At 35.3% G+C, this 65,737-nt stretch overlaps 8 protein-coding genes across 13 annotated transcripts in view; 7 read left to right on the top strand and 1 right to left on the bottom strand.

Annotated features, from left to right (window-relative positions):
- The first annotated feature begins 10,616 nt into the window (after positions 1–10,616).
- On the top strand, positions 10,617–13,506 carry LOC130720203 (probable inactive nicotinamidase At3g16190). 5 transcript variants are annotated; one of them, XM_057570823.1, is made up of 6 exons: positions 10,617–11,279; positions 11,520–11,609; positions 11,712–11,822; positions 12,077–12,311; positions 12,390–12,506; positions 13,278–13,506. In XM_057570823.1, exons 2-6 carry the CDS (start codon positions 11,562–11,564, stop codon positions 13,349–13,351), a joined length of 585 nt encoding a protein of 194 aa, XP_057426806.1. In that variant the 5' UTR covers positions 10,617–11,279; positions 11,520–11,561; the 3' UTR covers positions 13,352–13,506. The 5 variants fall into 5 exon arrangements, with proteins under 5 accessions (XP_057426806.1, XP_057426809.1, XP_057426807.1 ...); XM_057570826.1 differs by having other exon boundaries at positions 10,619–11,279; positions 11,471–11,609; XM_057570824.1 differs by having other exon boundaries at positions 10,619–11,279; positions 11,386–11,609.
- Positions 13,507–15,794: 2,288 nt separating this feature from the next.
- LOC130716903 (pto-interacting protein 1-like) lies at positions 15,795–21,261 on the top strand. Its single transcript, XM_057566942.1, has 8 exons — positions 15,795–16,044; positions 16,611–16,707; positions 16,916–17,166; positions 17,260–17,386; positions 17,618–17,891; positions 20,116–20,248; positions 20,387–20,473; positions 20,954–21,261. The coding sequence occupies exons 2-8, from the start codon at positions 16,623–16,625 to the stop codon at positions 21,080–21,082; spliced, it is 1,086 nt and encodes a 361-aa protein (XP_057422925.1). The 5' UTR covers positions 15,795–16,044; positions 16,611–16,622; the 3' UTR covers positions 21,083–21,261.
- Positions 21,262–21,938: 677 nt separating this feature from the next.
- LOC130716902 (pectinesterase-like) lies at positions 21,939–24,263 on the top strand. Its single transcript, XM_057566941.1, has 2 exons — positions 21,939–23,141; positions 23,264–24,263. Exons 1-2 carry the CDS (start codon positions 22,130–22,132, stop codon positions 23,980–23,982), a joined length of 1,731 nt encoding a protein of 576 aa, XP_057422924.1. The 5' UTR covers positions 21,939–22,129; the 3' UTR covers positions 23,983–24,263.
- Positions 24,264–26,922: 2,659 nt separating this feature from the next.
- Positions 26,923–29,527, top strand: LOC130721513 (pectinesterase-like). Its single transcript, XM_057572312.1, has 3 exons — positions 26,923–27,458; positions 27,742–28,351; positions 28,493–29,527. Exons 1-3 carry the CDS (start codon positions 27,051–27,053, stop codon positions 29,182–29,184), a joined length of 1,710 nt encoding a protein of 569 aa, XP_057428295.1. The 5' UTR covers positions 26,923–27,050; the 3' UTR covers positions 29,185–29,527.
- A 5,220-nt stretch (positions 29,528–34,747) lies between these two features.
- LOC130721074 (pectinesterase-like) lies at positions 34,748–37,166 on the top strand. Its single transcript, XM_057571805.1, has 2 exons — positions 34,748–35,853; positions 36,130–37,166. The coding sequence occupies exons 1-2, from the start codon at positions 34,857–34,859 to the stop codon at positions 36,825–36,827; spliced, it is 1,695 nt and encodes a 564-aa protein (XP_057427788.1). The 5' UTR covers positions 34,748–34,856; the 3' UTR covers positions 36,828–37,166.
- Positions 37,167–45,525: 8,359 nt separating this feature from the next.
- On the top strand, positions 45,526–46,394 carry LOC130720435 (protein RADIALIS-like 4). Its single transcript, XM_057571081.1, has one exon. The coding sequence runs from the start codon at positions 45,925–45,927 to the stop codon at positions 46,240–46,242; it is 318 nt and encodes a 105-aa protein (XP_057427064.1). The 5' UTR covers positions 45,526–45,924; the 3' UTR covers positions 46,243–46,394.
- A 5,448-nt stretch (positions 46,395–51,842) lies between these two features.
- On the top strand, positions 51,843–54,179 carry LOC130719802 (uncharacterized). Its single transcript, XM_057570409.1, has 6 exons — positions 51,843–51,920; positions 52,063–52,387; positions 52,550–52,691; positions 52,773–52,908; positions 53,003–53,703; positions 53,750–54,179. Exons 1-6 carry the CDS (start codon positions 51,843–51,845, stop codon positions 54,177–54,179), a joined length of 1,812 nt encoding a protein of 603 aa, XP_057426392.1.
- Positions 54,180–59,799: 5,620 nt separating this feature from the next.
- LOC130716993 (uncharacterized) overlaps positions 59,800–65,737 on the bottom strand; it is a 7,688-nt gene continuing 1,750 nt past the window's right edge. The window contains exons 3-9 of one of the 2 annotated variants that reach the window (XR_009012231.1): positions 65,409–65,737; positions 63,604–64,974; positions 63,407–63,507; positions 62,597–62,751; positions 62,343–62,417; positions 61,553–61,722; positions 59,800–60,209 (exon numbers count right to left, since the gene is read on the bottom strand). The exon at positions 65,409–65,737 is cut by the window's right edge and continues 187 nt beyond it. Coding sequence is in view for 1 of the 2 variants with exons in the window: in XM_057567069.1 (XP_057423052.1) it covers positions 64,816–64,974; positions 65,409–65,737 (488 nt within the window). In the remaining variant the exon portion in view is untranslated. Of the gene's footprint in view, positions 60,210–61,552; positions 61,723–62,342; positions 62,418–62,596; positions 62,752–63,406; positions 63,508–63,602; positions 64,975–65,408 lie in introns of those variants that run through there. The other variant, XM_057567069.1, reaches the window with a different exon arrangement.

The raw sequence follows: 65,737 nt of genomic DNA, 5'->3' as shown, positions 1-65,737 counted from the left end.
GAGTTCAAACAATCACTTGTTAGAGATAAATATTTAAATTTGATTTTTGATGGATTTTATATATTAATATTTCGTAAACAATAAGATGTTAATGTTAATTGAGAAAAATCTTTTGGATGATTATTTTATATAAGATATTTACATTTAAAATTATTATTATAAGAGTTCGTTTGGTACGTCGTACTAAATATGATAGTATAAACGTATACAATAAATATGAGTTTATCCATTGTTTGGTTCTTATATTGTATTGTATAGACTAATCCATGAATCTAATATTATACATTAAAATGATTGATTATTTAATCCACCATATAAATAATGATAAGGCCTGATAATATTGTGACGTATAACCTACTTGCCACAACCACGACCACCATTACCACAACAATTGATGTCGTCATTGCCATTGCCACTGTCACTGTTGTTTCCGTCATCGCCACCACCACATTAACTGCCACCAACTCTACTCCCATAATAACCACCACCCACTGCCACCACCACCTTTCACTACGACCACCACCACACTACAACGGTGCGGCCACTACAACCACTACCGCCGCCACCACCACCACTCTCACCACCTCCTCGACACCCTCCATTACCGTCATCACCACTACCACCACCACCACTCTACTACCACCACCCACCACTATCATTGCCACCACCACCTCTACTACCACAAACACCACCCTTCACAACTGCCACCGTCGTTGTCGTCCCTATCATCGTCATTGTCGCAACCACTGTCCCACAACACTACCATTATCACCACCACCATTACCACCACTGCCATGACCACAACCGTATCCACCTCTGACTTATGTTATATAAAATAAAATGTGAAGTTTGTGTATTATTATATTTTTCATCTTTTCATAATTTTTAATTGCACAAATATATAAATTTTGTTGATAAACATAAATATATACATGTTTGTTACAAATATATACACGTAGGAAAGAAATGTATAAAATTGGTTCTTCGAACTCCATCTGGACAAATAGAAGATTTGGATCATCTCATGTGACATGATTTTTTTTTAAGCTTAAGCAAAAATCCATTAAAGTATAAAACATATATGAGAACAACCTCTCCCATGTGAGGTTAGACACAAATAAGATACAATGTTGTTTCAATCACCAAAAACAAAAGAAAACATACTCATATATAACCTTAAGCTAATTTAAATCAACCCCTAACAATAAGAAGCCAGCCAGGAACAACAACCCTTCAAGGATTGTCTACGACGAACCAAAAGCAAGGTCCTTACCCCGTTTCAGCATTCAATACAGCAGCACACATCCCATCCTCATCAGTCAATCTAATAGATCTATAGGATATTAAAATTTAGAAAGTTTAAATAAATATATACTCCCTTAATTAATTATAATTATGTAAAAAAGTTCATAATAATAATATTGTGAGATGCAACTCAGCACAACAATAAAAAATTAATATTGTAGAGCACTGTAAAAATTAAAATAAAAGATTCAAAGTTGCGAGGAGAAGATGTACCGTGTGAAAAACCTCGAAGATTTACAACATCAAACACACCCAAATAACGTAATAAAACTGAATTTATTCTTAAAGCTCAAACTATTTAATCATCATTTTCGCAATTATAGACATTGGTGTAATTTTTCTTATATTGACAATTTATTGTATTTAATTGAAAGTGATGGAATGCTCTACTCATGCCTGGAGACACTTTCAGGATTGACATTTATATTCACAAAACTGTTGAAGGTATCCTTGAAATAAAGATCTAAGTATTTCACATATGACATGAAAAATCATCTTTAAAAACTGTAAAATTTCAAGGCTCTATGCATTATCCTAAAAAATTTGAATCACAAAGTGCTCTAACAATAGAACAAAAAGAAATAGTGTGATCAATAGAATAAAAACACACATGTCACACTTTAGAATCAGATTAATGCAGGACAATGTATAAAAAAAAAACAAAATATTTTATCAACTATAAAACACATGGTATGAATTGAACAATATTTTAAAAAAGGAGAGGCCACTAACATAAACCATACACCTTTCTCATTCAATGACCTGCAACATGGACATCACAAGCTTTGGAATGTTTAAAGCATGTTAACTATGTGCCACTGCAGTTGATGGATAATCTTCCTTTTATAGAGAAGAGAGAAGAGGCTTACTTGAGATAGTCGTGAATGCTCTATTTGGATACAGAAATGAAAATGAGAGGAAGGAATATAAGAGGAAAGAATATAAGAGAAATGAATATATGAGAAAAATGAGAGGATTTTCAAATTGTTTGGATTGAGAGAGAAAAAGAATGGAGAGTGAAAGAAAAAGTTAAAATGATATATATATGATTACCATATTACCCTTTTATATAAATCTTTTGGAAAAACTATATCGTTCTTTTACTAAATTAATGTATTTTTAAAATACTATAAATTTATAGTATATATATTATATTAATATATTAAAGGGATGTTGGAACTAAAAAAAAATTAAAGGGATGCGCAGAGTATGTATAAGGTAAATCGGTGACAACACTAAAAAAATTAAATCGGTGTAAATTATAAAGGGTTGTATTGATTATGTAAAAAAGTAGCCAGCAACATACTGTAGTGAGCAAAGAAAATAGGACAAAATAGGAAAGGCACGTCTTGTTTCAGTTTTCTTCGCAACTTAATGAACGGAATTCAAATTTTAAATGTAAAATTAATATGGTAGTTTCCAAAAATATATTTTGAATTTGAATTTTTTATTTTCAATGTGAATTTTAAAAAGGTAATTAATTATATTCATCAATTATAGGTATTAATTGAAGTCATTAATTTCAATTATAAGGGATAAAATGTTTAGTAATGATGAATGTCTAAAATGTGAAGTTTTTTTATTGGTAAAAATTTCATAAAAATTAAAATAAAAAACATTTCAAATATATGTGATAAAAAACATTTTTAAAATCTTTAATTTTCTAAATGTAAAATTAAACATTTAATTTATAATTTTTCATCATTTTCGCAATATTTTCAAATGCATCGTTTAATGTAAAATTAATAATCAAATATATAAGATTCAATTATTTTGGAAATATTTGCAACTTCCAATTATGATTTCATAGGCCATTTCAAAAAAAAAATATGATTTCATAGGTAATGGTTACATAAAAAAACTGAAAAATATAATTTTGAATATAAGACCATAATAAATGAGTCATTATTGTATGTTGTGACAAAAAAATAAAATGACCATTTTTTTTTCTTGGAGGGAAAAGTGATGAATTTGGAGGTGCCATGTGTCATAGACCTTCTAGAAGAAAACATTCTTTTCATATATATATAGATATAGATAGATGAAAGTTTGTGCTTTATTAATTATTTTTTTCCAACAATACCCTTATTAATTCTATCTACTAAAATATCTCTCCTTAATTATTCTCTTTCTTCCACTATCAAACATTAATAACTACTTCTTGTAATATGTATTTTTTTAAGAGAAGTTCAATTGATGATAACAATTGTTAATGCTATTACCAATAGTGGTGGCTCATAATTCAAATCAATTTCTAGAGGCATAACAAGACTTAATTTGGTAAGAAAAAGTTGAAGTGCAAGAATTGTCTTTGTAAATCACATATTTATAGTACCCAGCTCTATGTTGCGCCAAAATTTTTACCCTCAAAACTTCAAATTTCAGATGCAAAAAGCAGTAGTAGAATAAATCTTTTCTAGATAGTACGCATGAGAAGTTTAAACACTTTTGAGTAAGAAGCAACCGTTAAGGTGGACACACATTGCACTATTGCTGTAGTTATTATGCACCTTGGAAAAAGAATTTAACTTGATTAAGTAGTAAGAGTTTTGAGAAAAGAGATCAATGAAAAAGAATAAAGCTATTAATGATAGAAAGAGGTATAACAAACGGTGATTTTGGAAGTTTAGTTTAATTTAGGACAAATTTAATGCATTTTAACTAGTTTAACTACATTTCTTAAATTATGTGATTTTTTTTTTGCTGCTTATAAATAGGACCGGAGGGAGTATTTAAAATCTCGCTAGACCCCTCCCCTAATTTCTCTTCTTCTTCACGGAACAGTAAAATAGGATTCCATGTGAATCCTGGAAACCTCGATTGAAACATGAAACAAATGACCATAGCTGTGATTGAAAGTCAATTATATATTATTCACATTGCATTGATTCCATGTGAGCCAATAAACTTGAGATGTGCCCTATGACAGCATATGAAAGAAAGAAAACTCCAGAGAAAAAATAAAAAATCAATTCAACAATGCACATGGTTCACATCTGTGAATTGAATTCACGCCCAGATTGAAATAATTTGTGAAAGAATTTGAGCCAATAATTCAATCAGAGAAAGAAATCACGCAAAATTGAATTTTGATATTTTTCAAACGAAACCAATAAATTTTGAACTGCACTTGTGCAATAGTGAAACCATGGGAGGAGGAGGAAGAGGCGTTTCAGAGGGGTAGCGAATGGAGAAGGAAATATATTATAGGGTTTTCTGGAAATTTTAATTAAAAATATAAATTTTAACATTAATTTTAATCCAATGTTGTTATATATTTGTAAATATAAATATGAAAGAATGTTATGTATTGTTTGTCATTTTTTATTCTCAAATAAAATATAACGTATAATAGGGTTATATGTGTAATTGAACTAATGGTTTTGTTCAAATGATCTAGAGTTATCAAACACAACACAGAGAACATTATTGTCCTGTTTCATCTTGTTCTATCCCGTTCCGTTCTGTTCTGTCCTGTTCTGTTCTGTCACCAAACGCTACGTCGCTACCTAACGCTTAACAACCAAAGGGTCTTGTCTTTCGACTTGGGGATGAGATGAATCAATTAGTAGTTCACCCTTGCATGATCTCACAAGAGCCCATAACCTGTTGAACTCATTCCTGTCCACCCAGTATCAACATTCATTTTAATAAAACCTTGTGGAGCCATCCATCTATCATTTGTTTCGGTCACTTGGAAAGTTAAAGAATATTATCAGAAAGAAAAAGAAAATACAAAATAGAAGGTCCGAACACAAAAGCAAAATCAAAATGGAAGGAGAAAACTTCCATAGTTCCATATCCGCCAAGAAACTGCATCTCTCTAGACGTCTGACGAGCTAAAATTTCTGCTACTAAATTGAGCTCTTAATGAACATGAGAGAATGTAACAACTCATTCTTTATTCAAACTAATTAATTGGTCAAGATTTTGTTATAAAAATGTTATAAATAACATGACGATTTATAATACAAATTAAATGTGTTGCAGATATTATATTATAATTACATCTTTGTTCCTTTACTATTTTTTTTGTTTTACAACGGAAGCTTTTGTTCCTTTACTATAATTGCATCAATGAATAATATAAATAATATTAATTTCTCTAAATGACATAATTGGCGTTGACTTTTACTATTGTTTTTTATAATAATGTCTTTTTTTTTATACATCGGAAAATGTATAATAACTAGTGTTTTTACCCCGTGCGTTGCACGACGAATATTGATCTCATTATTTAGGCATGTATTAATGAATTAATATATGAAAAAATGAGTACTCAACCAAACAAAACCACAATGAGTATCACACAACTTGCAAAATTTGACAAAAACTTCATATATATTTAATCTTAAATATTTTAAAATTATGAAAAATATATTTAAATTAGATGAAAAATTGTTCCCGAGAGTTAACAAAAGTGGTAAGAATTAGGAGTCATAATGGAGGCGAATGAAGAGTCACCTAAAAATTATTAGTTTTTTTTACATGAATTATTTTTGATATAAAATATTTTTCCTTGTGGAAGTTTTTTACCATGCAATCTAAACATAAGCATATGATACTCATTTAAGAAAAATGTTTTAAAATCTGACTGAAAATTTGGCACCAATTATATTATTTAGTGCTCAATTTAAATTTCAAACTCAAATCTTAATTTTTCTTTTACAATTTTTAAAAAAGGAAATGCATTAACTTAAATTGAATTATGACTCCTTAATCAATGAGTTGATTCAATAAATTATATTCATTTCTTAAAAAAGTAAAAGAAATCCAATTAATTATTATGAATGAATTCACGAATGATTTAAAGTGAAAAAAAACCTTATTTTGTGTCTAAGCAAAATAATTAAAATATGAGTGAAAAATTGGATCAAATTACTATTATTTAGTGCACCATTACTGTTAAGCTGCGAGATTGTGCTAAAAGCCCACTGCAATGACCACACTCTGAATGTTTGCCAATAAACACAAGTAGAAGCTTCTTGTGTAAGGAGCTGAGAAGTCTCTCCTCATGTTTGCCTGAACATCCAAAACAAGTGTATATATTAATTTAGAGTAAAAAGCACTTTTGGCCCCTGATGTTTCAAGTTTGTGCAAATTCTGCCCCTACTCTATTTTTGTCAATGTTTATACCCCTCATGTTTTCAAACAGTGCGCCGTCTACCCCTTCGTCAGTCAGACGTTAAAAAACTAACGGAATGAGCTGATTTGACTTTTTTTTTTGGACCTGCCACGTGGAAATTACAAGTGAAATTGAAAAAAAGGGACATGGAGGATTCAAACTCAAGACCTGTAAGTAGCAAAACATGCATTTAACCAGTTCAGTTACATACATAATTGATATATACATCAAGCAAATTTATTTTATATCATTTCCTTGATCATCATCAACTTCATATACTCCTCTTCATCTCTCTAATCCAGTCAGGAACCTCTCCTGAGAAAGCCTGACTGACGGAGGGGTAGACGGTGCACTGTTTGAAAACATGAGGAGTAGAAACGTCGACAAAAATAGAGTAGGGGTAGAGTTTGCACAAATTTGAAACATCAGGGGCCAAAAATGCTTTTTAGCCTTTTAAATTTCAAACTCAAATCGCAAAATTATTTTTTACAATTTTAAAAATAATAGAATTAACTAATATTAAATATTCACTCCTTGATCTATGAGATCATTCCATTTTGTAAATTTTTTCTAAAAAAAAGTAAAAAAAAAACTCAAATAATTATTATGAAAGGAAAAATCAAAATCTAGTCACTAAAAGAGAATTTACCTTTTTTCAATCATTCCACTCCAAAATTTCATTTGTCTCTAAGAACCTGAGACCAGTTAGATCTGAATACGAATAATGTTAGAAAAATAAGTATTAATAGAATGTACCGAGCTCGAAGAGGGGCAATTTCTTTTATAAGAGGATTAAAAAGAACTCTTGTAGCCCCATAAATATTATGGAGACTTGTCTTACCTGTATCAAAATAAGGAGAAAAATTAGAAAATGTTGTTGATAAATTTTAATTATTTCACACAGTAAAATAGAAAAATACCTTTAAAATGCGTTATCTTTACATATTGAACAACAACCACAACATGACTTATTAATTAGGAACAAATCGTATAGCAGTATTTATATCAAAGTTGATCTTGAATGGATGGGAGGTTGGTCGGAAATCATGACCGCTTTCACCAACACCAAAGAATGAGATCTGACATACACGTCCTTCACTTAGCAAAGACTGAAATCGGTAAATAAGAGTCTTCCTAACTGAAGCGTGAATATTAACACCCTGAAATTAGATAAGTAAAGAAGATCAGAGATTGTCCAACATTAACAACACAGAATTAGAATTTAGTAGTTAGAAAAATAATTGTTATACCTTGTCATCCATAAGAACCATGTCCATCCAAAAATTACATTAAACTGAGTGATTCAAAAAAAAAGTGTTATACCTTGTCATCCATAAGAATCATGTCAATTGAAAAGGGTAGCTTGGAGCCATATAAACTCGGACTTAGCCATAGACGATTGACTTCCGAACAATTGTCCAGGTCTCTTTGGAGCCATCGATTTTGGCCATACCGTCGATTCTTGAAGCTATCAGAAGAAAGGTTAATTTCAAATATATCAAGTGCTGGAAAATGGATGAAATGATGGAGGAGAAATGTAACATAAGGGGTATATATAGTTCAAATTAGGGTTAATAATGACTAAAGTTGTCAAGAATATTTCATTCTCAAATAGAATATGTATTTTTAATTCAAAAACAGTTTTATTTGGCACCCAAAAAATCAAAGTGTATAGTACATACAACCGTATTTCTATTTAGTGATTATACAAACATATAAACAACTTTATAAAGTAACAACACACGCATATTATGTTTAATTATTTTGACTTTTTCCAAAATTAATGACTTTGTAATTAGGGAAATAAAACTTACTTGACTAATTATTATTTTAGAATCATTAATCACCGTAATTATTGCTTTAAAATTGGAAACCATTAATTATAAATAAAGTTAATAACGTAATTTTGCCTCAGAATTAATTGCATGACTATTTGAAATATGGCATAGGATTGATGTGTAGTAAAATACTTTTAATTCAATTCAATTCAATTTATGTTAAATAAGGAAATCAACGTTTTCTCTTTTTTAAATAGTAATTAGTGTTAAATGTTGTATTATGATTTTTTTAAAATATGTTTTTGAATTAAGTGTTGAAAATTGTCAATGATACATATTTAAATTAAGTGATGTAATCAACGGTTATAATTAAACTGTTTAGAATTAATCAATGAGATTCGAAAAAGAATTTCCTTAAACAAATTTTCATTGCATTAGAATGTAATAAATTATTTCAAATGAGGTTTTTTAAATATTAAAACGAATATACCATTAAGTGGTTTATATAAGGAATTTGAAGAAAATAAATAATTAATTTTGAATGATAATTTCCTTAAATAGATAGCTAATGAATTTAATAAGTAATTAAATATTTAAAACGTTTTTTTTAAATGAAATTATTTCAAAACATATTCGCACTGATTCACGTCATTAATTAATTTATTTAAGGAAATTGAAGGAATTAATGAATTAATTTTGAATATTAATTTCCTAAAATAAATAATGAATGAATTAAAATTTAATTAATTATTTTACATGGGGTTTAAAAAAACGATTATAGCAATAATTGACTGGAAAAATGAAATAATTACTGTATTAAAATGTAATTAATTGTTTTAAATGAGATTTTTAAAAAGAAAACGAATACAACTTTTATTCCATATAGCATTTATTAGATCTTTTATGAGTTGACTACAAATTACCATAGTTAAGTTGTTTATGTAAGGAAATTGAAGGAAATTAAAAATTAATTTCGAATTGTAATTTCCTTAAATATATAGCTTTTGAATTTAATAAGTAATTAATTTTTTGAAATGTTTTTTTCCATTCTAAAAATGGACATTATTTTAAATCAAAGAAATGATGCAAAATCATCATCTTTATTCATTGATTTTCCACACACGCAAATTATGTATTTTAAGAATATATGTCGTTGATGCTTTGAAATGATGGAAATTAATATAAAATGTTTGTAAGTATATAAAATTATACAACCTCAATACATATCTTGCTTTTCAAAAAAGAGACTCGTTCATTATAGGGAAAAGTTGTAAACACAAGTAGAATGAAAGATTTGAATCCATCTAAAATAATAACATATCATCATAAAAGAAGCAATTGTAAATATAAACCGTAATTTATTAATAAACCTTGAAAACTAATATGCAAAACATAAATTCAAACACTTTCCGTTTCCCGGTATCGAAAACAAAAATAAATGCCAAAAGTAACTTGAAATGTAAAAAGCAGTAGCAAAAGAGAGATGGTTTATCATCAATCTTTATTCTTGTTCTACTTGGATAACAAATATGAGAACCATGAACGGAAAGCTTATTTCTCCTCCTTAACAAATTTTTATTCTTGTTCTACTTGGATAACAAATTTATCATCACTTTCTATTCATCATATCTTCTCCTTCTTGACAACTTTCAAAAGCTTATTTCTCCTCCTTAACAACTTTCAATACATTTTGTTGGCAATCATCAACTACAACTCAGTATTAGTTAAAGGAACCAAATCAAATGTAACAGGTCAATTGAATAGAAAGTGCGAAAACATACCTTTTGATATGAGAAGGTTGAAACTTCATTCTTGCAGAAAAAGGATGGCAAAAACACATTTTGAGTATGTGATGAAATCAGCAATAAGGAGGTTGATTTATAGGAAATGATTTAGAAAATCACATTTAATGGGGGACAACTAAACCAAATTATAGGGAAATCAATGCAATTAATAAATTTGTGAGAATTCATGTGGCTGTGACACTTGTCAGCCAATGAGGGGTGTGTGATGAGAGTGCATCTTAGAATGTCACGTGTCTAATTCTTTTGGATAACGTTGTTCTTTTATAAAGTATATAGATATAGATGTCTTTAAAAAGACTAATAAATAAAAATTATGTTAAACATGTGGAAATAAATATAAAACAATAATTTTTTTAAGGAAATTTCAAAAAAATAATTTTTTTGTTAGACATAGTTTTTGAAGGAAAATGCTCAATATATTAAGATGTAAGAGTTTAAGAGATGAGCTTACAAAGATAGCTTGATCAACAATAGGAGGTGGATGATCCCACCACAAAGGTCGAATCCGACTAAAAAAATGACACTTTCCACTTTTCAGCTCCAAATCTTGTACAATTGTCATGCTCCATTGCAGCATTAAGACTTAGCAACCAAAGGGTCTTGTCTTTCGACTTGGGGATGAGACGAATCAAGTAGTAGTTCACCCTTGCTGCCTTGCATGATCTAGCAATGAGCCCATAACCTGTTGAACTCATTCTTGTCCACCCAATATCAACATTCACTTTAATCAAACATTTTGAGCCTTCCATATATCATTTGCTTCGGTCACTTGGAAAGTTAAAGAATGTTATCAGAAAGAAAAAGAAAATACAAAATATAAGGTCCGAACACAAAAGCAAAATTAAGATGGAAGGAGAAAACTTTCATAGTTCCATATCCGCCAAGGAACCGCATCTCTAGACGTGTGACGAGCTAAAGTTCCCGCTACCGAATTGAGCTCTTGATGAACATGAGAGAATGTAATAATCCAATCTTTATCCAACATGACACAAGAACCGATAATTTTCTTACTCCATCAATAGCAATTAACGTTTTTGTTGTCAATAAAAACATCAATTGTTCTCTACAATAATTCTAGTTTCGATTCCATTTCAAAGCCAGTCAAGCACTGCTTCGATCCACCCCTTTATCCTACGCACTCCTCCCTGCTTATCCTGCGCATATTTCATCGGTTTCGGAACAACACCGCCGCTTCACACCGTCACCGCACCACCGCGCCCCGCTCTTGACTCTACTCCACAATTTCGCTCTTCCGTTTCGTTTCAGGTACTCATCATCGATCTACCACACTCTTCATTCTCACTTGCTTTTAACTTTTTCGGTTTTCCGGCAAATTTGATATCGGTCGGTGATAACTTGATTTTAGCAACAGATTGTACTGATTGTGCGGAAAATGATTCGATCTGCGTATTTGAGTTTCGTTGAGTTTTTGAAATTTTTGTGAAGCGCCTGTGCAGTGGAGTAATACATACTAAGCGACCCAATTGGCCATAATCGTTGTCACAGCGCTCAAAATCCGGACTTGGTGAAGGAGTTGACCCTTTGAAAATGGCAGAGGATTGGAAACGCACAGCTCTTCTTGTCATCGACATGCAGGTAGATACTAGTACACTCTGTCTCTTCCCAATGTTGTTCTTCTTGTCCCTCAGGGTGTTCTTGGAGATATTAAACTTTTTCTCTTTATTTGTGAGCTTGCAGAAAGATTTTGTAGAAGGAGGTCCTATGCTAGTGAAAGGAGGGAAAGATATTGTCCCCAATGTGATTAAGGCTGTGGAAGTTGCCAGGGAGCGTGGAATTCTTATAGTTTGGGTAACAACTGTTCATTCCCTCTTTGAAAGTGTATAGAATTAAGTTCATTTTAGTTTTCATAATTCCTTAGGTTCTCAAATTAAGTGTTTTTGAAGAGACTTATTATCAGAATGGTCCATATATTTTCTATTTGCCAACATGAAGAAATGAAGAAAACTACTTATATTCACTAGATATCTTGTGCTGTTGATATTTAAGAAAATAGTTCTGTAATTGTTGAGTGACTTGAGTAATGTCTCTCAAAATATTTCCAGGTTGTACGCGAACATGATCCCTTAGGAAGAGATGTTGAACTCTTTCGTCGTCATCTATATAGTCCAGGGAAAGTTGGTCCAACCTCTAAAGGAAGTGAAGGAGCAGAGTTAGTTGATGGGTTGGTAATTAGAGAAGGGGATTATAAACTGGTGAAAACCAGGTTTAGTGCATTCTTTTCTACACACCTTCATTCAGTCCTTCAAGGAGCTGGAATTAATAGTCTGGTGGTCACTGGTGAGTAAGTGTTTTAATGCTGTACATGAGTTTGCAGTTTTACATTTATGTGTAGACTTAATATAGCTTTATTTGTAGGTGTTCAAACTCCAAACTGTATCAGGCAAACTGTCTTTGATGCTGTAGCATTGGACTATAAACCTGTAACTGTTATTGTTGACGCCACAGCGGCAGCGACACCTGACATTCATCTTGGTATGTATTTATCAGCTTCTTGAAATCCTTGCATATTAAATGGTAGGAACTTTATTTTGATAACCATCTATTAAAGACCTTCTCTGCCATAGATATTTAAGGAAAAAATGGTCAGAAAACTAGTGTGATCAGCTTAACAATGTCTTATTTTTAAATTTGTGTGTTGTGATGGGAAGAGTATCTAGTAGTTCCAAATATATTATTCATTCATATGCCCAAGCCCAGGAATTTGAGCAGAGAGATAAATCTCTGATCTTTGTGAAGTTATGTTGCGGTTAGTTTGACTTATGATTACTAGGGTTTGGCCAATTTTCAAAAACACGTCTTAGAAATTTAGAGATTAAGGAGTTATCTGACATTGAAGATGTGTAGTTTAGTTAGCAACACCCTTATAAGAGTGTATAGTTGTAAATCGGAAATCTATTCATCATGAATGATTACATCAAATTTTAACTATGAGTAAGTTGGTATTGGCTTATGGAGTGGAATATAATGCATTCATAAAAGTGGTGACATGTTTGATGAGTTGAGGACATTATTGTTGTGAAGATGAAATTTCTTGCTTTCTCCTTTGAATTAACATGGTTGCACTGGTGATATATTTTTTATGCTATCATGCCCCACAATTCTTTAAACCCATTTCCTTCGTGGCTACATTTTGATATTCTAGGTTCCCTCAAGGCAGAGAGATATTTTGTTCTTTTTTTAAAAATAAGATTGTGATCAAATTTTATTAGATGGTAATGAAGGCTAATATCTGGGTGGTTTCAGCCAATGTGTTTGACATGAAAAATGTTGGAGTTGAAACCCCAACATTACAAGAGTGGAGCGAATCCAAAGCTTGATCTGTATCAACCATCCTGAGGTGTTCAATTCCAAGACCCAAAAAGTGTTGATGCCTTTTGTCATGTTAAGCTGTAAAGTGAACTGAAACTACTTATATTGCAGTACTTGATTCCTGCACTGTTAAATAATGACATAGCTATTGTTGTTTATTTTAGCATTGATGGCACTTTTTCTGGATGCGACATTTAAGTATTTGTTTCATGTCCACTGTGCTCCAATTTAGAAAATCTAAGTTGCTAAAATCAGCTTAAATACATTCTATAGAGCATGATGAGCGAGGAAGGAGCTAGCTCAGGTTGCTTAAGCAAGTTAGTTTAGTTAGCTGGGAATTGGATTATGTTAGAACCATTACAGCAGCTTTGTTAGAGCATTTAGTTAGTTGCTCTCTTTCTGTTCTAGATCTTGCATCCATTCATTGTGGCATTTACATTAGTGATCTTTAGGAAGATGTATTCATGATGCTGCCACAAGGGGTTTCATCCTCTAAACCTAATAAAGTCTATACATTGCTCAAGTCCCTCTATGAGCTTGAGCAAGCTAGCTGAGAATGGTATGAAAAGTTTTCCTCTCTTCTCCTCCATGTGGCTATTCCCAAGCACACGCAGATCGCACTTGATTTACCTAGCCGGATGGACCATGTTTCACAAGCCTCTAGTCTGATCAAGGGATAGCTCTATGCCAATGTGATAATGTCTGGATCTCCTCAATAGTGTTGGATCTAGTCGCCAGACTCATACACGATGTGCAGACCATAACCCCGCTTCTAGTGGGGCGGTTGTCCCTCCTTCACCTGAATTAATGGCGCCACCCCATTTAATGGACCAGTCATGACACTTAATTAAACACCATCACTGCACCATAAAATCATCAGAAACCTCCAACGGCCTAGCTAAAGAACAAAATGAGCCTTTATAAGCGAATTTTGGTCCAACAGCGGGTACTTCTTCACTCATTATGAATTTTGGACCTTAAGGCTGAAGTGCTGAACACTCCATTGTCCTCTAACCTATCTGTGAAATTTGGAGGGAACAATAATAATTGAATCAATTACAATTAGTTGGACTGGAGTTTAAAATGTAGTGAACCACTAACCAAACCAATTCAAACTAATTAATTGGTCAAGATTCTGTTATAAAAATGTTATAAATAACATATAATACAAATTAAATGGGTTGTAGATATTATACTATAATTACATCTTTGTTCTTTTACTATAATTGCATCGATGAATAATATAAATAATTTCTCTAAATGACATATTTGGCGTTGACTTTTACTATTTTTTTGTTTACAAGACTTATATTAATATCTTTAAAAAGACTAATAAATAAAAATTATGTTAAAGATGTGGAAATAAATATAAAACAATAATTTTTTTAAGGAAAATTTCAAAAAAATATTTTTTTTTTGCTAGACATGGTTTTGGAAGGAAAATGCTCAACATATTAAGATGTAAGAGATGAGCTTACAAAGATAGCTTGATCAACAACAGGAGGTGGATCATATCACCACAAAGGCCGAATCCGACTAAAAAATGACACTTTCCACTTTCCAGCTCCAAATCTTGTGCAACTGTCATGCTCCATTGCAGCATTAAGGCTTAGCAACCAAAGGGTCTTGTCTTTCGACTTGGGGATGAGACGAATCAATTAGTAGTTCACCCTTGCATGATCTAGCAATGAGCGAATCAATTAGTAGTTCACCCTTGCATGATCTAGCAATGAGCCCATAACCTGTTGAACTCACATTCCTGTCCACCCACTATCAACATTCACTTTAATAAAACCTTGTGGAGCCGTCCATATATCATTTGCTTTAGTCACTTGGAATGTTAAAGAATGTTATCAGAAAGAAAAATAAAATACAAAATAGATAGGGTACTAGTTCTTCAATCATATCTGCACAAAATTCTGCCTCACAAAACAAAATCAAGATGGAAAGAGAAAACTTCCATAGTTCCATATCCGCCAAGGAACTTCATCTCTAGACGTATGACGAGCTAAAGTTTCCGCTATCAAATTGAGCTCTTGATGAACATGAGAGAATGTAACAATCCAATTTTTATCCAACATGGCACGAACGCTGAGATAATTTTCTTCCTCCATCAGTAGCTATGAACGTCTGTATTATCACTAAAAGCATCAATTGTTCCCTACAATCAGATACACAAACAACATCAAGATGTCTCAATACCCAAGCATGTCTAGTCTAATACGAGATTCCACACCTCGTAATAAATATAGTTTTATAGCTTTATTTTTTTAATAAAATAAACAATTTTTTTATTAATAGGAGAAAACTCTTTCCAAACTCGAAACCATGCCAATTGCCAAAGTAACGTTTGTTTTTACACCGAGTGTATGCGTCCCACAAGTCAAATGCTGACTAGCCTGTGCTGAAAAAGGAGAGTAAAAAGCCTGAATTAATGGTAGTATTTAAATAGTTGGTGAGATATTTACATAATCGATAATCATAGCTGTACTGCTCTAGACAGAAGAAAATCCCTGTAACCGCAAGCAATAATTCTACTTTCGATTCCATTTCAAAAGCGAGTCAAGCACTGCTTCGATCCGCCCCTTTATCCTACGCACTCCTCCCTGCTTATCCTGCGCACCCTTCACACCGTCGCCGCACCACCGCGCCTCGCTCTTGACTCTCTTCTCCGCAATTTCGCTCTTCCGTTTCGTTTCAGGTACTCATCATCGATCTACCACACTCTTCATTCTCACTTGCTTTTTAATTTTCTGTTTTCTGGCGAATTTGATATCGGTCGGTGATAACTGATTCTGCTATAGAATGATCTGTCACTGCTGGCTTTGATTTCACAGCAAATTGCACTGATTGTGCAGAAAATGATTCGATCTGCTTTCATTTAGCTTCACTCGATTGCATATTTGAGAAACATTGATCTCATGCTGTGAATTTTTTGTGCATCACTTGTTTGTTGCTTGAGAGTGATTAGATTATGCAAATAATTTTGGATAACACTTCATTTTTTTGAATTTGATTGCATTTCTAAGAGTTAGGCAGGTAATTGCGTAGTTTAGTTAATATGAATCGAATTAGTGGATAGTTAATACTAGTTATTGATGTAATTGGAAAAAAAACTAACAAATTTGCAGTATCATCAGGGTGTTTTTTCTTTCTAGCAATGAGCATGTACATTTTGTTTTTGTTTTTGGAATAAATAGACTGTATATTCAAGCTTAAAAGTAAACTATTATTTGTATGATCTTACAAGCTTATGGATTATTTCAGTGGGAAAGAATCATGAGCTGTTTCAATTGTTGCGAAGAGGATGATTTCCACAAGACTGCTGAAAGCGGAGGACCGTATGTTGTAAAAAATCCGTCAGGTAATTTGACTCTTATTAGCTAGAGGTGTGCATTAGGGGCGGCGAGTGTAGTTTTCTACTTTGAAGCGTTGGTGCATCTTTGAGTGATATTTTCATATTGATTGGATTCTATCCGTAATAATTGATTGAGACTGTTATTAGATACTTTGTTGTGTTGATTTGTTTGATTGGATGTGATGAGATTATTCTGATAAATACTAATGTGCAGGGAATGATGGAAATCATCATGCTTCTGAAACTGCAAAGCAGGGTGGTCAGACTGTTAAACCCCAACCCATTGAAGTTCCTAATATATCAGAAGATGAGCTAAAAGAAGTTACAGATAACTTTGGGCAAGATTCTCTTATTGGTGAGGGATCCTATGGAAGAGTATATTATGGTGTACTTAAAAATGGTCAGGCTGCAGCAATCAAGAAGTTAGATGCTAGTAAACAGCCTGATGAGGAATTCTTAGCTCAGGTATATATGTCTTACAACCTTGGCTTAATATTTCTTTTATCAGGACACGAAATGTTCAAATCACATACACTACTTGGTTTTTGGACTTTTCAGGTTTCAATGGTATCAAGGCTGAAGCATGAAAATTTTGTTCAGTTGCTTGGATATTCAGTTGATGGAAATTCCCGTATTCTTGTTTATGAGTTTGCATCTAATGGGTCTCTTCATGATATTTTACATGGTATATAGTTTTTCCTTTCAATTGGTCGATTTGGAAAACTATTAAGATCAATCAACACATGCTGAATTATTTTTCTATGTTAGAGAGGAACTGAGAAGATTATGGATGTTAACAATTTTTTATTCCTTTGGATGCCTTGACATGTAATGTCACTGCTTGCGACTTGCGATACATCTGAGCTTAGTCTGTATTGTTATCATATATAAATGTTGCCATTGTTCTTACTTGCAGGCAGAAAAGGTGTTAAAGGAGCACAGCCTGGTCCTGTTTTGACATGGGCACAGAGAGTGAAAATTGCCGTCGGGGCTGCAAGAGGGCTTGAATACTTGCATGAGAAGGCTGATCCCCACATTATCCACCGGGACATCAAGTCAAGCAATGTGCTAATCTTTGATGATGATGTTGCTAAAATTGCAGATTTTGATTTATCGAATCAGGCTCCGGACATGGCTGCACGTCTTCATTCTACTCGTGTCCTTGGGACCTTTGGTTATCATGCACCAGAGTAAGATATGAATATCAAATTGTTAAAGTTAGATATCAGATCACGTGCATCATTTTATACCTGATATAACCAGAATCTGAGAGAGGGAGAAGAGAGGGAATAGGGACAGAGAAGAGAGAACAAAGGGATAGAAGGGGTTTCATTATCTCAACAATATTCAACATATCTCAATTACAAGGCCAATCCCTATTTATATGCGTAACATATCCCTCCCCTTAAAATTTTCCTTGTCCTCAAGGAAACTCATCAAAATCCAAACACTAACAAGAACAAAATACAACCAAACCACATTAAAAACAAGAAAATGTAACACACAGAAACAGGGGCTCGAAGCAACAATGAAATGAAAAAAAACTCCAAAAAAAAAACGAATGGGCCAACACAAGCTGATGTCCACCCATTGCAGCAGCACTTGGACTTTTTGTTTTTGTTCCTCCTGCAAGGCCCAAGTCCTACCAAGAGCAGTTTGGGCCTGGCCCACTCGGAGGGGAGCACTGTTCATCCCTCTTCCTTCGCTTTGTCATTGTAGCAACCAAACACACACACACGCACACCCCTCGCCGCTGAGCTATGGAATCAGTGGCCTCTGCCGTCGTGTCCGGTCCGACGCCGAAGTCCTGTGGCTTCGCCGGCGGCCTTGTCGCCATGACTGAGGTCCAAACACAAGGTTCTCCGCCGCAAGGTGAGGAATCAGGCAGTTTTCGAGGTGGTCGGCGAGAGTACACGGCCCAGGACAGTTCGCTGCCGCAAAGAAATGAGTCCGGCAGCTTCGCCGGTGGACGCTTGGACAAGACCAGAAGGTAACGCTTTCTGACCAAGCAGCAGGGGTCTCCGCCGGGAAGGAATATGTCCGGTGGCTTCCGTGGAGGCCTTCTTCCTCCTCCGAAAGTTAGATCGCCGCCGTAATTGCAAAGAACATCGCCGGATTGGGACAAATCACCATCGAGGAACCCTAAAACTCCGATTTGGGGCTCCTGGAACCTTAGATTTTTAATTTGGGAAAATACGAATCTGGATTCCCGAATTCGAGGTACGACGACTTCAATGGACCTGAAATCGCTGCTGTTTGGGACCGGAATCACCATGGGAGACCCGATCTGCGGGTTCTGGACGAAGATCGCACACTCTGTTTCTTCCTTTTCTTGAATCGCCGGCACCTTCGACGCTTCTCGCGCCGCCGCCGCGCGCTCTTCCTCAGCGATGCGCTCGGCCTCCGCCGCCGCTTTGGCTTCGTACCGCTCATACGCCGCCATGTACCGATGGTATTCTGCCACGTGCCACTCGTACTCCGCCGCTGCCTCTTCACGCTGGCGAGCTTCTTCACGCAGGCGTATTTCTTCCGTCTTCTTGCACAGCTCTTCGAACTGAATCCACCGAATCCGGCGGCTTCGCCGGTGGCCGGTTGGCCATTGAAGAGACACTTCGCAGCTTCTTGACGAAGATGAGCGTTCCTGTGTTCATGGGAACGACCATTGACGACCCAATATGTGGCTTCTGGAATATGAAGATTCCATCCTTCTCTTCCTTCACCGTCATTGCTCGCTCCGCCTCAGCGGTGGTTGTCGCTGCTCGCTTGACCTCCGCGGTGGCTTCTCTTTCAGCCTCCACTGCGAGTTTTTCTTCTGCCAAAGCAATCGCCGCCGCCGCTTTCGCCTCGTACCTCACCGCTTGCTCCGCCAGGTATCGCTCATGTGCGGCGTCACGCTCCACCCAGAACCTGCGTCGTTCCTCACACTCCCGGGTCCAGGATTCACACATGCTTTCAAATTTTTCCCACCAAGCTTCCATTTTCTTTTCTTTTCTCTGGTTCAGGTGCACCGGATCGGTGCTCTGATACCAATGATATAACCAGAATCTGAGAGAGGGAGAAGAGAGGGAATAGGGACAGAGAAGAGAGAACAAAGGGATAGAAGGGGTTTCATTATCTCAACAATATTCAACATATCTCAATTACAAGGCCAATCCCTATTTATATGCGTAACAATACCTATTGGATATCATGGATAGAACCCTTCGTTCTGTTATGTAAATGCTGAAGAATTATTGGAAAAAGCTATAGGAAATGTCCTTTCAGCCAAAGTTGACTAAACAATTATGACCAATTCCCACATATTTTGTGTTTCTTTATCTTTTTATAAATGTGGACAAGGACAAACCAAGTATAAATATATAGTCTCCTAGCCTCAATTGCTAAACAATAATCTGTCTAATCTTGTGATTGCAGATATGCTATGACCGGACAATTGAATGCTAAGAGTGATGTGTACAGTTTTGGTGTTGTCCTTCTGGAACTCTTGACTGGAAGGAAACCAGTTGATCATACCCTACCACGTGGACAGCAGAGTCTTGTTACTTGGGTACTAATTTAAGCTATATCTTTACACCCTCCTCCCCTGCTCCAACAAAAGAGAAAAAGAACCAGAATCCAAGCCTCTTTATTATGATTTACTTTCAACTCTAAGATCCTAGCTGCTCACAATTGGTATTTGTTTCAGGCTACACCGAAACTAAGTGAAGATAAAGTCAGGCAGTGTGTTGATACAAGACTAGGAGGAGAATACCCACCGAAAGCTGTTGCTAAGGTATTTTTTATCTGAGTATATATTTTTCATCTCATTTTTATCTTCACCATTTTTCTTGCTATGGTGGTCTGAACTGTTTGTGGAGGTGTTTTATAGCTTGTATTGTAATTGACTATATGGATATGAATTGGAAAACTGTGTAAAAGAAGCTTTCCACTAGAGATAGCCTCAGAATTCTTGTATTTTATTTGGGTACTTAATAGTAAATAGTAATACTATGAAGGAGGCCAGAATTTGAATCTAAAACCTCTATAAGTTCCTTTGGGAGGAATTCGTTGAATGTATTAATTAGTGGAGCAATAGGAAGAGCCATTACTGGTCTGCATTATGCTAGAGGAAAATATGCAAAATAATATGAACATGTTTGTAGAAACCATCATAGGAACCACACGCACTCGGAATAACTACCCTTAAAGATAAATACAAAAAATCCCTGGAAGAATATTCATTTATAACAGCATGATGCTTGATTAATTACAGATGGCTGCTGTTGCTGCACTATGTGTGCAATATGAAGCTGATTTCAGACCCAACATGAGCATTGTAGTCAAAGCTCTTCAACCATTGTTGACTGCACGACCTGGACCTGCTGGTGAAACAGCAAATTAATCTCTCTGTATCTCTTTCTCTCTATATCTCTATATCTGTGAGTATGTGCACAATTGTGCATGCAAAATATAAGAGACTGCTTCAGATGCTGGTGGTAAATTACTCGAACAAGGCTTTTTGTCCTACTCTGCATTCATTTTGTTCATAATCTATGAGGTCCTTTGAGGTTTTCTTGCTTCTATTCTTTTAAATGTTATTTGTTTTCTCTATTTTTTATTGCCATTTTAGTTTTGTGAAAAATTGCAAAAGAGAAATGAGTATATTCTTTTCTTAGCAAATAGCTAGTCATTGGACTACTTTATTGGAGACAATTATAGTGACAAAAGCCTTTTATTACTAGATTAATTCTTTTATTTTTTTTTAATTAAAATGCTGGTTCAATTGGGTTTGTATAACTTGTAATTTCAATTACGATTTTCTGGAAGTGAAAGTGAGTTACTGTTTCACTGCTCAATGTTGAGGCTGTTGTTTTGTTTGTTCTACTTTTAAGTCCACCACGAATTATCCTGCGGTTTAGCTTGAACAAAGGACGACTAGGAAGAATATCTATGGACTGAAAAATGGTCCAGAACTAGGAGGCCTCAACTATTCTTAGCCATCACAAATACAAGCCCACATTTTCTACCACCAACTCAACACAAAACTTTACCCGGAAAATACCATTCTCGCTTATTATAGGAATATTCTCTCTATTGTAGATATAAATTGATCAAGAAATAGCAGTGTCCTAATTAATCCTCCCCTACAATTCTGAAACCAACAACAATTCTGAACACTCATTCATGTTAAGGTTACCCTTCACCACTATTCTAAGATTGATGGAAAAAAGTTGAACTACCTATAAAAACATCAATCCTTGTGGTAGATTTGTCTATTACACTAATAAACTAATCATATCACCTTCCCACACAAGAAACCAATAAAGGGGAGGAAATCTATATATACTTTTCATCCTTCCTAACTGTGCTTTTCGTTTATTCCTGGTAGAATAAGTACAAGATAAAAAATCTCAAGAAGAGGAAAAAAAAAAAGAAAAAAACCAAAACCATGAATACAAAAATAATTGCCTCTGGTGTATCCCTCATCCTGGTGGTGGGTGTTGCCATTGGCGTTGTGGTAGTTGTTAACAAAAAAGACACAACTGATCCTGTGGTAGCAGCACAACAAAAATCCGTGAAGTCAATGTGTGAGGGAACCGAAGACCCTAAGCTCTGTCACGACACTCTCAGCACCGTGAAACCCACCAACTCCTCTGACCCGAACGCTTATATAGCGGCAGTGGTGGAAGCAACCGCCAAGAGCGTCATCCAAGCCATGAACATGAGCGACAGGCTCACGGTGGATCATGGCGGCAAGGACCCCGGCATGAAAATGGCCCTTGACGACTGCAAGGACTTGATGCAGTTCGCCATAGATAGTCTCGAGTCCGCGACTAATCTAGTCCGTGACAACAACATACAAGCTGTTCATGAACAGACCCCTGACTTCAGGAACTGGTTGAGCGCTGTCATGTCATACCAACAATCTTGCATGGAAGGGTTTGAAGATGGGAAAAGTGGTGAGGAAGCGGTTAAGGGACAATTGCAAGAGGGTAGTTTGGACCAGATGGGGAAGCTCACTGGGATAGCCCTTGACATTGTCTCGGACTTGTCCAGGATTCTTCAGACCTTTGACTTGAAGCTGGACCTAAACCCTGCTTCTCGTCGCCTTCTAGAGGCTGAGGAGGTTGACCATGAAGGGCTCCCCTCATGGTTTTCTGGTGCTGATCGGAAGCTGTTAGGGAAGATGAAGAAGGGAGGTAAGGTGACACCGAATGCCGTGGTTGCTAAAGATGGAAGTGGTAAATTTAAAACCATTGCGAGTGCTATTGCCTCGTACCCGAAGGGGTTCAAAGGAAGATACATTATCTATGTCAGGGCTGGGGTTTATGATGAGTACATCACCGTCCCCAAACAAGCTGTGAATTTGCTCTTGTATGGAGATGGCCCTACAAGGACCATTGTCACTGGTCACAAGAACTTTGTAGATGGTGTGAAGACAATGCAAACTGCCACCTTTGGTAAGTATACCATGTCTATAAAATTAGAAACAAATCAAAAGTTTGATAGTGTCTTGAACTTTTTTATTGGTTATGGCTTCTAATCATGCATGAATTATTAACGTTTGCAAGCATGCATGCAGCCAATACTGCTGTAGGATTCATCGCCAAATCAATGGCATTTGAGAACACAGCCGGTCCCGCCAAACACCAAGCAGTTGCCTTCCGGAACCAGGGAGACATGTCAGCTTTCTTTGACTGCGCCATGCGCGGCTTCCAAGACACCTTGTACGTCCAAGCGAATCGTCAATTCTACCGCAACTGTGAAATCTCTGGCACGGTGGACTTCATCTTTGGCGCCTCGGCGACCCTCATCCAGAATTCTAGAATCATCGTGCGGAAGCCAGGACCCGGCCAGTTCAACACTGTGACCGCAGACGGCACAAAACAAAGAAACATGGCCACAGGGATCGTGATCCAGAATTGTGAGATAGTTCCGGAAAGGGCCTTGTTCCCTCAAAGGTTTCAGTTCAAGTCGTATCTTGGAAGGCCATGGAAGGCTTATGCTAAAACAGTGGTCATGGAGTCGAATTTGGGTGATTTTATTCAGCCAGTAGGGTGGAGTGTTTGGGAAGGGAATCAGTTTCTCGATACATTGTATTATGCTGAACATGCTAACGTGGGACCTGGCGCTAACCTTAAAAGAAGGGTTAGGTGGAAGGGTTACCATCCCAATATTAATAAGAATGAGGCTGCACAATTCACTGCTGGCCAGTTCCTCAGAGCTGGACCTGCTGGAAGAGCTGAGGATTGGTTGAAGGCTACTGGCGTTCCTTTCACAGTTGGTTTTGTCAAAGGTTAAAAGGCACGCGAGTTTTAGTATTTTAGATCAATCAATGAGAGAATGATGCTGCGCGAAAATCTTCGCGGTTGGGGATTTGTTTTTAGCTGTAGTTGTGTAATTTTATGTACACAAATCTATCTAGTTATGTAGAACAAGCTAGCTAAGCTTCATTCGTTTTCAGCAGACTTCGATTCTACTTGGAAGCTTTTACTTTGAAGCTCAGGTGGAATCATCTTGTACATGCGGTTTGGAAGCATGGGAGAATTGTACAGATAATGATATTGAAGACTTCTAGAAAATGATTTCGCAAACAATTTTTTTTTTTTTTTGTGTTTGGCCCGATGTCTCACGTGTTTGAGAAACTGTAGTGTTATTCGTTTTAATAAATGACATTTCCAAAATTCGAACTTATGTACTTTGTAAATATATTATGCATCTCTTATTACGTTTTAAGAAACTCCTATGTTTGTTATTTTTTATAACTGGCATCATAATCATCTTTGTCATCATCTCCATGTTTAACTGTAGTACGATAACACTCCATCGATGACGGATGGTAAATATGCAGATGGTGGGCTGGTGGCTCCTGGCTTGGATAAAGTGGTTGCAAACATTGAGGAGCTTGATTTAAAAAATATATCTTGAAGGATTACGATGGGCAAAATAATATTGGAGCACATAGCGAGTAAAAGTTAATTTGTGGTTGAAAAGCTACATGCATAGGCGAGTTTGTGTTTGATGCGGAGATGATGAGTGATTTTTGTGTTTGAAGAGGTGGTGAATCAATTAACAAAGTAAATTATTGATAGTTCGATACTATATGTGTCATTCAATAGTTTGAAGATTTTGATGTTTTGAGACTCACAAGTTTGAAAAATGATTGTTGAGTACCAATTTATAAGTAATTAACAAGTGAAAATTAAAAAAATGGATATAACAATGATACATTGGGATTACATTTCATCAATCACCTCTTTCAGTATCGTAATGATTCAACATATATATTTTACCTATGCATCAACACTACTCGCCAAGAATCCGTCGCTAAATGCCTCAAGTTTTCATCTGAGTTTTAGCTATGAATTTAGCGATGAATATTTTCCGTCGCTGACATTCCGTCACAAAGTAGCCACTAAACGTGCGAAAGTATTTAGCGAGGTAATAATTCCGTCGCAAACTTTCGAAGGGATTCAGCGTGGCATTATTGTCTTCGCGAGCGCTTTTGTATTATTCCGCCGCCACTAAGAATGGCTCCTATTTAGCGACGGAATTTTCCGTCACAATTAGTGGCTGAAATGGTAAGTTATTTAGCGACGGAATTGTATAGTCTAGTCACGGAAACCAAAATCCGTGTCTAAAATTTACTTACGTCAATTTCAGCGACGAGTTTAAATCTCTCGCTATTGCCGTCGCTAATTCAGCAAGGATTTTTTTCCCAACTTTTTTACATTGGTAGTATACTTTTTACAAATATTTACATATAGTGCATTTTTTTTTTAATTACCAAGTTAGTGTATATCGCCACTCTAAGTGGCGATACCACTTTTTTTTTTCTTTTTTTTTGTTAAAATCATACCAGTTTTTTTTTACTTTCTTTATTTGCGACGGAAATTTCCGTCACAATGTCCTAGTGCAAAATATAACCAGCATTAGTGATTTTCTTCTTTTGCGACGGAGAATTCGGTCACGAAGCATATTCCGTCACTTATTTTTGCGACGGAACCTTCTCAAGCTTTCGTCGATAATTCAGTTTCCATAATTCATAAGGATTTTGTGACGGATAAAACTGTCGTCGCAAATACATATCCGTCGCTAAATTCTTTGTGACGAATTACTTCTCCTCCACATTCTGTCACTAGTGCTGTTTATATTTTGCACTATGATTTTTGTGACAGAGTTTTCCGTCGCAAAAGAAGAAAGTAAAAAAAAAGAAAAGATTGGTATCGCCACTGGTAGTGGCGATTTTAACAAAAGAAAAGAAAAAAAAAAAGTGGTATCGCCACTCTAAGTGGCGATATACACTAACTTGGTAATTAAAAAAAAAGATACACTAGATTAGTAAATATATGTAAAAAGTATACTTTCAAAGTAAAAAAGTCTTTTTTCACTTCGACTGAGTGATTTCTCCCCTCGTTAACTTGGGTTTTTTAAGTAGTGAATATCATCAACTTCAATTCAATCAAACTTCATTAATTCCTTAATAAGTTGATTGATCAACTATCTTTCCTAAATTCCGATCCCTCAAATGATTAACAAAGAAGTTTTCATTAAGTTCAGATGTTTTTAATTAATTAGTGACTCATACACCTAACTCCATTCCTAGAAAATACGAGTGATTCAATTAGATGATCTATTCTTTATATTAAAAAAATGAAAAATAGTGAATCCTTGCTTTTCCAAATTGTGCAATTCTGTCTCTGTCTCAACTTTCGCTCAGCCAAACATTATGAGCGAATTTCTCCCCGTGTTGTTTCTTCACTTGAAATTAAAATACCAAGGAAAAGTTGTCGTTTAAAAAAATAACTAAAAAAAGGAACCATGCGAAAATGATATAATGAAAGTTTAATACAAACTACTTAACTTATGCATGATCACCTCTCAATAAAAACACAAAATGGCCACATGAAAATAATGTCCACTCTTATGATCCAACAGTAAGTTTTTGTTGATTATACACAGATATTGTTATTATAGTAATTTCGTAAAATGGAGATAATTGAAAGGTTGAAAGTTGTGGAAACCGAAGTGAAGGATAGCGAAGGAGCATGCATAATACATGGCAAATGAAGTTCCCCCCGCAATGAGTGGTGTGGTTGATTTATACTTATAGTAGAGCTCTCTGAAGCCAAGAATCAAGTAAGAGAGAAATGGTCAATGTCCCTAAAAATAAAAATCTTGAACCATCAATAGGAAACCAAAGTTCTAGAAATGGTTCAATCAACAATCCCCATTAATATCGCTCACAACACCATCCCCACATAGAGAATTTGAAACCCATTGCATTATCCCTTTCACATACAAAACACCATTTAAAGGGTAAGAAAAGAGTTCACAAAACCAAATTAAGAAGAGGAGGGTAAAAGAAAATGGAAAAGAACAAAACAGTTGCCTCCGCCGTTTCTCTCATTCTCGTTGTGGGTGTTGTCGTCGGCGTGGTTGCACTTGTCCGCACTAACAATGACAATAGCGCGGCCCCTGAAACCGGCAACAACAATGACATAAACACACATAGCAAATCTGTGCAGGCCGTGTGCCAAAACGCCGAAGACAAGAAGCTATGCACTGATACTCTCAAACCAGTGAGCGACTCAGACGATCCAAAGGAGTACATCGCAACGGTGGTGAAAACCTCCATGGACAGCGTCATCAAAGGCTTCAACCTTAGCGACAAACTCACGGTAGAGCATGGAAACAGCAATAGCAGCATCAAGATGGCCCTGGAGGATTGCAAGGACTTGTTACAGTTTGCCATTGAGGAGTTACAAGCGTCCAAGGTCCTGTTATGATCCTTTCACTTATATATTATTCAACATTTCATTTTTTTAATTTGATAGCAATGGTAGACAAAATAGTGAATTTCTAGCACAACCAACACAACGATTAACTTTAACTAATCAAATTCATTTCAGTGGACCCCTAAATATAATTAATTCCAATCAAATCAATTTCCCTTGGGTTGTGCGTTCTTATGCTGTGCTTATAGGCATTATACTTTATTTAATATGATACTTCTTAATTTTTATTTTTATTTTTTATTGACACTTGAAATCTCAACAGGTCCTAGTCAAGGACAATAATATGAACAATGTGAACGAGCGTGCAGCTGACCTGAAAAACTGGTTGGGTGCGGTACTTGCATACCAGGAATCATGCCTTGACGGGTTCAACACAGACGCTGAGAAGAAGATCCAGTCTCAGCTGCAAACGGGGAGCTTGGATGACGTGGGGAAGTTGACGGCATTGGCGCTTGATATTGTTTCTGGGATCTCAAAAGTGTTGTCTGCCATGAACTTGACTTTGGAAGTAAAACCTTCGTCTCGCCGCCTTCTTGAGGTGGATCAGGATGGGTTACCATCTTGGATATCGGGTGCGGATCGAAAGCTCTTGGCAGAGATGAAAAATGGAGGTTCGGTTCCGCCAAATGCGGTGGTTGCCAAGGATGGAAGTGGCCAGTATAAGAGTATTCTTGATGCTATTAACGCCTACCCTAAAAAGCATAAGGGTAGGTACGTGATCTATGTTAAGGCCGGTGTCTATGATGAGTACATTCAGATTGACAAGAAAAAACCTAATATTTTGATGTACGGGGATGGCCCTAAGAAGACTGTTATCACTGGTAATAAAAATTTCGTAGATGGATACAAGACTATGAGATCTGCCACGTTCAGTAAGTGCTTCTCAATAGATCATTTAACCATTTTATTTTATTTAGTGTTTTTATTCTGCATACTTGCCAAAATTGCCATAACAATCATAGAATTTATTCTCATAGTTTAGCACATAAACTGAATGTTTGATCAATGTGCAGCGACTGTTGCTCCAGATTTCATGGCCAAGTCAATGGGATTTGAGAACACAGCCGGCGCCAGCAAGCACCAAGCAGTAGCGCTTCGCGTGCAAGGAGACCGCTCGGCTTTCTTCGACTGTGCTATAAGCGGCTATCAAGACACCTTATATGCCCACGCCCACCGCCAGTTCTACCGAAACTGCGAAATCTCCGGCACGGTGGACTTCATCTTCGGCTACTCAACACTCCTAATCCAAAGCTCCAAGCTCATAGTGAGAAAACCCGGTAAGAATCAGCAAAACATAGTAGTGGCCGACGGAACAGCCCAGAAGAACATGCCCACAGGAGCAGTGATCCAGAACTGCCAGATCGTGCCGGAGCCAAGCCTTGCCGCGGATAAGTCCGTGAGGACGTACCTGGCTCGGCCGTGGAAGGCCTATTCAAGGGCGATCTTCATGGAGAATAACATTGGTGACTTGATCCAGCCAGATGGGTTTCTTCCTTGGCAAGGAACCCAGTTTCTTGACACGTGCTTTTTTGCGGAGTTTGGGAACACTGGATCAGGTGCCAATGTTCAGAAGAGAGTCAAGTGGGGAAAAGGTGTTCTTAGCAAAGGTGATGCTATTAAATACACTGCTGATCAGTGGCTCCAAGCAGGCGAGTGGTTACCGGCTACCGGCATACCCTATGATCCTGGCTTCACTAAAGCATGATGAGAACCATGCATTGTGTGATGTTGGAATCAGATCATAGTGTTTTGATCTTTTAGAAGAACCGGCCACTACTAACAGCTTAGTCCATTTCTGAGTTTAGGTCAATCAAACTTGAAGCCTTTAAATGAAACACAACAAAGTAGTTAAAAAAGAAATATATATGTAGGATCTATAGAGATTCAATGAATGTGGATAGTACAAGTTGAGGCACTATCCTCTGTATAGCCTATCCCTATGTATAGTTTATATATAGTATTTAATTCTTTTTTATTTGCTTTGATTTTTATCAAATTTGTTTTACATTCCAATAATACATTCATATCTAATGTTTCTCTCTCTCTCTCTCTATATATATATATATATCTTCATCCCTCTTAATATATGGCACATTATGTATCACATATCTTTTTTTTCTTTCTCTTCCCATATATGTTGTTAGAAAATAAAGGTGAAAGTTACACCATAGAAGAATTAGATACTATCTTACAAGTGAAATTGTCCCCTAAGAATAGCTCAAATGATATGAGTTAGGGAAATATGGGGAATGAGAAAAGCCAGAGATCAAATCTCTAAAAATTTAGTCAATAAAAAAAAATCATAAAAGTGAAATTTCGATATAAATCCAACATAATTCGGTATTGGATTTACTTCCCAAAGTTAACATAGTCGCGCAGATCATTGATGAAAGATTTTTATCTAAGGACTCTACTTTCGAATCTCTTAAGACTCAATTGTAGTATAATAAAGAGTTTTTTCGTATCCACAGTGAGATATACTTATGTCGTTCAATAGTTAACACACTTAAATGATGATTTAATTATAAAAACATTGATTGTATGTTGTAGAGTATAAAAACATAAATAAAGAAGACAAAAGAGTTGGATTCACCAAGGTAGATAGTTTTGCTATGTTAGAGTTTCGCTGTTTAACCTCTATATATTCTATTGATTTACATACAGATATTGTTCCATGCAATTGATTCCTCCCACCATTTCTTAACTTACTACCCAGTCCCCTCGGCATAGAAGATTCTCAACTCAGCTATATTAACTTTCAATCCCTTGATCGATTAATAATAGTGAGTAGCATTAAGCTGGATGTATCAATAGACTAATGATCTAACTCTATCCCTATACCTTAGAATCATTAGATGATTTTACATATTTCAGACTTAAATAGCTAGTTCTCATCATCCTATTAAATCTAAATTTATGTTATAGGTTATCAATCCAAAACAAACATGAAACAGAAGGTAAAAATCATTGAATCATGGAAAAGAAACATATGAATCAATCAGAATACCCAAGGGGATCAACCTAAGATATAGCATGAAGCAAAAGAAAAAACCATTGATTCATTAACATAGAAACATAAAATTTGCATGACGGAAATCAAATAGATTACATGAGCATCAAAACAACTAGTTCTAATCCCAACAAATGAGAAATTAGCTATCCATGGAAATGGATAGCTTTACAATCATAAAAGAGAAGAAGAACGATGAAAAACCGAATCTGTGACGGTTCTCCGACGATGAAATCAGCTCCAAAGCCTTCTCTCTAGCCTCCTAGACCTTCCTTGATGATCTCCTTCAAGTTTTCTCTGTTTGGGTCTGATTTCTAACTGACGAGATCTATTTTTAATCAGCAAAACCGACCTTATAACCTTTTTTTACGAGCAGGCGCTCAACGCCATGTTTCTTCAAACTTTGATTTTTTCAATCTGTTGAATTCATGCTCATCACCCTATTTTGGCCGCTCAACACCTTTTGGGCAGCAACTCAATAAGTGTGTATTTCCTCCAAAAATCTTCAACCTACAACTTAAATTGAGAATAAAATCACATATTAAACTCATTCAATTCACTCTCAAATTTAGCATGTCTACAAGTTCTAAACATAAAGAAAGTTAATCTACAAGATAATTCTCATAATTACACAAGATAAGTGCCTAAAATACAATAAAGAACATGATAAAATTTGCACTTATCAGTCATTATGCACTCCGAATCCTAAAGTTGGAGAGCCTCTACAACAATGCTCATGAGAGGAAAAAGAGAAAAAAAATGTTCACATTCAAAATAATTGTCATGTACATTACTTTATAAAATTGAAAGAAAATCAATAGTCAATTAAAACTCACTACTAAGTACTAACGGAATTGAAATGCTATGAATATTATACCAATTAATAAAAGGCTTTCAAAAATACTTTTGGTCCCCCACGAATTTGATTTGTGCAAGATGAGTTCTTAAATTTTAAAAATATCATAATTAATTTCCAACGTTACACTCTGTCAACAGTTTTAGTACTCCGTCAGAAAACTACCATTTCATGTCTACGTGGCATTTATAAATAGTATTTTAATGGATAAAATTAATTAAAAAAATAAAAAGTAGAAACCCTTGAATAGAATTAGCACATTCTACAACTTCATCATCCTCAAAAAAAAAAAAAAACACACGCCTCTCCTTCTTCCTCTCACTCTCACTCCTCCTTCACTTGCCTCTTCGGCTTTTGTACCCTAGTAGTATAGTTTTTTTTGAAAATTACAGTTTTGGGGTACTTTTTTATTTATTTACCAATCTAGTATAAATTGCAACTGACAGTGGCGATTCTATTTATTTTTTTTTAATATTTTTAAAGAATCGCCAATAGCATTGGCGTTTTCATTTTTTTTTTCGTTTTTTATATAAATCGCCAACCATGTTGGCGTTTCTTATGTTTTGTTTTTTATTTTTTTTTTCTAACAATCGCCAACTATGTTGGCGTTTTTTACCTTTTTTATTTTTTTTTAAATCGCCCACACGTTTTTTTAATTTTTTTTAAATTAGAAATTAAAATGGTATTTAATCAATTGATGCTCACACACAATTTTATGTCATTACTCACTTTTGCAGCACTTTGATAATAAATTATTTGGTATACCGGCAAGTTCTCGCCTAAGCTGAGGATTTGGTATGCAATTGGGACTTGAGTAAGATGGCCAATACTCTTCATCCCCAACTAAACTATGTAATGCATATGTTTATCTTTAAATATCAGTTCAAATATTTATGATTAAAGTGTTGTAAAAGTGAGTAATGACACAAAATTGTGTGTGAGTATCAATTGTGCTTCATGTGGGGCCTTCTCTCCATCATGGCTCTTCCTCATAGCCAATTTCCTACAACCCACCTTTCCTCATCACAAAGCAATCGTGCTTCATGTGGGGCCTTCTCTCCATCATGGCTCTCCTCCATTCATACTCGTCCCTTTGATCGGTTTCGCAGTGAAAATTGATGTGATCGGTTTGGTGAATGGAAAAGCAAGGAACTTTACATGAATTAACAGATTTTGTTTACTGGGTTGGGTATATTGGTTCGGTAACGAAACATAACTTTTGGGATGCTTTTCTTTTTGTGAGGCTTTTCTATATGAATGATACTTGCTTAATGGAATCTAGAGAGAGAATATATTTTGACTAAATCATCTTAATGGTTCCTGAAACTATAGGCGCCGGGCGCTTTCGTCCATGAACTCCAGAATTGGTTCAAAAATCCCTGAAATTGCATTTGTCAGTCACATTCGTCCTCTTGCACATTTTCCGTTCGTCCCTAGACGGAAAATGTCCATGTGTCACATTACCTGTCACGTGGGTTTTAATTTGATAATGTCGGGGACCAAATTGAAACTCACGTGACACATAATGTGACTCATTGACATTTTCCTCTAGTGACGAATGAAAAATGTGCAAGATGACAAATGTGATCGACGGATGTAATTTAAGGGGTTTTTTGAACCATTTTTGGAGTTCAGAGGCGAAAGTGTTCGATCCGTACAGTTCTAGGGACGATTTAGACGATTCACTAAATAAAGTTCTACTAACACTCAAAAGTCAAAACACACTTCAATCTTTTATATATATATATAAAGGAAAAAAAGTGAAATAAGAGTTATGATGAATGATGTAATAGTAATAAAAATAAGAGATAAAAAATAAAGAGCGTGAAAATAAATAAAAATAAGTGTGAATGAATCATAACCTATTAAATTTTAATTGGAAAAATGATGAAAAACATGTAATTAACCAGATTTGACTATTTGAGTCCTAAAATTTGTGGTAAATAATTTGTCAATCCCATCAAGAAAGGATATTTAGAAATAAATAAATAAACATCTATTTAGTTATTTTACTCCCTTCCTCTCATACCAATGATTGATCCTCCGAGTCTTACTAAACAAAATTACGACTAATACAACTGTTGGAATTAACTTGGAACTTATTGATCCCTACTAAACAAAACAAAAAAACAAAAAACAAAAAGCAAAAACTAACATAGTTACTTATGTTTAATGATTATATTTAAAAACCTACCAAATGCATGTGGCGTAGCAGCTTAATTGATTTATTCATAAAAAGTATCATTCTTTAAAATTTAATTAAGGCAATTTTTTATACTCACTCAAAATGAAGGGATTGCACATATTTTATTTTGATTTGTCATAAATCGAGGATACCGAGCTCTCTCATTTTCAAAAGTATCAGAATAAATTTATCTAATTAACTTTTTTAAGGACATCTAATTAATTATTATTTATATGAACATTTATCGTTATATCAACGTACGAGTGATTGATTTAAGACTTCAATTAGTAAAGCTGTGCCATACCTCTCTTACACCAAAAGGAAACTTTCCAAATGTGTGTGACATATTAATTCCAGCTACGACTATTGATCCATCGGAAAGCTTTCAAACCATGTAAGGTAGTAGTATTTTGTTAATTAGCAGTATTAATTGATTATTTTATTTAAATAAATGGCATATAAAAAGTTACCAAAAAGAAATGAAATTATAGTAAAAAAAAGATGAAATGAAATTATTGAAGGCAGAAGAATAAATGATGATGTATGTGATATGGCAAATGCTTATTTATATTGAATTTGTAGGTTTTTTAACGATATTTGTAGGTTATTTTCAATAAAATTCCATTAACACTCAAAAGTCGAAATGCATTTCCACCTTGATATATAATATAAGAAAATTAGAGAAATAAAAAATATGATTGATAATATAATTATAGAAATAGATGTAAGACATATTAAGAAAAATAATGTGAATTTTTTTTTCAGCCAAAATAATGTGAAAATTAAATGAGGGAAGAATTGACATGTGAATGACTCATAATTAAGTCGCAACAATATCGATTTTTAACAGCTGGAAACGGATTGAAAAGATGTAACTAGATTTGAACCCTAAAATTTGTGGTAAACAATTCGCCAATCCCATCAAGAAGGATATTCATAAAAGAACAATTTATAAAAAAACAAATCATCCATTTAGTTATTTTTACCCCTTCTTTTCATGGCAATGATTGATCCTCCGTGTCTTACTAAACAAAATAACGTCGAATAATACAACTGTTGGAACTTTTGGAACCAATTGAGATTATTTCATGCCATTTATAGCAGAACTAGCAAAAACCACAAAACACACAGCTTTTACAAAACCGCTCGATCACCGGGTCAATGGTTAATTTATTTATTTTAAGAAACTCCATGGATATATAAACCCTCCCTCACCTTCTCCATTCTTCACCATTGCCATCTCCTCAAAACACTAAACAGTGGGAGGAAACGTACCCTTTCGCATTCCTTCCCATTGAATTAAAAAAAAATTATATAAAAAAAAACATGAAAGGAAAGAAAGTAGCTTTTACAGGTTTGGCTGTTTTACTGGTGGTTGGTTGCGCCATTGGTGCCACCGTCTACACCACAAACAAGCCTCATGCCGCCGCTGCCGGTGCCGGTGGATCTGAAGTGAGCAACCACAACAAGGCAGTGACGGCACTCTGCGACGGTGCTGATGACAAGAAACTCTGCCATGATGTCCTCACCCCTATCAACACCTCAGACCCTAAAGAATACGTGGCCGCGGTGGTCAAAACCTCCATGGACAGCGTCATCAAGGCCTTCAACATGAGCGACAGGCTCACCGTTGAGCATGAAAACAGCAACCCCGGAGTCAAAATGGCGCTCGAGGATTGCAAGGATTTGCTACAATCCGCAATCCAAGAGCTCCAAGCCTCCGGGGTTCTGGTGCAGGAGAGCAGCCTCCTTGATGTTAACCAGCGCTCCGCCGAGCTTAAAAACTGGCTCAGCGCAGTCGTTGCTTACCAGCAATCTTGCCTGGACGGGTTCGACACCAAGGGCGAGAAAGAGGTCCAGGACAAGCTTCAACAAGGAAGCTTGGACGATGTTGGTAAACTTACTGGCTTGGCACTTGACATTGTTTCCGGAATCTCCAAGGTCCTCGGAGCTTTTGATTTCAACCTGCACCTGAAACCCGCTCGTCGCCTTCTTGAGATTGATGCTGAAGGGTACCCTACATGGCTCTCTTTTGCTGATCGTAAACTCGTGGAGTCCAAGTCAAATGTTCTGCCCAACGCAATTGTGGCTAAGGATGGTAGTGGCCAGTTTAAGACCATTACTGAAGCCATTAACTCATACCCTAAGAAGCACCAAGGTAGATTCCTCATCTATGTCAAGGCTGGTGTCTATGACGAGTACATCAACGTTGACAAGAAGAAGCCCAACATTCTCTTGTACGGTGACGGCCCTACCAAGACCATCATCACCGGAAACAAGAACTACGCCGCCGGTGTCAAGACCATGAGAACTGCCACATTCAGTAAGTTAGCCATTCTGAGTCCTCATTTTCATTCATTTTTCTTATCTATCTATATTTCTTATCATATCATTCATTTTATTTTTCTTTTCTATATATTTTGTCAAAATGAAGATGAAAGTGTAATTGATATGCGGAAATAATTTTTTTGGTCATTTTTTCAATTAATAGTCATTTTTTAGGGATAGTTGGTTACACATAAGATAATAATTCATTCATCTCTCATCTCATTTTCACGCATTTTTCTTTGTGTATTGATAAAATTTGTGCAATGTGCAGCCACCCTTGCTCCAAACTTCATTGCCAAGTCAATTGCATTTGAGAACACCGCCGGGCCACAGGGACACCAAGCAGTTGCACTCCGTGTGAATGGTGACTGCTCAGCCTTCTTCGACGTCGCGATCCGCGGCTACCAAGACTCGCTGTATGCACACGCTCACCGTCAGTTCTACCGCAACTGCGAGATCTCCGGTACCATCGACTTCATCTTCGGCTACGCCACCACCTTGATCCAAAACTCCAAGATCTTGGTCAGGAAGCCCATGTCAAACCAGCAGAACATCGTCGTCGCCGACGGTACCGCCCAGAAGAACATGCCCACCGGAGTCGTCCTCCAGAACTGCCAGATTCAAGCAGCACCTGAGCTCGCCGCCGACAGGCTCACCGTGAAGACCTACCTCGCTAGGCCATGGAAGGCATTCTCCAGAGCCGTGTTCATTGAAAACACCATCGGTGATTTGATTCAACCAGAAGGTTACATTCCATGGAACCCGATCGAACCTAACACCGAGAACGCTTACTTTGCTGAGTTTGGAAACTCTGGACCCGGTTCAGTGACTCAAGCGAGGGCAAAATTTGGAAAAGGTTTGATTTCCAAGGCTGATGCTGAGAAGTTCACCGCTGAGCAATGGATCCAAGCTAGCACATGGGTCCCAGCTACTGGCATTCCTGTCGACCCTACCTTCACCAAAGCTTAATTTGATTACAAAAATTCAAAGGCTTTGATTGAGTACGTAGTATACATATTATATAACTTTTCTTTTCTAGCAGAGTGAGAGATATATATTGAAATATTGAGTGCGTTTGAGGAGGTGATTTTATGAAGTATGCATATGCTCATGCAACACTTCATTTGGTTTTTTATTTTGTTGACTAGATGATTCTTCTGTCGTCGGTGTGCGTTGTACACTGATGATGATGATGATATTACTAGGGAGATGCAATGAATTGTTTCTTTCTTCCTGAATGATGGATCATGTAATCACGTTATATATCTCTTATAATGATGCAATGATATTATTATATTGAAATTAAAATTTGAGTTATGCTATTTGATATTTTCATTAGTACTACAAAGATTATTTACACAAAATGTGGGAAAAAATATCCGAAGAAGTGAAAGGGAAAGAAATGCTAATTTTATGAAAGTTATGAACTTTTTTTTTGAAAACAGAATATATATATATATATATATATATATAATTATAAGGTTGATAGTACAGATAACACACAACGTGTGAATAGTCCACAATGCTACAATGAGAGTCCTAAGATTACTACCTGGCGAATAAACACCTAAAACCTACGAGAAAAGCATCTATCGGGGACCTCGGTGTGGCAAACGTCACACAAACCCAAAAAAATAGAGCTCGACTCGACATTGGGACCCAAATAATCACAGTACATCAAACAGATAGAAACCAGCAAAGTGATCACTGCCAACTATATCCAAAAGCCCCGGTTACAGCACCAATAACCCAAAATCACCCACGACGCCCAAAATGACATCACCAACCACGGACCCTCCACACTCACGAACACTAGAAAGGGTAAGGACCATCAATGCTGCCAGGGAACCCGAATCCATGAATCCGAGCTGATCTGGCCTCAACAGGCACGCACAGATCAAGGCAAGCAAAGTACAAGCCTCTCCAGGCAGATCTGGCCTCAACAGGCACGCACAGATCACCACCAGCCCATGAAAGTTATGAACTATTTTTAGACAAATGCTAATCAGTATATATCAATTGATCTTTGCACACCAATTAAGATTCCAAAAGTAGTAAATTAATTAATTTTAATTAAAGAAGTAGATATTCATGAAAAGGCCAAGTTGAGAACGATATTTCCTCTGGAGACGAAGATGATGATGAGGAATTGGAAGATAATGGTGGAATTCGACAGCCCAGATTGGACGAACTTGGCCTCTGTGAAACGCTTGGGCAAAAGAAAGCACTACGAAAAAGGGGAGGGAGGAAAAATTCCATAAATGACAACTAGGTAATCAACCCGTGTTTGACGCTATATGAATATATTTTTCAAATTTTAAGTCAAATTATTTCATTGATTTAATATGTAATAAGTTTTTATTCATCAAAATAAATACTAACAGATAAACTAATGAATTTTTTAATTGCTAATTTTGAAATATTGTTATAGCTTGAATTGTTTATAGGTCAAACCAAATTTTATAAGTGAGATGGCCTTATATATGAAAAGTTGATAATTCTAAAATTATTTTGTCATATTAGTTGATGGAATTTTCAGTTTTTTGATACAAATGGAATTATAAGTTTAATGGATAAAGTCATAACGTTTACACTAACAACAAATCAGAATATGGCAATGGCACGTGAAAGAGAGAATTGCTTTTGTTTTTAAATTTTAATTAAAAATTCTGAAATTCATTTGGATGATTGTACGTGTAAACAAAGTTTACAGTGTCCCCGAATGATAATTCAAGTGGTCAGAATATGTAGTTAGGGCATGTGGGTTGGATGAGGAGGTCCATCAATCAACTGGAAGGTGCAGTTTATTTTTGGCTTAATTACAACTTTGGTCATCGACGTTTACCAATGCCACGATTTTGATCCCCCACCTAATTTAATTACATGGATGGTCCCCGACGTTGTAGACTGCGTGCAACGTTAGTCCTACCGTTTATTTCTTAATGGAGGAAGCTTACGTGGACGTCTAGTTGGAGAGAAAAAGGAGATCTGAGGAGAGAGGGGAGCACATGAGTATCACGTGAACTCACGTGAACCTTATATGAACCCATTATACCCAAATCTGAAACCCTAGGGATCTAAATCGTGTTACCTTCTTCGTTCCAGGGAGGTCAGGGGTTTGGGTATAATGGGTTCAGATAAGGGTCACGTGATACTCACGTGCTTCCCTCTCTCCTCAACCTCCTTTCTCTCTCCAACTGGACGTCCACGTAAGCCTCCTCCATTAAGAAATAAACGGTAGGACTAACGTTGCATACGGCCTACAACGTCGGGGACCATTCATGTAATTAAATTAGGTGGGGACCAAAATCGTGACATTGGTAAACGTCGGGGACCAAAGTTGCAATTAAGCCTTTATTTTTCCGATGTAAAAAAAAAGTTAATGTGCATACCATTATTCTTGAATTATTACCTGCCTTTTTAAATTTTATGTTCCCGAATAAGTATATGAATATATGATTCTGTCAAAAAAAGTATATGAATATATGATGAAATTTGACGTAAAAAAGCATTATTTTATATTTGGAAAATATATATGCTCGAATTTATCTTATTTTTATATTTTATAAAAATTAGAATAGTGACGGTGGATGAATAAGTAAACATTGACTCAAAGAACATAATTCCACACAGTAGAAAAATGTACATAGACACGTGACCTATAAGGCTTAAACTTGAAGTAAAAGCCCATGCTAGAAATTTAAAACAAATCAAAACTAGACCGGCCCAAATAGAAAGAAACTAGACTAGTTGGACTTGGGCAGTGTTGGGAAGAAGGCTTCACATGGACTAGCTATGTGGTCAAAGTTGGGTGGATTCTTTCACAAAATATTTTTTGGGCGGATTCTAACGTGCACTACCAAATGAGTGTGAAATAGGTTTGATCTCTTTTAAAAAATCATTACGCGCGACATCATGTTTTGTTGATTGCATCTCAGCTAGTGCATAGCCGCTCAAACACTTCTCATGGGTGATGTAATTTTATTTGGTCATGCAATTCGTCCTTATGACACCGCGTAATTGTAAGTCCTTTGGATCAGTTAGCATTTCAGCCTAGTAAGTAATAATTGTACGGAACAAAATTCACCCATAAACCCTAAAATATTGAAAAATAGTAATGAAGAGTTAATGATTTTATAATTGAGAGAGGGGTCAAATTTGTTTAAAACTAGAAAGAGGCGAGAAAAAAATGTCTAATAGTCTAATTTTATGTAGCGAAACGATGCAATGAAGCCAAAATATTTCACGGGGTTGTCTAAATGACCCATGAGAAATTTTGAGTTAAAAACTTATTGTCCAATTACATTGAAGATAAATGAGTTGAAATTTTTATATTTTATTTATTAATTTATTTATAAAAAATCTTATTGGTCCATTAAGTTTTTTGGTTAGTAACCCCACATGGTCATTTAGATAACCCATTTAAGTTGTTTGTCGTTGTGGGTGAACCTAAAATTTCCAAGACAAAAAATCCAAACAAGTTCTTGGAGGAGTTTATTATGATCACCTAAAAACTTGTGTAAGGTTACACCATGCACTTTTGACCTATAGTAGCAGGTTTTACAGGTTAAATTTTTTTTTTTAATTACAATAATAATAGCACTAATCTATATACTTTATAAAATAACAACGTTATCCAAAAGAATTAGACACGTGACATTCCATGACAAGTGTCACAACCACAACAATTCTCACAAATTTATTAATTGCATTGATTTCCCTATAATTTGGTTTAGTTGTCCCCCATTAAATGTGCTTTTCAAAATCATTTCCTTTAAATTAACCTTCTTATTGCTGATTTCATCACATACTCAAAATGTGTTTTTGCCATCCTTTTTCTGCAAGTATGAAGTTTCAAACTTCTCATATCAAAAGGTATGTTTTCGCACTTTCTATTCAATTGACCTGTTACATCTGATTTGGTTTCGTTAACTAATACTGAGTTATTGTCTTTTTCAATTGTAGTTGATGATTTGCCAACAAAATGTATTGAAAGTTGTAAAGGAGGAGAAATAAGCTTTGGAAAGTTGTCAAGAAGGAGAAGATATGATGAATAGAAAGTGATGATAAATTTGTTATTCAAGTAGAACAAGAATAAAGATTTGTTAAGGAGGAGAAATAAGCTTTCCGTTCATGGTTCTCATAATTGTTATCCAAGTATAACAAGAATAAAGATTGGTGGTGGTTCGGTTATGGCAAATTTGGTGGTGGTGGTGAGAGGGAAGTGGATAGTGGTGTTGGGGATGAAGGAAGGAAGGGACGATGTTTGCCGTGGGTGGTGGGCTCGTGGGCGGCGGCGGTGAAGACTGAACCACCACCACCACCAATTTGCTCTGCATCGGCTTTGCACCTGGTGGCTTTGACGGAGATCGAAGCGAAGGAGGCGTATGAAGACCAGATTGAGGAAGACTTTCATAGTGGTTACAGGGAGCTGCGAGTTTGTGGAGGAAGATGGTTGTGTGGTGGCCGGAAGTTTCAGGTGAAGGTTGAGTGTGATGGTTCACGGTTGTCAGAGGGGAGGTTAGGGAAGGAAGAGTAGTGCCGGTGGCTGATGGGTTTTTGGTGGTGGATTTCTTCTGCTCTGATTAATGGGTTTTTGTTGGATGATATGATGAAAATATTTTTTTTTGGGTTTTAGTTGTTGGTGGTGGTGTTTGGTGGAGAGAGAGAGGAGATGAAGGGGGAGAGAGAAGAGGAACAGATTAAGATTAAGGATAAATGTTTTTTTTTAATTAATTAAAGATAAATGTTTAATTAAGAAAATATCTATTTTGATTTTTTTTAAAACCTGTTATAGTAGGTCAAAATAGTTTGTGTAACTATACACAAGTTTTTAGGTGATCATAATAAATTTTCCCCATGTTCTTCTATGATCTAAACATGGTCATTTAGTTGGAGGAATTTACGGTGCACAATTGATTGTTTGTGTAAGGTTACACAAGCTACTTTTAACCTGCAATAGCAGGTTTTTCCGGTTTTTTTAAAAAAATAAAAAATACATATTTATTAATTATAACAATTAACCTGTGATAATTTTACTTAAGTTAAATGGATCTATTAAATCATTCATCTTCATCTCTCTTTCTTCCCCAACCCTTCCCCTCACTCTACCAAAATCCACCACCACTAACCTTCGACCAGAACCCACCCCATCAACCAATATCCATGCCACCACCACCACCACCACCACCAACCCAGAACCCACCACCTCTTTCCATGCCACCACACCACCTCATCTCATCTCTTCTTCAATCTCAGTGCTTTAGCTCTCAACCCCCATCACCAGAAACCCCTAAATAAGAAGAATGAAGAGGACCAGAACCCACCACCATCACCATCCAATCTCCACACCACCACCTACCCAGAACCCACGATCTTAACCCAGAAGCCCTCACCCATGATGGACCACCGTGCTGCTGTCGCCGCCCATCGCACGCCGCAGCCGCCACCACTGCAGGCTGGCTACTCTTCACCCATCTCAGATCTCAGATCTGGTCACATGCAAGGCAACGGTAGTTGTTGCCGGCGACTCCGTTTCTTCATCGAAGAACAGCGACGTCGGCTGTAACATCCCGATCTGACGACTAGCCTCACGGTAACAACACGAGTCTTTTCAGTGCGCTTTGTCCTCACTCGCGCACTTCCTGGGAAAACTTCCCAGGAGGTCACCCATCACGATATTGCTCCAAGGCAAGCACACTTAACCATGGAGTTCTTATCAGTTGGGCTCCCGAAAAGAAGTTGCAACTTGTTGTCATGAGTAGTACCAATCAAATCTTTTATGCCCTCCTCAACTGTATAGTCCATCCCTACACAGTCTCGGAATACCTCTTGTTCAGGTGTGAGATTGGCTCATTCCTGTGACCCTCCGCCTAGAAGCTTGCCAGGAGCCGCTCCTTGTATGTGCCTCACTGCACCGGCGATCACTCCCCGCCCTCGTCAGCCCCGGGTGTCACAGGCCCACCAGCTTCTGCTTGGTTCGTCCTCGAACCACACCGTACTGGGAGAGGTTGGCTCTGATACCACTTGTAACATCCCGATCTGACGACTAGCCTCACGGTAACAACACGAGTCTTTTCAGTGCGCTTTGTCCTCACTCGCGCACTTCCTGGGAAAACTTCCCAGGAGGTCACCCATCACGATATTGCTCCAAGGCAAGCACACTTAACCATGGAGTTCTTATCAGTTGGGCTCCCGAAAAGAAGTTGCAACTTGTTGTCATGAGTAGTACCAATCAAATCTTTTATGCCCTCCTCAACTGTATAGTCCATCCCTACACAGTCTCGGAATAGCTCTTGTTCGGGTGTGAGATTGGCTCATTCCTGTGACCCTCCGCCTAGAAGCCTGCCAGGAGCCGCTCCTTGTCCGTGCCTCACTGCACCGGCGATCACTCCCCGCCCTCGTCAGCCCCGGGTGTCACATCGGCGACTCCTCCAGATCTGTCGGAGCCAAAAGAAAAAATTACAGCGGCAGCAAACGGAGAATCTGGCGGAGAAGAATCACACCTCCACCGGCGGTGGTGGTGTAAGATCAAGTTTTGATCGAGTAGTACAACTCTATGTTTTGATGATTACAAGTTAACATTTTAGTATGAACAATTATGGTACTCTAACGTGTTTTTCTGAGTGTGCTATTTACAGGCTCTGACCTCAATTCAATCTCACACAAATAAGAAGCATTGTGCATAAAGAGTGATCCAAGCAACGCTTTCGCAACATCTATGTTCACTCTGAACAGTAGAAACGCTTCAGAAGATCTGAAGTCACACAAGCTCTGATATGGACTCAGTCACTTGAAGTTCTGAAGATCCAGACGTTCTGACAACCAAGAAACTCTAAAGGTTCAGATGTTTTGATGGTGTAGAAGACTCTGAAGATCCAGAAGCTGAAAAGTGGAAACTCTGATGTCCAGAAGCAAGATGACTCTGAAGACCATGCACTTCCCTCTGAGTTCAGAATCAGAAGATACAACGGTCAGAGGATCTGTGCTTCCCTCTGACTCTGATCAACTGGCTTCACAAGTTCCAACATGAAGCATTCCCCTGATCAGAAGTTTACTAGGTTTAAAGGTCAAGTCACTATCCAAGTACAAAAGCAAATGTACTATCCTGACGACCTACCTAACATTCTCAGCCACAGCAGAAGCTGGAATTTCCAGAACTGCCCTCCAACGGTAGCATTTCCATGCAGCGTTCAAACCCTAATCCTTGGAGTATAAATAGAGGCTGAAGATTGAAAGATGCGGTTGGAAGAATATCACACTCGCAAGCTATATTCAAATACCTTCTAAGCATTCTTTCATATGAATTCATTGTGTTTACTCTTAGCTTTTCAGAAGCAAATTCTTTGTAAACATTCTTTCTTAAACAGTTGTTTAGTTACCTTTAGGAAATCAAGTTTGATCGGATCCTAGAGAAGACTAAGAGAGTGAATCTTAGTGTGAGCTAAGTCAGTGTAATTGTTAGTCACATGTAGGTTTCAAGTGCAGTTGTAACATTTACCTGATTAGTGGATTGCCTTCATTCTAAGAAGGAAGAAATCACCTTAACGGGTGGACTGGATTAGCTTGAGGGATTTATCAAGTGAACCATGATAAAATCCTTGTGTGCTTTTCTATCTCTTATCTTAAGCACTTTGTTCTCGAAAGATTTGTTAAAATCTTTAAGGTGGAAGTTTTATTCTGAAAACGTTATTCAAACCCCCACTTTCTACCGTTTTTCATACCTTCAGGTGGATCTGACTGTTGACTGAGTCAAGGTTCCAACTCAGCTAAGCTAGTTTATTTGGTTCTATTTTAGTCAATTTAATTGTTTTCTAATTAGTTGCCCACGTTTAGGATATGTTGTTAGCTCGTGGGTATTTCTCCTATTTTCTGTTTGTCAGCTGTAGTGCTAAGTCTATAAACTTGGCCTTTTTTCTATCTTGTTGAATAAGATTTGATTGAGCAGTTTCTCCAATTTCTTAACTGTTCTTCAGATCTGATTTTGTAATGGAACACTGACACTAGCATTATAAATTTTTAGATTTAGAATTTCTAGTTATAAATTTTGAGATTTTGAATCTGGACCAAATGGAAAAGAACAGAACTTGATTCTCACCCTCAATTGAAGGGCATTTTGGTGTGATTTCAACCTGTCGGTTTTTAATTTAGTGATTAGGGAGAGAGAAGAGGAACAGATTAATTAAGAATTTTTTAAATAAAAAAAATTAACAATAAATGTTTAATTAAGAATTTTTTTTTTTAAACCTACTATAGTGGGTCAAAATGCCAATGTGCAACCATACACAAGTTTTTACTTGTGCATGTTAAATTTTTCCCATTTAGTTCACTTCCTGATTCCACATCTTAGCCTTTAATCAGACACTAACACTCGAAAGTGACCTCATTGTGGTTGGTGAGGCATCGAATCCTTTCGAATCTTTCAGAAAGATCATGCACCATTCAATCTTAACCACCAAATTCACCTACCACAAGTAAAATATGTGAAAAGAAATTAAAAATCAGGGATGGATATTTTTTGGACAATTTCTGGCCATTTTCCTTCCATCAATGTTCCAATAATTGTGCATATAAATTTCCACATGAATCAAGCGTTGGCACCACATGACATCAAGTAGATGCTAATTCTTGGAAGAAATGGAAAGTGAGGTACTTGTTTTGTCTATTTTATATTATCCCTTGCTGTTTTCGCCCAAAATAATCAATCTTTCACTGTCTTGAGTTTTATTTAGTCTCAATATCTAGCCCTTCTAATCACACGAAAGATTAGATGATTTTTCAGGTCACTGCAGCTATTTGACTCCACCAAGCATCATAGAGGTGTGAGATTATGATCAAGAGAATACAACAATGAAGAATCAGCTGAGGGTTCAGTGAGATTCTCTAGTATGAATCAGTGAATCACCCTCCAAAGTTATCATAATGTAAATGAACTACTGGGATATCTTAAATTTTCTCAGAGTCACGATGTGTGTGTTTGAATATCAGTTAAGTCCAATGTGAATGAACTTTCATTCCAATTCATAATAAGAAGAGTTTTATTCACTTTTTGACTCTGTCATTCTAAATGAGTGAGGCTCAGGCTAGTGAGATGGATGTTTTTCATAAGGGAATATGTGAGTGGAGTTGGAAGGAGAACAAGGTGTTTGAGCTGGCTCTAGCAATGGTGGATGAGAACCACCCACAAAGGTGGGAGGTGGTTGCAGCCTTGCTTGGAGGAAAAAAGAGTGCAGGGGAGATTCAAAAGCATTATGTGATTCTTTTGGAGGATTTAGAGCTTATAGAATCTGGAAAACTGGACCAACAACTGGGAGAGGCTAGGCCCTGTCTCCTTGTTGAAGGTATCAAGTCCTTATGCTTCTCTGATGATGAAACAAACATGTAAGTAACTTTTTCTTTGTGGAATAACAAAAATTCTTATCTCTCACCTGGTAAGAAGTTAGAACTGTGTACATATATGTAGAATTAGACCACGCAGCTTATTTTTTATCAGAATCAATTTTGACACTAAATTCAAAGGTGTCAGATTACAATTCATTGCCCACACTGCAAATTCTGCTCATTTATTTTCTCTGCTTTTCTCTGTTTTGTTTCTGTTTTTACATTTCAACTTACAATGATCAACATACATACATCGCCGAAAGTTACAGAATACATAAAATGCCTGATTACAGTGTCAACTCTGCTACAGAAATTTATGAGACAGTAGAAACTAGAAAGATTGATATGTTGGATCGATCATGATGATGGGTTCCCCTAACCATCTTGCAGAGACAATTTTGGTTTTAATAATGCTTGCTCCACAAACTAGACAAAAGAATAATCTTTTGTTAGACAAAATGCCAAGGATCTTGATGGTGAATTATCCCAGTTGATGTGGTTCTGAACTGCTTATTGAAGTGTGGCAAGCCCGGCATCATGTCCTGAATAGAATGCATGTATGAGAATCCTTATGACCTTAAAATTCAACCAAATAAACTCTCCTTACTAGTTTGGTTGCATTGAATCAAATATGGAATTAAGAAATAAGATGTTCAATCTACAAATTGCTGTATAAAACATAAGTTGAAGAAATAAGACAACCATGTTTGAGTACACGGATGGTGAAACCGAAATCAGACAACCATAAAAACTAAGGCGATTTGCTTCTATCCACTGTAATTTTAGCTTACCGTATTTTTTCTACTGTGTATCCTAACATGCTCTCATGAGAAATGGAGACTGAGACGTGGCCAGGGAAGAGGCAGTGCATGAGTAGAGCCACAACAAACATCTCCCATTCTCAATTTATTTTGTTGATAGCTCCATCCATGCTCTGCCTCTTCCCTGCCATTGTCTTGTCTCTCCATCAAGATTAACTTAGCTCATCCCTGTCAACATCAGCAAAATAACATTAAGCAGATACTAAATGCATAAAATGATTATATCTGTAAAAAAATTCCATCTAATAAGGTTTCCTCCACTCTTTTCTAGTTCAAAAACTGACTTTTTTAGATCATGCACAAATGCATTCTTGAAAGTATTATTCAGTTCGATTCTATATGTAGTAGCATAAGGGTGAACGATTTGTACTTTGCACTTGCAGTACATGCATCAGTACTAACTGGCAAGTTTTAGCTGTACTACTTTGGAACTGTACTTCTAGCTCGTACTGTGGCACTGCACCTTTTTTCTGGCACCTGAATTTTGTATTACACATCGACAAAAGCTTAAATTAAATCATATAATTTTAAGTGGATTAATAATATTTGAGATAAATGATAAATATTAATTTTTTAGCTCACTTATCTAAAGTATCATTGGTCTATCTAAGATTAGTGTGATTTAACACAAATTTTATCTGAGATCGTAAGTGTTTGCACATTATTAACATTTTATTTTTTTATTAGTTCAAGATGTTCTTTTGACTAAACAAGTGTTCATTATCCATGTAATTTCACATGTATTTATATATAATCACTTATTTATTAAATCTTGAATTAATAATATGTGAAAACTCTATTGAGTATATTTGTTTAATCGACATGCATATAACTAATTTTATTGGGCTGTTAAGTTCAAATTGAATTATGTTCAAATTGAATTATGTGAATTTTATTTGTTGCTTTCTTGCAACATATAACATTTTTCCTTGTGATATATTTTCTCTCAAAATAACATGAATTCTTTGCATTCGAAATATTGGTTTACATTTTCAAACTCTAATTGTATTATTAATTGATCCATTAATTAAAGACTTTATTTTTTGAGAGCTTATCTAAACTTTAGAGGTTAAAGTGTTTTGATATTTAAGGTCGTGGGAGTATGAAAACATAACACTTTAAGATGTTTGAGTCATTCTTTGAAATTGCATATTTATCTTAAATTTCATAAAAAAAGTCCACTCTTACCAATGATTTTTTATGAAATATGAGGAACCTAGGTCAGACAGCGACACAAAGACATGAACTAATATGATGTTTAACCCTTATTTTTAATAACAAATCTGTACTTTACATAACTTTAGGCTCTGGAGTTTCAAAAAACAAAAAAACAAAACTTTAGGCTCTGGCCTCTTCAAACAAATTCATCGAAAATTTCGCCATACAATTATTTGAAGTGTAAATTTTTTAAAAACTTATGATAATAAACCTTATTAAAATTATGTCATTTACTACCTTTAATAAGTCAAACGTCTATATTAAATTACGAATGAAAGATTTCATTTTAAATTGTATGCATTGGTAATCAAGTCAAGACCAACATAAAATTCTTGCTAACTCTCAATATGTTTAAATCATGTTTCATTCATTGTAAAGAATTGAAGAGCATCATACAACTCAATGAGCACAGCAACAGGCATAAAAATGGCTGTATATGTTATAACAGAAGCTCCAACGATAGCCATATGAAAGACAACGTTTATAGCATATTTCTTTCCCATCGCAACTGAAATAGCAGGTACCGAGTACTTGCCCTCCATTTGTAGTGAGTACATGCCCTGCACCTATAGCTGGTGTTTGCCCTTCACCTCCACCTATTGCTGGTGTTTGCCCTTCACCTGCAATCAACACAAATTAGAATTTTTATAATTGATCTTAGGATGTAGCAAAGATCTACTACCAATGAAAATTTATAAAAGTTAAAAGATCATTACAAACAAACTTGTGAAGTTCTACTAATATAATAAATTAGTAGTAAATTGTATATTGCTTATGAAACTTAAGCGATAAGGATAACATTCTGTGCCCTTACCTAAAACCATAACAAAAACTAAAGTAATGCACAAAACCCATAGAAGAAGAGATTGATGGATCACAAAAGCCATTTTGAAATATTTCACCTTGTAATTTCTTCCTTGTCGAATAGAAGGATAATATGTTAACATATATATAGGAAAATAAATAAGTGAGAAATAATAAAAAAAATAAAGAGTAATTAATCTAATTCTAAATGAATTATTAAATGATATACAACGAATGAATATATTCGATATAGAATATTTATTATTACATTTATTACACATGATAGACAGGATAAGATAAAAGACAGAATAGTGTTATCATGACGCAATAAACAACATATTACAGCATGATATGATTAATGCTATTATATCATGTCTAATTGAATTCTAATTACTAATACAAAATGGGAAATGTTTAAAAAGTTAATATTTATTATAATAATAATAATTGTCATAATTAAAACAATAAATACTATACTAAATGAATTATTACTTGATATATAATGAATGAATATATTTATTTTCATTACTAAGTAAAATATTATACATTTAAGTTACGTGAGCATTAAAAAGACTAAAATCCATATATTTAATTTTTATCATTAATTATATTAATTATTACCTACTAAATCAATATCAATATGAGCTGTGAAATCACTGGAAAAACTAAATAGTATATCCATAATAACAATATGAATTATTTCCTATATACTATAGTAAAAATTCTCATATATAAAACCAATAATAATTATTAAATAAATTCTAATTACTAATCACAAAATGATAATTTTTTTAAATAATAATATTTTCTGTAAAAATTAAAATTTACTTGACATTCACATCAATACAAATATTAATCATTTATTTATAAAATTTTATATTATTGATTGTATCAATTTCTAATTGTAAAACTTTCAATTTCTCATATTTAAATTTAATATTAAAAAAATAATTTTTATTTTTATTATTAATAAAAACTTGAGGAAAACAATTAAATAATATTAATAATTTACTTTTAGTTATTAATAATATTTTATATTCATAACTAGTCGTAAAATTTACAATATCTCAGATATTAATATAAAGATTAATGCTATTTAAATCTTATTTACGAATAACAAGTGAGGATTTTTATAAGAGTAATAAATAAAACTAATTAACACTCTTTCATTAAAATTAATAATAAATAAATAATAATTATTATTATTATAAAAGTCTAGTAAAATTTACTAAAATGAATATAGAGATTTTATATATTTTATTTTATTAAAAGTAGTAATTTTTTTTTTTATTATTTTTTAAAAATTCCTCAACTTGTGTTTAATAATTAAAACTTAAATAAAATTAATCGTAATTTTATTATATGAGAAATTTAAAAATTCAAATCAACTTTAATTTTTCTTATTATTATAAACTTATAATTATTTGTTTTAAACAAAATTTATCAATTTGTGATTTATAATTATAATTTCAATAATGAATTATGTTGTTTTTTAATATGAAAAAAAAAATCAATTAGTAACTAATTAATATTGTTATTAATGTATAGGTCAATTCAATTTTACTTATATATATGTACATATATATATATATAATAGTAATAAATTTCATTTACTATTTTTAAAAATCCTCAGCTTTTTTTAATAATTAAAATTTAAATAAAATTAATTTTAATTTTAATATATGAGAAATTGACAAATTCAAGTCATCTTTAATTTTACTTGTCATTATAATTATTATTATACTTTTAAAAAATGTCAATTTTTTATTCACAATTAAAATTTAAATAATAATTTTTTTGGTAACATGGAGGGGTTAGACCCCGAAAGCAAAAGAAAACGCTAAGCTACATGAACATAAAGAGAGGCTAAAGCCTAGTCGGCGTCCTGATACAAAAGATGGCGATATTTCACTATCGGAAATTGCAAAACTTGAGTTCTAAAACCAAAGACATGAGCAGCCTTAGATAAACTATCTGCCACTGAATTGACTTCCCGCAGAACATGCTCGAACTGAATCTCCGCATGAGGTGGGATAGCACGACGAATAACCTCAACCATCCCCAGGTACGGATTAACCAACAACGTTGATAACGAAACCACTGCAATGGCTTCCGCCGAATCACTCTCGATCACAACCTTAGGAAACGACCCTCTACCAACCATGTCCAACGCGATGCGAATGACCCAAAGTTCCACCAACAAAGGATTCGAGGTCCCTAATCTTTACTATTAGTAACAATTAATAATAATAATCATAATAATATTATTAAAGTTTTTCTTGAAGTTCTGAATTGTGATTAGTAATTAACATTTAGGTAAAATTCATATTCATTCTTAAATATGAGAAATTAAAAAGTGTTACAATTAGTTATCAATATAACGACTATGGCAGTGCCAGAAGTAGGTGGATCTTAGATAACCTAGAGTACATGGGTATTTTATTATTTGCATATTCTTATCTATAATAAACGGTGCACATAAGGCCAATTAAGAAGCGTTGTTCCTTTGGTTCAGCCTTTCCTAATTTTACCTACACTGCACGAGTTTGACTCCCATCTCAAACTTTTTTAAGTTTTCAATTTGATATTTTAAGTTTTAACCATTGGTCTTCAACTCTTTGCTCAAAGCAGGTTTATTATACTTTCATATTTTCATATAGGTGTAAAAAATTTCAAACTTATTTTTGACTATAGGTGTAACTCTTTGCTCAAAGCAGGTTTATTATACTTTCATAATGGCATTATGGCTCTGAAATTAGACATGACGAAAGCCTATGACCGAATTGAATGGTCATTTTTGCGATCCGTGATGGAAAAGATGGGGTTTCCACAAAATTGGGTGAGTTTGATTATGAGATGTGTCTCAACTGTTTCTTTTTCTATTATGCTTAATGGTAACCCCCAAACTGTTTTCAGCCCAGGTCGTGGCTTACGGCAAGGGGACCCTTTTATCACCTTACTTATTTATTTTATGTGGGAAGGTTTTTTCAGCTTTGGTTGAAACAGCTGTCTTGTCTGCAAACCTGAGTGGTATCCGTGTTGCCAGAGCGACACCTGCTATATCTCATTTACTCTTTGCAGACGATAGTATTGTGTTTGCTAGGGCAAATGTGGATGAGGCAAGAACTTTACAGGCTATTGTAGCTACGTACGAGCGAGCTTCCAGACAAGTTATCAACCTAGATAAGTCCATGCTCTCAGTAAGCCGAAATGTGACTGATAATATATTTGATGAGCTAAAACAGCTATTGAATGTTAAGGCGGTCGAGAGCTATGACAAATATCTGGGGTTGCCAACTGTTATTGGTAAGTCGAAAGTACAAATTTTTAATTTTGTCAAAGAACGTGTTTGGAAGAAATTAAAGGGGTGGAAAGAAAAGGCCCTCTCGAGGGCAGGTAGAGAAGTTTTAATTAAAGCGGTGGCTCAGGCTATCCCCTCATATGTTATGTCTTGTTTTATCTTACCAGATGGTATTTGTGCAGAGATAGACAGCATGATATCCAGGTTTTTCTGGAGTGGTGATGTTACCAGGCGTGGTTTACACTGGACGGGGTGGAAAAACCTTTGCAGGAATAAAGCTGATGGTGGCCTAAGTTTCAGAGATTTTAAGTCCTTTAATTTATCCCTAGTGGCAAAGAACTGATGGAGAGTCTATACTCAACCTGACAGCTTGCTTGCCCGTGTTTTCAGTGGTGTGTATTTCCCGAGGGGATCGATTTTGGGAGCCAAAAAAGGGTATAGGCCAAGTTATGCTTGGTCTAGTATATTGAAAGCTAGTTGGATTTTTGAGAGAGGTGGGCTTTGGCGTATAGGAGATGGTTCAAAGGTTCATGCTTGGACGGATAAATGGTTGCCAAATGGTGTGCCACTCACTTACCGGCATGATGTGGTGGATAGCCTTGGCATTGTCATGGTCTTAGATTGGATTGAGAAGGGACGTGGTGGAGGAATTTTTCCATCCTACAACACCAGCTTATATTCTAACTCTTCCATTGGGGGCGCACGGTGGTGATGATGTCCTTGCATGGCCTCACACCACGACAGGGCAGTATACATCTAAGACGGGTTATAATTATGTGTGCGGCTTGTTAGCCTTGGAGGTGGCTACGTCCTCTTCCACAACGGGTTCGACGTTGCAGCCCAAGCTTTGGCGGAAATTTTGGGCAACCAATGCATTACCGAGGTGTAAGGAGACCGCTTGGCGAGCTATCCGTGGCTTTCTTCCGGTTCGCGACCAGCTCTTCCACCGTCATGTAGATACGGATCCGGGGTGTTCCCTTTGCGGACACGAGCGAGAGACCATTGATCATATCTTTTTGAGATGTCCGGCGGCCATGGCAATTTGGTATGCGTCCCCACTCTCCTTTAGAGTTGAACATTTTGCATCTTTCCAGGTTTTTTGGCACATTACTCTCCAGCAGCATGAATCCGAGGTGGTGGAGATGTGTCAGTCTTTGGTGTACAACATTTGGGATGTGAGGAATAGGGTGATTTTTCGGAGTGGGAGATTGGTTGTTGGGGATGTTATTGATCGGGCCTTGGGGCTATTGGTACCAATTTCTCCGGCGGTGCGTGAGGAGCGGGGAGGGACCAAAGCGTGTGGAGGAGGCCACAGGGAAGGGTGATTAAGCTAAACTTTGATGCTTCATTTGTGGATGGTATGGGAGCGGGATTGGGGATGGTTGCCCGCAACCGTCTTGGGGAGATCATGGTTGTTGCGACCTCCCATCTGGTCCCAGTTCTTTCGTCTCTGTTGGCAAAAGCGAGCGGGTTGAGGTGGACTTTACGGCTGGCAAGAAAGCTTGGTTTTCGTCGTGTCTGTTTAGAGACGGATTGTCTTCAGTTATATCAGTGGTGGCAGAACGGTACAGTGGGAGATCTTACTTGGACACCATCATTGGAGATTGTCGTTCTTTAGTTCCGTTTTTTGATGTTTTTTCTTTGTCGTTTGTTAGACGTTCTGGTAATTCAGTTGCAGACTTTCTGGCTAAGAACGCTTCCACTTATGCGGATTGTGTATGGGTGGAAGAGGCTCCTGATGCCGTTTCTGGTTTGGTTGATTTGGATGTAATTGCTTCTAGGCCGGTTGGCCCTTAATATTTTTTCAGTTCACTTTCAAAAAAAAAAAACATGTATTCAATCAATGTTTGGTGTTCAATTCTTCAAAGTGGGTTTCTTTTAGTTATACTTTCATATAGGTGTTCAATTCTCTCCTCAAAGTGAGTACTTTCGTATAAGTGTAAAATTTTTAAAACTTATTTTCTCTACTATTTTTAAATTTGTTTGAGGCTTCATTTCCAATGAGTATATGTATTAATTTAATCATTGTTTTTTGTGTATATATGTGTCTATTGTTAAAATATACCCAAAAAATTAAATACTTTAATTTATGTTTAAAATTCTATTTTGGCCCCCTATATTATTTTTCGCCACTGGACTATGGACCGACAAGGTATAATATGAACTCTTTAAGAATATGTTCATGGGTTCTATTCGTGAATGGTGTCTGAAGAATGATTTTTATGGAGAAACCTACACACTTAATATGATCTTAGAGTCTCGAAGGATTAGTTTCATATGGATGTCGGCCATGAGGATACCTTGGGGTAAAAATAAATATAATAATTATGTCAAAAATAAATTCAATCTAACAAGGAAAATAAAAAGATATTAGTAACTAAAGGCAGCACTAGTCACCTTTTTTTACACAAGAGACTATTTCTAGGACTTAAATACATGACCTCATAATATTTTACTGTTGCGCCAAAGACTCCCCTTGGACCTTGAGTCCCAAACAAACCATTATCTAAAATCTCATCCCAAATATTAAATATGGCATGCCTCAAATTCGACTTAGACTCTTGAATATTATCTACTACAATAGATCATCCCAGTTTATCTTACATTTTTACCTTCATCTTTATGTAGTAATTCCCTCCCACTCCACTGTTTTCTCCATTCATTTATGCACTCATTTTCCTTTCTCCTATGTCTTTGCGATTCCCACCCGAATATTATTCTTTTCAACCACCCATTGTGCCCTTACAACCAAATCTCTGTCTTTTTTTCATTAACATCTTTGATTTTAGGTGATTCTGATCCACACTCAATTTACCTCTATGCTGGTTTGGTTAACCCACAAGCGAAAGTTGAAACCTTCGATGAAACGAGTGATTACTGGAATCGCAGTTCGGTCTCTAAAGCACATAAAAATGAAGGAGAAGGGGGAATAAATCGACGACGTTGTGGAGGAAGAAGAAGAGCGTTCAACAACGCTGATGATGAAGGAGACTAGGATATAGTCGTGTCCGTTGGCGTCGAGGAAGCGACGACTTCCAAGGTGCAACAACTTAGGTGGTGTTAGGGAGTTCTTCACCCCTCTTGATTTGGAAACTATGTTCAAGCGCCATGTTGAGAAAGCCTTATGATTTGTGCGTGGTCGGGTCATGCGACTCACGACATAATACGATGACTAGTTCAGCAACTGGTCGTGGTGTCGTCACAGGTTGGATGGTGTGATTGAGTTTTGGCTGGATTTGGGCATTGTCGGAGACGGATGATGATGATGCATGAGAAGGTAGAGGAGATAGAAATGGTAATTATGTAAATAAAGAGGGTATGACCCTTAATAGCCAGTAAAAAATGAGGTCTAAATTTTTTTTTTAATAGTTTATATTAGGAAAACCCTGTTAAATAAACGTAAGTCTCTGTTTTCATAAAAAAAAATAAACATAAGCCTCAAAATGAGTAACATAAGTCAATTAAAGGTATGTAACATCATAGATAAAAAAATTAAGTTTCATTCACACTTCCATTAAAGTGAAAATGGAGTTGAGGGAAAAGAGTGATATGAATTGATCCCCCTAGATTTAAATAAAGCTCAATAAGGTCTCACGCGTATGGGCTTGAAGGGCTTCGCCCCTAAACCTAGCGCAAGTCCATTAGACATGTGACTTTTCCTGAAGGCCCATTGACGAGCCACGATTGGGGCAACTATCAAGACTTAACTCCCTTAGGCCCAATGCCAACATATCAAACCCGCGTGAATACGTACGGTCACCCTCGAGCCACCTCAGCTTCATCCATTGGAGCCTTAATGATGAAGCTCGAACAATTCCATTAATGAAGGCCTTTGAGTTATCCTTTACCGATCAACATTATGACGCAACCAATGGACCCGATCACTGTTACACCAAGGAGGGTATGATTAAAGACCCTAGCCTAGCAGCCAAAAGGACATGCGAAGGCCTTATAAGACCCCTGATTTTACCTTTAAACTTGAACTCAACCTTTGAGTTTAGGACCCCTAATTCTATAGGGGAACATTGGCGTCGTATGTGGAGAACAAAAATCTATATCTATCTATCTATATATATAAGTAAAGCACACTTGAACCATTACATTAAATACATTAGTAAAGATTGCATGTATTATTATGCATTAAGTAATAACAAATTATCTTTGTAATAAATATATTAAATAATAAGATTAAAAACTGAAAAAATAATTGTATTGTTAAAAGCTATTCAACTACCTACATTAAATATTCACAAAAATATCTATATTAAATAATAATAGTTATACTTTTAAAAAATAACTTGAGTTGACAAATATTAAGAATCAAAATTATTTATAATTAATTAATTTAGATAAAATAGATTTAAAATTAAGAAATATTTGTTATTAAATAATTATTCATAGTTAAAATTATCATAGAGTAATTTTTCTATTTAACTACATATATGATGATAAATAAATTAAATATATTACAAACTAATTTAGTTAAATTAGGAGATATAAATTAAATATGTTATGCATGTCATGTTAGTTATAAAAAATAATAGAATAATTTAATTAAATTTATCGGTCAAAATTGTTTAATTTTAATTTTTTTGGTCAATAGTAGTTATAATTTTGATTTAACATATGTTTTCTAATAATATTTAATATGAGTTTATAACCTCCTATGAGGTTTATCATTGTTGCACTCATATACAATAGACAAAATGTACTATGCAGTGAAGTATTTAATAAAGTTCCTAAATGAAATCATATTTGATATATCTACAATGTTTCTTCATTGATAAAAAATTACAATCATTCTTAACCAACTTTCAGTTTTTCAGATTATTTTATACTACACGAGTTTAAGAATCTTTTTTAAGTAAGTCCTTATAATTTATTTGTGTTAACCACATGTATCATCTACTGAGAGAATCATGTTCTACTCAAGTGTAGTGAAAGTTAAAGGTCATAAATTGCATTCCTTACAGACGGAATCTCAGGGATTCAAAGAGTTAATTTTAACCATTGTAATAGACATTCATTAGGTTGAACGATTTGTGTTTTCAAATTGTTTTATGTGGTTTTATAATTTTTTACTTTCTATAAAACTATAAAAATTTATCGAATAAGATAAATTATTATCTTAATTCATAATTAAGTTAAGAAATATATGCTCTTACAAACGGCATATTAACTAATTAAATACTCATTATGCAATAAATAGTATAAATTTTATATGTGTTACTAAGAATATGTTTCGACAATAAACTTTCATTAGCACACTTTTCATAAAGTTTCAACTGAAAACACTAATTTCATGGCCAAAACATGAAAGCAAGAGATAAATACCACTTTATAAAAGTCTTTTTACTTTTATAGATGATTTTACACAAACAGTGTATTCAGCTCTAATTATATATTTTCATCAATTTACTTAATATTGAGAGTGCATTAATATTTAAACATATAATCACCAAATAAATTGAAAATAATTTTTATTAAAGAAACATAAAATATAAAATATGTGCTTTAATATACTAAAAAATTAACCCAAGAGGGGTAGCTCAGTTGGCAACACAGACTGAGTGTGTGTGAAGAGCTCTCGGATTCGATCCCCACACAATACACTCTGGGGGAGGGATGATGAGTCTTAATTGTGACTAAATCTCGAATCTGTCGGTATATTCAAAGGGTGACCGGTACCAAATGTTTATACCAAAACCAAAACTAAAAAATTAGTGTACAATAATTTTTTTATTGAGCTTCATTAATGTAATTACATTACATATGTTTATCATATTCTTAATTATCTACTATTCAATAATTTTTCATATTACATAAATTATTTTTACAAATAATAGACACATAATTTAAAAACAAACCCGTGCAACAAACGAGTTTAATTTATAGTAAAGTACATAAAGTAAGAAATGTATATGATTATAAGAGAAGAGGGATAGAATATGAATGTAGAAATGTGATAGAACTAGGATTGTGACCCGTGCTATGCACGGGGTCTTTATACGTCATTTTTTTATGGGTTAAGATCTAATCGAAATGTATTGCAACTAACTGCGAATATGTTCATAAATAAATGATTCATGTTTACTTAGCGTTATCAACGACCAAATTAAAAATGTTTACATATCTACCTCAGTATAATGTCTTTCATTAGAATACTTATGATGATCATTCATATATCAAATTTATGTATCACGGTACACAATGTCGACATAATCAGTTGTCGACATAATCAGTGATGGGAGTACTGGATTACAGTCTTTCAAAAAGGCTTAGAGTGAAAATACACCTAATATAGTCGGTAGTAAGCTATACAATGAGGATTATGTAGGATTGCTGCAAGTGAATATAAAAGGATGAACTTGTGTAAAGTTTAATCAACAATAAACATGTAACAATCTCAAATCCAAACTATGTGAGAATGAGAGGTGAGAGCAAAGTATATGTAGAAAATAAAATTGCATTAGATAAGTCAATAATGGAAAATTTGAGTATTTATGTAAATACTCTAGAACAGATGTTAAGGTTGACTTGCCGCATTTTCTAGTTCATTTTCTCAATCCCTGAAGTTTCATTTAACCAACTGAGATTCTTAGCAAGGACAGAAGCATAATACAAAAAAAATATAAATTCATAGCTTCTATTAACACATGCGATGCCCGGAGATTAAATCATTGATTTTGTTTTAATTTCATAAAAAATTTCTATGAAATGTATCACACAATATAATTAAGAGCATTTATGTAGTTAACTTAAGATGGCTTTCAAAAAAAATTATGTAGTTAAGATGAGCAGTCAATTAGCCTGACTATTAAGATATTTTAATATTTCAAGTTTTGTACAATAATAAAATTAAACAATAATTTAAATTTATTTTTTATTAAGATATCTTTTAATATTTCAAAATTTTAACTCGTATATTATTGATTAATCAAAACTAAATATACCACCACTTGACTTCAAACCATTCCTAAAGGATTTTTATAGAGAGTTGTTTCTTGTTACCCATTGAAGTCCATGTACTTATTTATTAGATCAATTTTTATGAATTGTAAATGGCAAAACTAAATAATTAAATTTTATCCATAAACCTAAAGTATAAATATGAAGAATATCTAGTCACCTTAAATATTTCATAATTTTGTACTAATTTATATAATCACATGAGGTATAAATTTAAATATTAATCACTGATTTATGGCATTATTTGATGGAAAATAGTGTGTACACACGATCTTATTGCATATAAATCATATGACACACCTATAATACATATAACAAACACAATTTTTAACAATTCTGTTTTTTGCAATTTATACAAAAGAAATGTTTAGAATATGTATCATGATGTCAATTAAAATACCTATGTTTAACATATAAAATTACCATTAATAACAAAATAGACACAATATGAGAGGAACAAACAGCTAGTATTTAGATATTTACCAAGATAACAGATAAAATAGAACAACCGGCACGGAGAGATGAAGATGCCCGACTAAAACTTAAACAACTACGCAAGTGTCGGAGACCTTGTTCATACGAATATTACATTAGATATAACAATAACTCTTTATACAACATAACTTAAATTTTCACATAACAGCAAAGTGAATAACTCAATTTGAACACGTAAGTCTTCACATCACTTCATATACTTCCCTTTCTTTCTGCATTTGCATGCATCCAACAAACATTGATAGGGACAAGTAGAAAAGAACTTTAAAATCTGCTCTATGCTTAGTGATAGAGAATCAATCTGAAGTCATTAAAAGAAAGGCTTGATGAGTTTAATAGTTCACTTTACTGCTTCTCCATGCCCTGTTAAGGAAAACAAAAAAATAAGTTTGAATATTGGAAGGTTAATCAAAATAAAAACTTATAACATAAGACAACAAAAAATATGAACCATCCAACTATATTGTTTTTGTATCAGAATGAGAGTTCAAAATGATTCAACCCATGCTCTGCTGGTAGTTGGCAATTGAGTGTCCGAGCAAGAAAAAGAGAAGCATTTAATCTCAATTGAGTGTTAGAGAGAAGTATAACTAAACAATAGAGGTAGTTTTTTACTCTAAAGTAAAAAAAAAAAAATGTTGGTAGACACTCAACCTAAATACTTTGATCGACTGAAAAATAAAAGAGAAATAATGAATGAGATATAATAAGAAATAGAGAAGAAAAAAAAAGTGAGATGTATGTACTATTCAATGTCTACGTATCATAACGAAAGTAGAAAAACACTAACTTCACTAATAGTATGTATGTGAATAACGCTTAGGTTATTCTTTTACCAAATTTGGATCATTTTGAATCCTCTTCTCCCTAAACCCTAAAAGAATGATTTTCAAAAATTTAACTGTGAGAAAAGCAATTTTAGGTTGAGAGCAACTATTGCAAGATAAAACTTCAATAACAACAGAGTGTATCCATCATTAGTGTTTCAACATCCCACTTCAGGCCAACATATTCTGCAGCAAAAATTACCAATCACCATTTTCAACTATTTTCTTCCAGCACAGGTCACCCTTTTGTAGCCAATGCAGAAGATGCATCATCCCTCACTTAAGAGTACCATCATTTAGGCACTTCAAGATTCAAATTTTAAAAAATTAACAATGCTAGAAAGTAAAACCCATAACTCAAACCATCCATAAGGCAAACCACTAAATCATAATCAAACTTAATCAACACTTCAATTTGTTCCTTCAACATCGAATTTTCTTGAAAAGTGAGATCATCACACCAAAATTAAGATAAGATTTCCACTCCAGAAAACAGGGATTAAACACTGCATACTTCTTCCTAAACCATTAAGCTCTAAGATCAATGTATGAACCTATTTTTCCCTTTGGTGGTTCAGCATGACAGTGTTAACCTATTTTATATATGAATCAATGTTTCAAACTGTATGACAGTATCGAAAATCAAAACTGGACCACAATAAGAATCAATGTATCAATGAAAGAAAATATAAAGCCCCAAATTAGATAGATAACGAAAAGATCAAAGTGAAGGTGATTGCCAATGGATGGATATAAAACCCAGAGATTAGTTTAGAGAAAGAAAGTAACATGCATGAAAGTGATTGTTAAAGGATGAAATCAGGAGAGGATTATGCAGGGAGAAGAGGTGCGGCGCAAATCAGGCTGCGAGATCCTCACCTGGAGAGGGGAAATTCTGGCTAGGTACACCAGCGAACCTCTCTACAGCTCTAGTGGAGGCCTAAAAGGAAATGAGGGCCGGCCCAAAAATGAAGAAAGACGAACAGTGAATTTGAAAACATGTGCTTAAGCAATAAAGTTATCTTCACTCTTCAAATACACTTCCACCTCTATAAAATATGAAGAGAAGAGAAATAAATGAGTGACATAATGAGTGTAAATAAAATGGAAAAGAATGTGAGGTGTGTATATGTTAGAACTCTGTGCTTAAGTGCTTGTGAATAGTGGAAATTAGAACTTAGAAATAGTGTTTTTTATATCTGGTATGTAGTCTACCAACTTCCAGCCATTCTTTCATGATGTCCTAAACCAGCAAATAAAATACACACGCCTCTTTTATGCTCTCATTTGTGAAAGATTTTCAAGTCCCAAATGACATATGTCTAGAAAATAAAGTTCTATATGCTTCATATCTTAATCGTACTTATGTTTCTTTAGACACCCTTAATTAGTGAGAGGTGATTAATTAGAGGGAGAGGTGGTTAATTAGAGGGTGGGTTAGTAAGTGAGACATGTTGCCTTTGAGTAAGAGCATTAAAAAAGACCGTTCCTATCTACCAAGTAAATCCAATTTCTCTTGAGACTCCTGATTCTCTTGAGACTCATGATACAAAAAAAATTCCTTCAAAGTATGTATAAGAAGAGTGGAAGAAAAACATCATAGTTCAGTACTAATGTAGTAGCAATTTATTTTTCAAGGCACACATGAATGTTGTTTATCGAAACTTACTTCTAAAATGACTTTCCCAATTGGAAAATGGATTCCTTACCGCTACAGTCTTTCAATTTGTTAACAATTACTTGCCTGCATTCAACCATATCAATCTAACCATTAAAAAATATTTAATCAACATGTATCTACAAAAGAAAAGGTTTCAGTTAACATCCTGCACTAACTAAACACAAATCACTTAGATAAAGATAGTTCTTTTAACTCCTAGAGAAACGAAGCCAAGCGCATGATTAATTTTTTTTGTCGTGTACCTGTAGCGCCCTGTGTGTGATATAAAACTTCCTCCCATTGATATGCTATATTGACATAATGCTCTTCTTTTTTTGAGCATTTCAGAACTCATGGTAGACACCAGAGCCACTGATTCCAAGCTCCCATTAGCACTTGGGTCTGCAACCAGCAGTACCTTTACAAAAAAAATCAAGGGCAGTGCATTGCATCTTGTAAAATTCTTAGAAATAAAAAATACAAACAATACTTGCTAAAAAAAAAAATATGAAAGGCTTTAGATGATGCAAGTTTTTTTTTTGATAGGCTTTAGATGATGCAAGTATATCCATATTTAGACCAGTTTGAAACTTTATAACTTCAATTATACACTCCATCAGTATGAAAACAGCCATGGAGATAGCAAAGACTGTAATTAGAGGACATGTATTCTCTTAGTTATTGCCTCTCATCTTCTTACTACTCATCTCTATAGAAGTCACTTATTCATGCCTTTTTCATGAAGAAGTATAACAAAACAACCAAAGACATTACACTTCATAAAAAATTGAATTTAAATTTAAATTGGTAACAAAGGGAAGTTTTCACACTACAAAAAAATCAAATTTCAGAAGACCACCATTTTTTACATTACATACATTTAAGCTGAGTTAATTTAGTGAACATATCCGCAGTTAGTTGCTACACAAACATAAGTTACTGGAGATTCAGTTCAGAATTTTGTGCAAGAAAAGATAACACCGGATTGAAGTAAAAGGATGAAAACAGGGCACCTAAACAAATCATCACAGTAATAGACCAATTGAATAAATCACAGCAAGGAGATATCATACCAGCTTGCAATTGAAATTTGGAATAAGAATATCTACAACGAAATGCTAGAGTTGGAACAATCCAGAAGCTGTGGACACAGAGGTTTTAAGGTTATTTTTTCCTGCAAACGCGAAGAAGAGAAACGATGAAGCCATAAAAGGAATATAAAGTGGGGTAAAATTAAAATAATTTAAAGTCATAAGTAGCAACAACCAACAATTATCTAGACGAAAGAGGAGATAAGCAAAGAAAAATTGCTCTGTGCAAGAACACCAAAATGAACACAAGCTAGCACTGAACAAATCAAATAATTAACCCTCAATAGATCAACAAAACTGGTTGAAACTTGAAAGCAGGTTTCAATTTGATTATTTGATATCTACAGGCTACAGCCTCTGAGCAAGCATGCTCTGCTTCCACACTGTACTCTCTGTTGCTGGCTTGCTCCATGATGTCACTTGTGTCTTGATCATGTAGGGGTGTCTCAAATGATTTGTAATGTTGAGGTGAATTGTAAGTGGGATGATATCATAGATTGAATACTGAGTTGGTGTTGCTATCTAGCCTTTTCATCAGGCATTGCTGGCACTGGCTGAACCTCTAAAATGCAAGACAAAGCCCTGCTTCATATTAAAATATATATAGGCTCAAAAAATGATGGCAAGTGATGCACCCTCAGCAGCATACTTCCAAAATAAACGACCTCATTATTAATCATGTTCATCTATCAACAGTATATAGTATATACAATTCCAACTATTCGATACATTCCTATCCTGAATGCTACATATATTCCAGTGACAGAGAGCGCTGGAGCAGTAGGTTCAAGGGGGAAAGGAGATCACGTGGAGAGGCAAGGAGGTTTCGAGTAGCCTGATACTCCTAACCCTACGTGGAGAGGCTGATGAAATCCTCTCAATGCAGCCCACGAAAGAAACAGGCCCAAAAGCAACCACACAAGGAACAAAAAAAAAATTGGCTCTCATGAACAGTGAAATTGCATATTGCTTTTTAAGTTAGTAGATATGACATTATGTTAATAGTCTCCTGTAATTATGTTAATTGATTACCTATAATTATGGTAGATAGTTTGACTTTAGCAATACTTGTTGTATTTATATTGATTCCAAATGAATGAGAAAGTCACCCATTCAATTATCTTACAAAATGAATGGAGATTGTGAATTAATCATAGTTGTAGATAAATATAAGAATGAGTATAATTTATTGGACTCATTGCTCAACACTTTATCATTCATACTTTATTCCTTGGCTGCTTGGCATCCTATGACCGTGACAATGAGAATTTCATTATTGGTACATGTCTCTAAGCTCAAGCACTCCTTGCCTAGATCCAGAACCGTAGCCTTTGTGGACCCTCTGATCTCAAAAGTTCAGTGTAGGGTAAAATCTATCTCTTTCTCTCAACCTAATAAACCTGAGTCGTCAAGCTGGTTTTTGGTTGTGTTACAATAACGTCAAAGTCACTCAAACTCCACTCTGCTACTTCATCTTTGTCACTAACAAATATCTCTGTACCAGAATCAATTGATGTCCACACTCTTTTGGCAGGAGGTGTGCCCGGGTCCTGCGACAACCATAAAAAATCAAAATTTTCAGACCCCATAAGCATGTGATGGGTAACTCATGAGATTCCAAGAGTATAGCATTAAGTACCTGTTCGGATACACAGTAAATTTTCACACAAGGAAAATTGATTCTAGGAAAAGCTACTCCTAGTAGTTTTTATGATAACAAAATGAACTTGAATCCAAACATGCTACCAGTGCATCTTTTCAAACTCTTTTACAATTGATTCTAGGAAGAATTTGACTATTTGAGTGCATGGGTACATGATTGAAAATCACGGTAAGACCAAAATCACGGTGGACAGTTGCAAAAGTTAAGGAAGTTGCTCTATTAGCTATGATTTTGACTTCATGGTGATTTTTCACCGCATATCGGAACATGAATAGAAGAGAAAATGATACAAACATCCTATAACTATAAGTAATTACTGACCTGATAAAAGTAGAGCCTACTTGATAATCCACCAACATCAAGTTCCCATGTCCTTCCATCCCCAACCCAGCCATCATCTTTTTTGGTGGGATAGCCATACTCAGCCCAAATAGGGTGAGGAAGTAACTGAACTATCTCTTGTGCCTGAGGATTGCTGTAAGGATCACAAGTGCTCACAGGTTTCTCCAAGTGTTGCGCATTGCCTGGGGCACAATAAAAGTGATATGCAGAGTAGGGGAAATTGGCTGTATCATTTCTGTAGATTTTTCTGTTGTCTGGTGTGATATGAAATGGTGGGCAGTTCCCTAAACCAGTGGGGCTGCACCAAG

Source organism: Lotus japonicus, chromosome 5, assembly GCF_012489685.1.
Source record: "Lotus japonicus ecotype B-129 chromosome 5, LjGifu_v1.2".
NCBI classification, from domain to species: domain Eukaryota; kingdom Viridiplantae; phylum Streptophyta; class Magnoliopsida; order Fabales; family Fabaceae; genus Lotus; species Lotus japonicus.
Note: the sequence above shows the minus strand (reverse complement) of the source record. Positions and strands in the feature narration are given on the sequence as shown.

Coding starts and splice junctions, on each gene's coding strand:
- LOC130721513 (XM_057572312.1), top strand. CDS start 27,051: ATGGAAAAGAACAAAACAGTTGCCTCCGCCGTTTCTCTCATTCTCGTT. Junction 27,459..27,741: donor AGGAGTTACAAGCGTCCAAG/GTCCTGTTATGA, acceptor AAATCTCAACAG/GTCCTAGTCAAGGACAATAA. Junction 28,352..28,492: donor TATGAGATCTGCCACGTTCA/GTAAGTGCTTCT, acceptor ATCAATGTGCAG/CGACTGTTGCTCCAGATTTC.
- LOC130720435 (XM_057571081.1), top strand. CDS start 45,925: ATGAGTGAGGCTCAGGCTAGTGAGATGGATGTTTTTCATAAGGGAATA.
- LOC130719802 (XM_057570409.1), top strand. CDS start 51,843: ATGACGAAAGCCTATGACCGAATTGAATGGTCATTTTTGCGATCCGTG. Junction 52,692..52,772: donor CTAAGTTTCAGAGATTTTAA/GTCCTTTAATTT, acceptor CCGTGTTTTCAG/TGGTGTGTATTTCCCGAGGG. Junction 52,909..53,002: donor GTATAGGAGATGGTTCAAAG/GTTCATGCTTGG, acceptor TCATGGTCTTAG/ATTGGATTGAGAAGGGACGT.
- LOC130721074 (XM_057571805.1), top strand. CDS start 34,857: ATGAAAGGAAAGAAAGTAGCTTTTACAGGTTTGGCTGTTTTACTGGTG. Junction 35,854..36,129: donor CATGAGAACTGCCACATTCA/GTAAGTTAGCCA, acceptor TGCAATGTGCAG/CCACCCTTGCTCCAAACTTC.
- LOC130716903 (XM_057566942.1), top strand. CDS start 16,623: ATGAGCTGTTTCAATTGTTGCGAAGAGGATGATTTCCACAAGACTGCT. Junction 17,892..20,115: donor TTTGGTTATCATGCACCAGA/GTAAGATATGAA, acceptor TTGTGATTGCAG/ATATGCTATGACCGGACAAT. Junction 20,474..20,953: donor CACCGAAAGCTGTTGCTAAG/GTATTTTTTATC, acceptor GATTAATTACAG/ATGGCTGCTGTTGCTGCACT.
- LOC130716902 (XM_057566941.1), top strand. CDS start 22,130: ATGAATACAAAAATAATTGCCTCTGGTGTATCCCTCATCCTGGTGGTG. Junction 23,142..23,263: donor AATGCAAACTGCCACCTTTG/GTAAGTATACCA, acceptor GCATGCATGCAG/CCAATACTGCTGTAGGATTC.
- LOC130720203 (XM_057570823.1), top strand. CDS start 11,562: ATGGCAGAGGATTGGAAACGCACAGCTCTTCTTGTCATCGACATGCAG. Junction 11,610..11,711: donor TTCTTGTCATCGACATGCAG/GTAGATACTAGT, acceptor GTGAGCTTGCAG/AAAGATTTTGTAGAAGGAGG. Junction 11,823..12,076: donor GTGGAATTCTTATAGTTTGG/GTAACAACTGTT, acceptor AAATATTTCCAG/GTTGTACGCGAACATGATCC.